General features: G+C 34.1%; 7 protein-coding genes across 11 annotated transcripts; 4 read left to right on the top strand and 3 right to left on the bottom strand.

Annotated features, from left to right (window-relative positions):
* Positions 1 to 4,384: 4,384 nt before the first annotated feature.
* On the top strand, positions 4,385 to 8,912 carry LOC114164748 (squamosa promoter-binding-like protein 9). Its single transcript, XM_028049508.1, has 3 exons — positions 4,385 to 5,481; positions 7,734 to 7,873; positions 8,008 to 8,912. The coding sequence occupies exons 1-3, from the start codon at positions 5,126 to 5,128 to the stop codon at positions 8,598 to 8,600; spliced, it is 1,089 nt and encodes a 362-aa protein (XP_027905309.1). The 5' UTR covers positions 4,385 to 5,125; the 3' UTR covers positions 8,601 to 8,912.
* A 1,491-nt stretch (positions 8,913 to 10,403) lies between these two features.
* On the top strand, positions 10,404 to 14,861 carry LOC114164726 (outer envelope pore protein 16-3, chloroplastic/mitochondrial). Of its 3 annotated transcripts, XM_028049489.1 has the most exons (4): positions 10,404 to 10,461; positions 10,577 to 10,625; positions 11,041 to 11,389; positions 14,427 to 14,828. In XM_028049489.1, exons 3-4 carry the CDS (start codon positions 11,056 to 11,058, stop codon positions 14,573 to 14,575), a joined length of 483 nt encoding a protein of 160 aa, XP_027905290.1. In that variant the 5' UTR covers positions 10,404 to 10,461; positions 10,577 to 10,625; positions 11,041 to 11,055; the 3' UTR covers positions 14,576 to 14,828. The 3 variants fall into 3 exon arrangements, with proteins under 3 accessions (XP_027905290.1, XP_027905298.1, XP_027905281.1); XM_028049497.1 differs by lacking the exon at positions 10,577 to 10,625 and having other exon boundaries at positions 10,419 to 10,461; positions 14,427 to 14,834; XM_028049480.1 differs by having other exon boundaries at positions 10,452 to 10,625; positions 14,427 to 14,861.
* A 2,058-nt stretch (positions 14,862 to 16,919) lies between these two features.
* Positions 16,920 to 22,037, top strand: LOC114182060 (protein STRUBBELIG-RECEPTOR FAMILY 2-like). Its single transcript, XM_028068835.1, has 16 exons — positions 16,920 to 17,010; positions 17,376 to 17,502; positions 17,593 to 17,664; positions 17,752 to 17,817; positions 18,397 to 18,468; positions 18,563 to 18,634; positions 18,762 to 18,827; positions 18,901 to 18,966; positions 19,073 to 19,247; positions 19,599 to 19,779; positions 19,975 to 20,249; positions 20,359 to 20,624; positions 20,738 to 20,882; positions 21,285 to 21,424; positions 21,535 to 21,691; positions 21,775 to 22,037. Exons 1-16 carry the CDS (start codon positions 16,920 to 16,922, stop codon positions 21,892 to 21,894), a joined length of 2,091 nt encoding a protein of 696 aa, XP_027924636.1. The 3' UTR covers positions 21,895 to 22,037.
* A 1,394-nt stretch (positions 22,038 to 23,431) lies between these two features.
* Positions 23,432 to 25,716, top strand: LOC114176774 (rhodanese-like domain-containing protein 9, chloroplastic). Its single transcript, XM_028061937.1, has 6 exons — positions 23,432 to 23,548; positions 23,808 to 24,064; positions 24,151 to 24,301; positions 25,011 to 25,096; positions 25,175 to 25,279; positions 25,357 to 25,716. The coding sequence occupies exons 1-6, from the start codon at positions 23,505 to 23,507 to the stop codon at positions 25,425 to 25,427; spliced, it is 714 nt and encodes a 237-aa protein (XP_027917738.1). The 5' UTR covers positions 23,432 to 23,504; the 3' UTR covers positions 25,428 to 25,716.
* Positions 25,717 to 26,626: 910 nt separating this feature from the next.
* Positions 26,627 to 30,887, bottom strand: LOC114162808 (probable pectinesterase 8). Its single transcript, XM_028046786.1, has 5 exons — positions 30,473 to 30,887; positions 30,206 to 30,377; positions 27,627 to 27,833; positions 27,280 to 27,539; positions 26,627 to 26,937 (listed from the first exon to the last, which is right to left on the bottom strand). The coding sequence occupies exons 1-5, from the start codon at positions 30,862 to 30,864 to the stop codon at positions 26,784 to 26,786; spliced, it is 1,185 nt and encodes a 394-aa protein (XP_027902587.1). The 5' UTR covers positions 30,865 to 30,887; the 3' UTR covers positions 26,627 to 26,783.
* Positions 30,888 to 33,158: 2,271 nt separating this feature from the next.
* Positions 33,159 to 41,487, bottom strand: LOC114183147 (TBCC domain-containing protein 1-like). Of its 2 annotated transcripts, XM_028070065.1 has the most exons (9): positions 40,819 to 41,481; positions 40,408 to 40,548; positions 38,746 to 39,126; positions 36,678 to 36,782; positions 35,625 to 35,765; positions 34,770 to 34,973; positions 34,477 to 34,569; positions 34,239 to 34,350; positions 33,159 to 33,587 (listed from the first exon to the last, which is right to left on the bottom strand). In XM_028070065.1, the coding sequence occupies exons 1-9, from the start codon at positions 41,293 to 41,295 to the stop codon at positions 33,544 to 33,546; spliced, it is 1,698 nt and encodes a 565-aa protein (XP_027925866.1). In that variant the 5' UTR covers positions 41,296 to 41,481; the 3' UTR covers positions 33,159 to 33,543. The 2 variants fall into 2 exon arrangements, with proteins under 2 accessions (XP_027925866.1, XP_027925859.1); XM_028070058.1 differs by lacking the exon at positions 33,159 to 33,587 and having other exon boundaries at positions 33,997 to 34,350; positions 40,819 to 41,487.
* A 954-nt stretch (positions 41,488 to 42,441) lies between these two features.
* LOC114192097 (TBCC domain-containing protein 1-like) lies at positions 42,442 to 60,600 on the bottom strand. Of its 2 annotated transcripts, XM_028081682.1 has the most exons (9): positions 59,920 to 60,600; positions 59,462 to 59,602; positions 57,613 to 57,996; positions 47,614 to 47,718; positions 46,114 to 46,254; positions 44,169 to 44,372; positions 43,356 to 43,448; positions 43,132 to 43,243; positions 42,442 to 42,834 (listed from the first exon to the last, which is right to left on the bottom strand). In XM_028081682.1, exons 1-9 carry the CDS (start codon positions 60,394 to 60,396, stop codon positions 42,791 to 42,793), a joined length of 1,701 nt encoding a protein of 566 aa, XP_027937483.1. In that variant the 5' UTR covers positions 60,397 to 60,600; the 3' UTR covers positions 42,442 to 42,790. The 2 variants fall into 2 exon arrangements, with proteins under 2 accessions (XP_027937483.1, XP_027937491.1); XM_028081690.1 differs by lacking the exons at positions 42,442 to 42,834; positions 43,132 to 43,243; positions 43,356 to 43,448; positions 44,169 to 44,372 and adding an exon at positions 45,751 to 45,926.
* Positions 60,601 to 70,660: the final 10,060 nt, after the last annotated feature.

Raw genomic sequence — 70,660 nt, 5'->3', positions numbered from 1 at the left:
GGCTGCATTCATGTCTCACTTTTACCATCGACTACTGAATAGGGTAATCATATACTCATACACCTTCTTTATTACGTACTTCTACCCACCTACATGCAACTCATTCAATATATCACTACATTTCCATGCATTTTTTAAATTATTTAAATCGTCTTCGCAGTACATACGTTGCATTGTATGTAGTTTCTTTACGTTTTATTCAATATCAAAAGGGCTAAAACCGTTAGAAACGGAGTATAAGTCTTATCTCTAGTCGATAGTAGATGAAATAGAATGTTCAACAAATTTTATTGGGATAGTCTTTTTTTAAAGAATGACACTGATATCAGGTTAAAAGTAGAGTTTAAGTCTAATTCAATTCCATAAATTACCGTGTAAAGTGATGTTTGTATCACACTTATATATATATATATATATATATATATATATATATATATATTATAAAATTGTCTTATCTTTAGTCAATGTAGAACTTTCAACAAAATCTATTATTACATTCAAAATAATACTATGATTATTTTTCCGTTAGATGAGATTATTAACCAAACTTAAGTTGAAAAAAATTACTTGCAAGAAAACTTAACTTTTCGGCTTAAATTGAAACACACCCATAATTTGGTGTGAGTTGAATTGTAGGGAAGGTGTCTAACAATAATGAGTGATGATGACCTTTTTAATGCATGAGGCAACGTGAGATCTCACTTTCATTAGATATAATAGGTGAATTTATCGTATATAAATACAATTGTAATCTTATAAGTTAATTTCATAAAATTAAATTAAATTTAAAGTCTATTTTAAAAAAAAAAAGAAGATTCAGATTCTACAAAAAAATATTTTAAATCTTTTAGTTTGTATAAAAAATCTTATTCTTAAATCTGTATTATAATTTAAGACCACGGCAATATATTTGGTTTTATGAAATTAAATTAAATTAAACTTTACTTTATCTATATTTCGGTATGCAAACACAAATCATATCCTCTATACCATGTAGTGTGTTTGGTTTTTAAATATTAAGTCTCCCGAAAATAAATTATAACTTTTCTTAACTTTTCAGGTGTTAGAATATAATTTCTTAAAACACAATAAAACATAAAGAGAAATTAACATAAAGTTATAAATGAACGTGGTTTTGATTGATAACTATGAATAGATTAAAATGTTAGAAATAATAATATATTATAGGTTAAAGGATAATTATGGAATTTGTTGAAGATTAATATAAACCTCTTATTATATAATATTGTTTGTTGTTGTAATTAAATATGGGATTATATTTAATGCTGTGATAGAGTATGATCACTCAATCATTAATTCAGTGGATCCCTGAAGCAATGTAAGTTACGATTGAAGCTACATTTGGTTGTTTGTGTGAGAAAGATGTGAAGACAAATTTTGTCTGTTTTTAGACCCCATAAATGCTAAAAGGACATTGAAACACATTATTACATTTAAGTAAGAAAAGAGAGTGAAACATTTCTATATTGTGGCTAAGGGTTGCTCAACTAACATCTTGTATTTGAAATCATGTTTTGTGTGATTTAATGAACTATTACTTGAAAAGTATACTATGGAAATTGGTTTGAAATTAAATTCATTTAAGAAGTGAATGTTTGTTGAAGTTCCAATTTTGTCGGTTATTTAACAGTGTCATTATATGTTTTTTTTTCTTTTTTTCTTAAGTCTCTTTGTGTAATCTTAATATTTGAAAATTTTTAGATGTTTTTATAAATGAGTTCTTTATTGATTATAAAACAATTGAATTATTTTATTGATGATTTTATCATTTGTTTTGATTTGAAAATATAATTATATTGATTTGATTTTGAGCTGTAACTAAAAGAAGGAATGTAATATATGGATAATGATAAATTTTTTTTATCAAAGTTACAATAACTATTTCTATTATAAAACTACCATCATAATAAATAAATATTTTAACTACAAAATTTCACTTAAACTTATATAATTTATTTTAATTATTAATATATATTTTTAAGAAAATCAAATTTAATTTAGAGACGGAGATAAAAAAATATTATAAATTGAAAGAATTTCACTTAAACTTATATAATTTATTTTAATTATTAATATCTTTTTTTTAAGAAAATCAAATTTAATTTAGAGACGGAGATTAAAAATATTATAAATTGAAAGAGATAAAAGATGGTGGATTAAAAGATATAAAAAAGAAAGTCAAATGTAAAACAAAACAAAAAAAAGGGTAATTTGAAATAGTTTTAAGATAATTTTTTTTTTATTTTGTATTTTTCATTGACCTTATTAGGTAGCGACTGTTTGAAAAAAAAAATTAAGACTTTGTTCCTTTGAAGAGATGAATTTTGAAAAGAATGTGAGAATGAATTTGGATATATCTAAGTGTATGGATATGTGTGTTTTTTCAGTAGATTTATAAGGTAAAGTGAGTGAATTTGGAGATAAATTTTATGAGAATCAGTGAATGATTCGAGTAATGTGATAGACAAGACAAAAACAATTATAATAGATAAAATTTTAAAAATACCTAACTACCCTTCTAATAAAAAAAATTAAATAATTTTTAAATAAGTTAAAAATATTATATTTTAATTATTATTAATTATTATATACATATATATATATATATATATATATATATATATATATATAAACATATAAATAAAATGATAATTTTTTAAACTTAATATAAATAATATAATAATATATAAATGTAATTTTAAATTATATTCTAATGATATTCTGCCGCTGATTATAGGTAGAGTTATTAAGAGGATAAAGTTATTATGACAAATATTTAATAAAATGACACATTTATATTTAAGTTAACTTGGAATAGTTTTACGTTAATTAAATATTATAATCGATAAAAATTGAATATATCTTGTTTTTATAATAACTCACCTTTTTTTTTAAATCAACAAAACTATATATTGATTTAAGTTGGGTGTTTATATTCTATATCATGTATTTAATTTTATAAGATGAAATGTTTTTGTATGTGTGATTAATATTAGTAGACATAATTAAAAATATACGTGAATTAAAAAATAATATATTTTTTAAATTTGTTAAAGTTTACTAAAAAGTACTTATATTTTATCTTTTGAACTGTACGGACCTATGATGCACAGATACGATACGTGTATCGAATACGACACGTATCCGATACGTTGATACATTTATTTTTAAAATAATAAGACACGATATGTGATAGATACATGATATATGAATAATGAAAAGTGTACAATAATTCTTCAAACATAATAAATATATGATTGTTAATGTGTGAATCCAAATTTTATAATTAGAGACCAATTATTTTGGTAATCAAAACCTTGTAGCTAATGTTAGTGACCAATTTAAAAATCAATTTATCATTAAAATTATATTAATTATCAATTTAGATATTAATTATAATTTTTTGAAACTATTTTAGTTGTCAATTTGGTCAGTATATAGTGACTAATTATTTTTTGTCACTAAAATTGGTTACTATTCAAAGATTTTATTGTAGTGTATTACTATTTTATAAACTAGATACTTTATTGATAAATATCGTTAAAGTATCCGACACGTATCGTGTCGGATACGGATACGTGACCGAAGTTGAAGTATCGGTGCATCATAGATACGAACTCATTATTTAATAATTCATTATATTTTAAATTATATTCTTAATCTCATTTAGAAGCTGTACAAATTTTTTTTAATAAAAGTTTAATGAGAAAAGAAAGAATGAAGGTACAACATTTTTATTTAATTTAATTTATATTTTTTGATTGAATTTATTTTTAAGGAATGAAGAGAAAATAAGAAGATATGGAATATCTTGATGTACTTATTTAATTTGAATATTTTTATGTATAATTTTCCTTTTCATTATTTTTGTATTGATTAGGACTCGTTGACGTGACGGTTATGAGGGTACATGTGAGAATGATGACACAGATTATAATTTCTAACTTACAACTATTAACAAACCTAACAATACTTACGAACTAAAACTAAATAGTAGAAAAATTTTCTAAGTACACAAATCAAATTTAAAATATTCATAGAGTTTTTGGGATATGGAACTGTTTGGGAAAATTAAGTGTTTGATATTTATAGTGATGCACTTTGGCGTTACTTAAGCAACCCATAACGCTGACTTGCATTGTACAGTACTTCCAAAACAATGTAAGAGAAGATTGAATGGCATGAGTTTTTTCAATGACATTTAACCATACAAAACGTTAGCAGTACTATTTTGATATTTTCCTTTACTTTGTTGTGCTAGAGAAAATAGGTGCGAAAGGGAAAGACTCTCCACGGCGAGGAAAACGGAGGAGATCCTCTACGGAGAGGGTAAGAATTGCGAGGTTAGGGTTAATTATTATTGTTGTTGTTGTTAGAAGTTTTGATTCTGAAATTATTATGTACATGTGAAGGTATGTGTGTTTGAAATTTAGGAAGGGATGGGTAGAAAGATGCGTTTGTTTTATTGTAAAATTTGGGTGGATGGATACATCCCTTTCGTATGTAGAACCAGCTAGCATAGCGAGTATGTGACAGGGACAGAAAAAGTTGCACAAAACGACAGTTACACTTGTTAGGGCCGGGAATGGTTAAAACTTGAAACGTTGGATTTGGATGTGGAGGCAGTGAGGGAAATTGAATTGTTGAGTTGAGAAGGGAAGGGAAGAAAAAGGAGAAAAACAAAAGAGGGTACAATCTGTCTCTCGTAGCTGGCGCTTTACCTCCATTATTTTTGGTTTTGGACAGACAAGGGTGTGTTTGGTTCTCTGACTACACTCACTCACTCCTTCTCTCTTCTCAGTGTACCACACGCTGCCACTGCCCACTGCCACTATGGCCCAGCGTCAACTCTCTCCTTTTCCCCCCTACCCTTCCACCTCCTCTTTTGTCTTCCACTTTACTCTCCCACTACCACTCCTTTGAATCAAACACAATACTTTCACATTCACAACTTCACAACCAACCCCTATCTCTCTTTCTCTCTCCCTCTATCTCTCTCTTCTCTCTTCACTCTTCACTCTTATTCTTGTCAAACAGACCACAATGAATAATAACATCAATAACAATACACTTTAGCCTGTCACCACACCTCTCATCACCAACAATGGGTTCAGACGCTGCTGCCACCAAACTCTCCTCTTCTGAGTCCCTCAACGGTTTGAAATTCGGCCAAAAAATCTATTTTGAGGATGTGGGTCTGGCTACTCCAGCCACTTCTCTTACTTCTGCTGCTGCTGTTGCTGCTGGTGTTACTTCTTCTTCCTCTTCCTCTTCAAGGAAAGGAAGAGGTGGGTCTGTTCAACCAGCTCAGCCTCCAAGGTGTCAAGTTGAAGGGTGTATGGTAGATCTGAGTGATGCTAAAGCTTACTATTCTAGGCACAAGGTCTGTGGCATGCACTCTAAATCCCCTACAGTCATTGTTGCTGGCCTTCAACAGAGGTTTTGTCAACAGTGTAGCAGGTCAACCCTTCTTTCATTGTTGTTATTACCTGAAACAAAAAATTCTTTCCTTTTCTTCTTCTTGCGCTCTTTTAATATTTTACTATAATAGGTGAGGTAAGATAAAGTAGGGTAGGGTGTTGTTTATTTTATTAAAAAAATTGTCCGTTATTCTAAGGTTTTGGGGTGCCTGTGGTATAGGTTTGTAGGTGAGATATGTTATCCTGTTTTGTCGTTGCAATTATAGGCTTGTTATTTATTTGGTGCTGTTGGTTTAGTTCCTTAATCGTGGTTTTGCTTTTGTTCAAGTTTTGGTGTGATTCTTTGTGTCTGTTCTGGAGATGTTTTGTTCAGTTATGATTTGGTTGATTGTGCACGGTGTACTTTGCTTTTTCCTCTAGCTCAGCTTTAAAGTGCTTATCTGAACGGCTGTCTGATAACGCGTGTGAAATATTGTTTTCCTTTTGAGCGAATTGATTCTTGCACCCCAGGTGTGTTTGGTATTAAAAATAATAACTTGGTTTGTACGGAAAAGGTTTGAAGTGGGTGTGCAACTTGTAGTCTGAAAATCACAATACACTACACTACTCTGCTGTTCTACCTCTAGCCTTGTGGGGTTGGGGTATGTGCTGTTATAATTTCTGATTACTATTTAGTGATTGGATTTCATGTTTTAGGGAAATAATGATTGTTTTTTCTATTTATAGATTACTGAAAGATCCTTTGAAGAAAACCTATTATTTCTCAAATATAATATATTACCTAACGTGAGCAAACTTTATAGGTCCGTATCCGTGAAAAGATGAATCCAGGTATTTCAGTTTAGTGTTATGAATCAAGTGTTTTATCATGTGTTATTTGTGCTACAAAAGCAATCCCTTTTGATCTTAGTGAACCTTGGGTTGTTGGTTAAGGGCTTGCATTATTATCATAATGATAGTTTTCTGCTAATTGGACTATGAGAGTGGCCACAACCTTCCATTGTCTGGCCATCCATAAAGTGGGTCCTGGTAATAGATAATGAGATTTTATATGGCTTAAGCTTGATAGATTGTCTAATTGTTCATGTATTGCCTCCAAGACTCGTGTTACTTTTCATTCTCTGTAGTTTTGACTTCATTATCTCTTTATTGAGAATGAGTGCAATTGGTGTTGCTGGATCATGCAATCCGAACCACACGCCTTGCTTATGTGCCTATTTTCTTTCTATCATGTTTTATGATTCTAGCTATGTAGACTGTTTTTGTCACATCTACTATCCATTTCAATTTGACTCTTTTGTGCTAGAGGATGCTAGGATAGTATTCTATTGGTTAATAATCTTGTACTTTGGAGACAGATGACCATCATATTTGGAAGGTTTCCGTCTGCATCACATTATTCGATGAATGTGGTTTTCATTTGCAGTATTTTTCTTGGAGCAGGGATAGCTTTTGGGTATCTGCTCCAAGTGTAATTTTTGTCTTTTTTGGTCTCACGGTTCTTCAATGTTTCAAGAGGCTTTTCTTGCTCATAAGTCATAGTTTTGATCTGTAGAATTTCTAGTGGAGAAGCAAGCTATTTTTCGTAGTGAGAATAATCAGAAAATGCTGTAAATATGCTTAGATAAAATACATTTTAATATCAGTGATAATGCAAATATATTTTTGAATATGGATTATTCTATCATCCAAACTGAGTTAAGCATTTCAAATGGTGCTATAGGAGGATAGGAGGATCTGTATTGTGGTTTATCACCTATATTTAAGCTTGTTAACTTCTCTTGATGCTACCCTTTTGGTAATAAAGAACAGAAAGAGTGTTGTTGGTATTGTCCATAGTTTTATTTTACGAATATGTTAAAGCCACATGATGTTATTTGAGCAATGTTTCAAGGATTGTTTTTGTAAAGCAGGTGTGAAGGAACATCTTATACTCTGCTAATATGCTATCTCATTCACTGTAAGACATGCTCACATGATGTGCATCATTTCAAAATGTGAAAGTGATGGAAAAACACCGTTCTTCTATTGTTTATACATATTATATTGCTTGTGCTCTCTGCTATTTGCAATGATGACTATCTAGCCCGTTAGAAATTTCGTCTCATTTTTATTTGATGTAATAATAGATACTTCAACATGTGGCTACAACACGATAGCATGGCTTGCTAGGAAACAATAGTCTTGTCATGTTAGCATAGCTGCACTCGTTCATCTATCTTTGACTTAAATTGGAATAATTTACAAGTTATAGCTATAAAAACTAATATCATGTTTCATAGCCTTGCCCAGATTTCACCAGCTTCCGGAGTTTGATCAAGGAAAAAGAAGTTGCCGCAGGCGACTGGCTGGCCATAATGAACGTCGGAGAAAGCCCCCACCCAGCTCCCTCTTAACCTCTCGCTATGCCAGACTTTCTTCATCTGCTTTTGGTTAGAAACTATCAGTAAAACATCAGTTTCATGCCTCTCAAATTTTCTATAGGGAAGCATGTGTAGTTTCAGCTTGTGTCATTCTTGGCATTACATATAAAACACATTCTAATGTTTGGCACCTTTTTTGACAGATAATAGTGGCAGAGGGGGCAACTTTCTAATGGAATTGGCTTCATATCCTAAGCTTAGTCTGAGAAATTCACTTCCAACTCCTACATCATCCGAGCTAGCTCCTGGAAGTCAAACCTCCACACTTAGCTGGCACGGCAACTCAGAGACAGCATCTGACATTTTCTTGCAGGGTTCTGTGGGTGGGACAAGCTTTGCCAGTCCCGGTCATCCTCCAGGGGAAAGTTACACAGGTGTCACTGACTCGAGCTGTGCTCTCTCTCTTCTGTCAAGTCAAACATGGGGTTCTAGAAACACAGCACCAGGTCTTGGGTTGAATAACATGATAAATTTCAACGGGACACCCATGACACAACTTACTGCTTCATCTCATGGTTCATCACTCCATGAATTTCCAAATACCTCGTGGTGTTTCAAGGGCATTGATTCTGGTAACTGTTCGCCTGAGGTTGTCCCTGATCTAGGTCTGGGTCATATTTCACAGCCTCTGAATGGCCAGCTTCATGGTGAGCTGGATCTGTCTCAACAGGGCAGGAGGCATTACATGGATCTAGAACAGTCCAGAGAATATGAATCTGCTCATTGGTCACTTTAAATGCACTTTTTTTGTTGTGGTTTGTAATAACATATAGCACAAACCTGTGCCTACGTGGTTACTTCCCAGACTGATATCTCGCTTGTTTTGGTTTGTTTAAACTGATAATCAAGGCTTGGGTGGCCTTGCTTCTTTTGTGGAACTTTCAGACTCCAAATGAATCACCTGAAAGTGTGTTTTGTTACTGTTTTAGCAGCATAGGCATGGTGTCATCTGCCATTGCTATCTCTGGAATTAATTGTGATTGGGAGGACAATCTCTGTTATTTGCTACCACTACTCAAAGCTATTTGGTATTATCATCTTTTGACTATTTTGAACAGTGTTGCGCTTGCACACATTGGTCACCTGAGAATGTTTTGCAGTGTGTTGAGTTGAATGACTTAGATAACAAGGCATGTGATTTTCAACTGGGAGGTCCTATCGTTCATTTCAAAAAGTAAAACTAAGTTTCATTTTTGATTTTCCAATGAAGTCAATCTGTAAACTGCGCTGTCATTTGTTTTTAAACCAAGTCTCATTTAAAAAAAGAAAAAAGAAGTTGCTCTCTATAGTTTAGGTTGAACCGGGTGGTAGCACGTGATGACGTTGGTTGCTGGATGTCGTGATGCTTTGGTGGTTGTGGTCATCACGTGTTAACGCTTGTAAATATTTTGCACTTGCATTTTTTTCTTTCAATGCTAAATCATGGCTTTTACTTCCTGCACCCTACAGTTTCCCACAGTTTCTTCGCTCACCCCTAAAACTTTCAGAATGCCATTCTTTTTCTCTGAAAAAGTGATTTCTGATTGGATTTGGATTTTTAGCTGGGTTATTTTATTTTATTTTTTTACTTTGTCTTCATAATATACTAATTATTAATAGTTTTGATATTTTAAAATATATTTAAAGTATTAAATAGTACATTTTTAATGTTAAGCAGAGAACAATACTCAAAAAATCAGTAAAAAATCTAAATTATTTTCGATTACATATTCCGAAAAAGTGATTACATATAGGTAATTCAAGCAGTTAAGTCAATTAGTCTGTTTTTGTATTAATTGAGTGACTCTATAAATAGAGTTACACACATTGTACAATTTAATATAGTAAAAACATTTTATGAGGCATTGAATCATACAGTTTGTGTGCATACATGTAGTAACAGTTCTCTTCCTCTGCAGTTGTGATACAGTTGTGGCGGTGGTGAAACTGGTGACAGGGGTTGTGTGATGTGGTACAGTGATGAAGGATACTGAAGTTGTAAAATGCTTTTTAATCTTTATAACAGGACTTTAACATCTGGAAGAAAGAATGTACCCAGTGTTATTTGACTTGATCTATTTGGGTTTTAATGTTTGCAAGTCAATTTAATCCAATTATCAGCAGTCATTTCTCAGCAACACTTCTAAATAAAACTTTTATTTTTATTCAATTGTGTCTATTACACTTTAGAAGCACCATTCTCCTTATTGCATTTCTGATTAATGTATTCAGTTAATTTTTGTGAAGAAAATTAGATAAAATGACCCAATTAAGAAAAAAAGGTTCAAAATCTAACTTAAAAAGAAAATAGTTACAAAAGTTATATTTTTTCCACGGATTATTTATTTCAAAGTACTTTTAATTAATGACTATTGAATTTTTCATTTTTATAATAATTGTTTTTTTTTTTTCATTTGCAAGATTTTGGTCCATGGCGAGCATTTTTATTGAGATAGACAATGTAACTTGATTATGTTTTTTAAAAAATAATGCTGTACAAAAATTAAAGTAAATAAAAAGAAATTAAAAATATGATAAAGAAAATCGTGATGTAATATTGCAGTCGAGGGTGTTCCTGGTTTATAGTGACGATCTTCTCGCTTCTCAAGTTCTCGGAGGTAACTATTTATCTTCTCACCGCTAACCCTTTCTTTTTCTCTTCATCAATATCGCATTTGTGCCCCAATTTCTCTTCTATTACTTCGTTCATTCCTTCTTCACACATCTGTTTAGGGTTTCCATCTGATTTCCTTTCCAAGTAGCGCACATCCTCGATCTGAATGTATGTGTGATTCTTCGTACTCGTTTTTATGATTGTTAATAATTATATGAATCTTTCTGTTGCCGATGTTTCCAATGTTATTTTCCGGTTTGGAATCCTTTTTCTTGGATCGGTTATCACCGGTCTTCCCGTAGAATTGGTTCGGCGTATTTATACTGGTGGTTGATTCCACCGCTGTTTACTGTAATTGTGTTTTCTTATCAATGGAGTGACATATATGCTGTGTGTGTATTCTGAAAGCATTATTATACTTGGAAACTTAATCTCGTTTATTTGGATTAGTTTCCTTCAAAATGTTCTTGTTAGGAGAGATTAAAACTGTCTTTCCTCTTCTGTTTAGTGGTAATTGGTTGTAGTATGAAATGCTGTGTTTATCTCTTGACATGATTAATGAGTAGTGTTAATTTTTTGATAGTGTGTAGAGAAAATCATGGTGGACGCAGCAGAACGTAGGTACTTGGAGGATGAGGATACCCCACTCATGAAAACTATCAAGGGTGCAACAACTGGTTTGGTTGCTGGCACTATCTGGGGTACTGTGGTTGCCACCTGGTATGATGTCCCTCGTGTTGAGAGAAATGTTGCCCTTCCAGGGCTGATTAGGACTTTCAAGATGATGGGCAACTATGGTTTGACCTTTGCTGCCATAGGAGGAGTCTACATAGGTGTGGAGCAGTTGGTGCAGCATTATAGGATGAAGAGGGATCTAGTCAATGGAGCTGTTGGCGGATTTGTTGCTGGTGCAACTATTCTGGGTTACAAAGGTAGCCCTTTTTCCTTAACAAATATTTATCTTTGAGAATTTATATATTTAATATCTGGAGTCTAAAATGTTTGTTATTGACCTATGGATTTGTCAGTGATTTTGGAATCACGCAGAATAACTTGATCCATTTCACTATGAAATTAGTATATTTGAACAATGTGGTTTTTCTGGCTTTTTGACATGGTTATGTCATTGTGCTAGATGGCTTTTGGCACTTTTGATGTCCGGCTTAGGAAGCCAATCTATAATGTGGTCTTCTTTGGCTTTCGAGAATTAATCTTTTTGTGGTGTTGTATGTGCGTTTCTATGTGTATGGATGGGTTATCTATGGCCAACCCTTTTGTTGTTCTTGTGTCATTTTAGTCTGTTATTGAAATCTTGGTCTTTTGTTGCTTTGTGCTTTTCACTGTCATTGAGGGATCCTTATATTGGGAACTTTTTTGTCCCAAAAAAGAAGCTACAAGTTTTTTGCTTTCATTCAATTGTGCCTTATTCATTGATTGGTTGTAGCATGATGTGTTTGGAGAGCATAAAATAGATTTCTGTTGGATCCAGGGGAGTTTCTATGCCATAACCTATGTTATATTTTTTTTATGATAACTTTTTATTGTACCCGCATGTTATATTCGGAACTGAATGCTAGGCAGGAAAAAACCGACAAATGAATACGCTCAATGTTATAAAGTTGAACATGTTGCAATAGATTAGTGGACGAGATAGAATTAGGAATGAATGCACTAGACAAAAGCTTGGGGTAGCGCCTACTGTAGAAAAGATGATAGAATGTTTCCTTCGGTGATGTTGAAGCCCTATAAGGAGAGTAGATCTGATGGAGGGTAATCTAGTGGCTAGAGGCCGAGGTAGACCAGGAAAAGCTACAGGTGAAGCAATTAAGGACTGGAGGTAAATAATGTGTCTATAGATATAATTTACGATACAACATTTTTTGCATCATGTGGTATATGTAGTGCAGCCAATCCCACCTTGTGGGAAAGGCTTAATTGTGTTTGTCTATGTAGCACGGATTGGGACTCAAGAAACTGCAAAATATAAAAGTAATTAGACACGGGGTCACAGCATAATAACTCCTTTATAATAGTAAAAGAAAAATTGTAAAACTAAGGAGAAGCAGTGAAAAGTCAGTTATGTATGGCAGGCAATGAATAGAATAAAATAATTGAATTTGAGTAGCAGTAGAACGAGAGAAAAATAGATAGTTACATAAGTGGGGAGAAAAGGGGACAAAAGAACTATTTGTCTGAAGGGAATTACTCACTACTCGCCGAGGAATGGTGCGTTGCACATAAGGCAGTTGTGTTATTCTTTGGTTGCAACTGATAGTAGCAACCATAGTCTTGGCCACTGCTACACATTTCTTCTCTTATGTGCCACACTGCTTGACACCTCTTGGTTCATTCTTAGAATTATTCTGGTTGGTTGTGAAGGTAAAGGAAAAGAGAACGTTTATCTTTTTTTTTTTTTAACATGGTTTAATTTTTTATTTTAAATCAAAACCCTAATGAGGGTTTGTATCCTGATGGAGATTGGATCTGTCATTGTTGGTGTGTCTGGTAATTGGGCCTGTCTTTATTAGCATGTACTGGACTTTGTCGTCACTGACGTGTCCAGTTACTGGGCTGCGTCTGTTTTCAGGGGCCGTGTCCAACACCACTTCCATGTCTTGTCTGCACTATGTCTGCGTTAGAACCAGTTCTGACACATGGAAGTGCCTATTTCAAGCTGTGTTGTGTCTCATGGACTGTTGTTTAGAATTGTTGAAAAATGGTAATTTTTGTGGTTAATTTCTTTTCCTGATATATGTTTTAAGCTGTACTTTGAGTTTGTTTGGACTAACTTCTCTCCAAGAGTTTCCAGGAGAAAAAAATGAGTTTATCCAAAAGTCAAATTTAGCGTATGCATAAGCTACTTTGTAAAATTTCTCACATATCACTTTAAAATTTTTATTTTTCAACTTGTGCATGAGTTAATTTTAACTTATGAAGAAACTCGTTTTATTTTTATTTATACTATAAGTATGCATTCATGGATGCTTAATTTCTGCTGCTTTTTGTGTTTATCTTTGTCTTTCTTTATACTGTGCTACTGGTTTCTTCTGTCATTGGTGTAAAGCTGCTCCATTTTGTGTAAGTTTATGCATTGTACTTCGCTCACTTGTTGAATTATTTAGCTAAACATGTGCCTGAAATTTTTACAAGGAAATGTTTGTGGTTGATGGTTCTGGCTACTACACATTGTTTCTTCTTGGCTATTAATCTTGTATCGAGTTATTAATAATTGTATAATGACTATTTTTGTTGGTCGCTGCTCCATTTACTCGCTGCAAACTGAAAGTATGATATATTGGGCTGATATTGGTCTTAAAATATTTTGTGGAAATCCTTTACTTCAAGTTATGACATATTTATCACTTGCCTTGGGTTAGTGGTTCCATTCCATTGTTCTTTCTGAGGGTTTTTATAGAGAAAGAAAAGGATGGTGGTATTTTTGAATCAATAAAGTTTTGTAGTGTATAAAATCAGATAAAGAATAATTGAAATATTTTGTGAGAATTTACTATTTTATTTCTTTCATTCTAAAAGTTTCCTATATTATAAAATATTTACTTGAGATGAATGATTTATCCTCCATTTCCTTTCATTTCAAAACCCTCCATCCCAAAACCCAATCATACTTATGTTAGTTTCATGTCATCTCACTGCTGGCTGGCTTATTCGCCAAACTTTTGAGTCTCCCCATTTTTAATTTTTGTGTATGGAAGAGCCCATGATTTGTATCCTTATGCATATTTGGTTGTTGTCAGGTATAGTGGTCTAACTTAAATATGATTTCTCATCATGAAGTTGTTGTTTAACAGTTCAGCCTTCCTTTATAACTTTCTTAAGAAGTAATTTGAGTTACCTTTCTGAATCTGATATTAATTGCGAAACCAGGATTATCGATGTTATAGTCTAATTAAGTCACCATGAATCTGCTGTTTTGGAATCAAGTTTTATGTTGTGTTCCTTCTATTGTAGGAAGGAGCATCAAAACTGCACTCTCTGCCGGATCGGCATTGGCATTCACATCTGCATATATTGATTTGGGTGGTCAAACATTAAAACATGACGAGGGGAAGGAGTATGCCGCTTACACAACAAAGAAAAGAACCAGCGGTGATGAGTAATTATTAATTTATGCACTTTTATGACCGAAGACGTTTCAAATTAATAGGAAAGAGTGGATCACTCTTTTGTAGACCCCTCTGTTTGTTGAATTGGAATTTCATACTTCGCAGTTTTTTCCATATTGCTGAACCGGTTGAATTCCAATAAATGTCCTATTCTGCTCTCCGTAAAACCACTAATTATCAGAGGTTCTTCCTTGAAGATAGTTTTGAGATTCTCAATACAATGACATTCGGAGATGATATTTTTAAATTTGTATTTAATTGTATTTCAAATGTTGTTGAAGAGTTGTGTTTTAATTGTGTTACCCAAGAGGGATTTTGAAAACTTTATGAGCAGAGACGATAGAAGTTCTTGGAAAACCCTTATTTTGTAAGAAAAATGCATTTTTCTATAACGTCAATAACTCGAAAAGCAATTATAAAACACGTATAAATAATATATTCAAAAGTAATTGTAAAATTTGTAGGAATAATATAGTTTGAAACTAAGTTTAGATACACGGTGGATAAGATGAAAGAAATGATATATTATGAAATATTATAATAAATATCATATATTCTGAAATTTATATTTCATAACAATGTTTTTGTGTTAAAGGAAATATATTTCATACTTTACTAATAGGTGATGTTTTCTCGTAATACTTATTTTGTACAAAAAGAAATTGTTATATTTTAAGAATGTTCATTTTGTACTATATTTAAGTATAACTATTAACGAGATGTAAATATCTCTATAAGTTTTCTTTCAGAATTATGATCTGTAACACACGTGTGTTTTACTGATATGCGTCCGAAGATTTTTTTTTTTTTTTCATCTAGTGAGAATGTTCAGTATTGTAAATATCAAAACTATCTCCATGTTTCAGTTTCATGGTTCTTTTCACTCCATCCAATTAAGAACGTTGAATATTGGATAATTAGTGGATATATTATATTGTGTACTCTTCCTTCAAACTAGTTAGCAGAGAGAATTTATGATTATCAGTGTTTTTACAAATTATATATGATACTTCTCCAATACTCGTTGTTAAAATAATATCCGTATAAATATACTTACATTTTTCTTATATGACATTAATTGTTAAACTTAATATATTTATTAAATTCCATTAATATAATGATAATATGTGTATATTAATCGTATAATTTTTAGTTATATATATTAAGAAAGAATTACTATTTAAGAAACGGTTGTGAAAAAGTATTGCTAAATCAATATTTCATTAACTATTAATGTAGTCTTTTACAGAAATATCCAATATAATATTTTTGCTGACTCTTTTTTTACGGCTTTGGCATAATGTGGCTGGAGTTAATGGTTCAGTTTCTTCTTTGGCATATGGTATTATAATTGTTTCTATTTGATTCAGCTTAATTAGAAGCAAAATTGTTTTTTTTTTCAAATTTTATTCTGAGAACTAGATCTACAGCAACAACAAAATAGTAATTTAAGTGCTATGAAAAAAAATGCATACAATATTTTTTCTTCATAACCATTTTTTTTCTCACGATACAAATTATTCGAAACTTTGGCATCAAACTTTTGTAACACATTGAAATCGTACCAAATCGTACCAAATGTTCATGACTTCATAAACAAAGTGATCTTGCAACAAAATCACTTTGATATGGTACGACTTTTTTGTTACGAATTCATATTAACATGACACAACTCGTCCAACCATAAAATTTTTAAGAACTCGTGACACAACTTGTTCAACCTTAAAATTTTTAAAAACTCATCCCATTCTAATAATTTCATAATCAAATTTCCCCATTTTGATAAAAAAAAAGGCCTCACCTTTAGAACTGCACTACCGTGACCTTGTTACTAATTGGCCCTGTGCCATAATTAAATATGCTATTCCTTGCAACTACCTACATGAAAAACCAAAACTATGGAAATTTCATAAACGTGATAATGTGGCCTTTTTCGTGTTTTGAGAATTTCATATTCCCCTACATTGGGTGGAGGTAGCACGTGGTGACGTTCAGCAACAGCAACTAAATGATTTAGAAATAGGTCCAGTTCCCCCACAAAAGCCCAGTGGAGCAGGCCCAATAACTCGTTTCGCGCCAAAACCAATATAACGGACTAAGCTACGTGGATCCCATGACAACAGAAAGTAACCCTGCGCACAGAAACAGTTGAAAACACCATTCTCACTGGGACACTGTCACTACAGTTTCATGCAATCTTGATTCTTTTTTCCTTTTCTTTTGTTTTTCCCTTAAAATCTTTTCTTCTATTAAGTTCTGTTCCGAGTTCCATTAACCAGAAACAAATTGTATTCTCAACTATATTTCTGTGTTTTTGTGTTTTCCGATTCTCAAGAAAATGATTAGCCACTTTCTCTATGTGCACTTTAATCTCTTTGTATTCTCAATTTTGATTTCTCAGAGCTTGGCGTTCACGCATCCATGTGAAGGTAACTCGGATAAATAACTGTTCGTTCACTCCTTTTTTGATTTTTTTTTTCTTGGAAGCACATTTGAAACATATATTCGTTACAATCATACTAAGCGTTTGGTTGTTACCAAAATTTTTAGACTATGTTATAGACTTCTTGGTTTTGTTGTCACTGAATCCAGTTTGATATTCTTGATTTGTAATTCTGCCATCGTTAATTAATTCTAAAACCTAGTTTCATCTTTTAAACTTATATATTCAGGTTTTATTATTATTATTATTATTATTATTATTATTAAATGTTATCACAATGTTTGACAGTGGACTATCTTTCTTCTCATTCTCTAAACTATATATTTGTCTTACTTTTTTTTGGATAAATAGTGTCAGCTCTGCAGGATCTATACAGGACCTTTAACTACCCACCTGTGCTCAAGGGATGGAATGGTAGCGATCCTTGTGGAGAGTCTTGGACAGGAGTTGCTTGTTCTGGACCATCAGTTATACAGCTGTAGTGCACAAAGTCCACTGATTATATTCCTATTTTTGTCATAGTCATTGTCACTAATTACTGTTTGTAATTCTCTCTGTCTACATGCAGAAAACTTCAAGGATTAAACCTCACTGGGTATATTGGAAGCCTGTTACATAATCTACCTAACTTGAATCAATTGTGAGTGTTTATACGGTATTAGTCTCTTATCAGGATATTCTATTGTCAAATCTGCTATTTGTTTATTTCCAGATTTTGTTTCTTTAGTGATGTCAGTTCAAATAACATAGAGGGCGAAATTCCATTCGGTTTACCCCCCAATATGACATATATGTAAGTCAGCTTCTCTTCACCTTGTTCCTGCAAAATTAAATTATATGCTTGTGATAAGCATGCCGGTATATAGGTAGCAGAGTTGTTCATATGATTCTGTATTGTAATAAATAAAGCTTCCACTAGTTTAACTATTTGAATTGAACCAAATATCCCAGTTGTAAAAGTCTATGACATCTGAGTTGCATTAGAGTAAAATGGAATTTCGTTCGTCGGAAAGTTACCACGTTTGAAATTTAGTCCTGAGGAAAATTATGTGTTTGATTTTTGTCTTTAAATTATCTAAACCCTTTTCTCAAGTTACTGGTCATCAGAAAATAATTAAAGGAGTGACACGAAATGGGTTTGAACGATTTACCTACTGATCATGCAAAAAAATAAATTTAGAACTAAACTGTGAACAATTATACTAGTTTACTTGCTATATTATTGTTGATTTGATAGAGACGGTAATACAAGGAAATATGCTTAAACATTAATTAAAGTTTATTCTTCACATTTTCTCTTCTCTTAAGCATGGTAAAGTTGTCCAGCTTTACTAATGACTGGAATCATTGTTATTGGTATCTTGTCTTGCAGGAATTTAAGCCACAATTTACTACATGGACCAATCGGTGATGTATTTAGTGCTTTAAATAATCTCAAAGAAATGTATGTCTTTAAACAGTCAGCTTTACTAACGATAACATTATTTTTTGTTCAAATATCATTTTATGGAACCTCGTAAAGGATTTTCTTTTTTCAGGGACCTTTCATACAATAATTTCTCAGGAGATCTACCATATTCATTTGGTTCCTTAAGAAACCTTGCCAGATTGTAAGAAAACTTTCCTTATATATTTTTCTAAATTTGATTTTTGTTTCATCATATACTCAAAGGCATAACTGTACTTTATTATAGGGTCTGCTTTTTTATCTATAGGGTGGTTCTTTCTTATGTGCAGGTTCCTGCAGAATAACAGATTCACTGGATCAGTCACCTACTTGGCTGAACTTCCGCTAACAGATTTGTAGGGTTATCATTCACATTTTCCCAATGTATATCTTCCGTTCTATTACTTGCTCATTTGCCTACATTGCCAGGAACATTCAAGATAATCTGTTTAGTGGCATTCTTCCGCAGCATTTTCAATCCATACTGAATTTATGGTCAGTGAAAACTATTTCAAGTGTGGTTCACCACCTCTAGTTTCTTGCATCAAATTGAAATAATGAACGCAAAACATTGAGTAATCAACTCTATACCTTCACTTAGGATTGGAGACAATAAATTCCATGTGGCCGACAACTCTCCTCCCTGGACTTTTCCGCCTGATACCGTGTCAATTGAGCAGAACACTAGTAGCCCACCCACGACTCAGGCAAATGCCATCCAGAATTGTTCTCCTTCCAGTGAGGCTCCTCCTCGAGTAAATGAGACTCATCCCAGGGTAGATGAGGCTCATACCAGAGTAAGTGAAACTCCTCCCAGAGTACATGAGGCTTATCCCAAGGTAAATAAGGCTCCTCCCGGATTACGTGAGGCTCCTCCTAGAGTAAAGGATGCTCATCCCAGGATAAATGCGGCTCCTCCCAGAGTAAATGAGGCTCATCCCAAGGTAAATGAGGCACCTCCCAGAGTAAGTGAGGCTCCTCCCAGAGTACATGAGGCTCCTCCCAAGGTAAATGAGGCTCCTCCCGGAGTAAGCGAGGCTCCTCCTAGAGTAAATGAAGCTCATCACAGGGTAAATGAGGCTCCTTCCCAAGTACACGAGGCTCCTCTCAGAGTAATCAAGCACGAGAAAAATCATGTAGGTCCAGGAGAAATAGCATTTATGATTGGTGGAGGAACACTAATGGCCACAGGGGTGGCTCTCTTTGTTGCAATCCTTTTGAATAAATTTCGTCTAGAGAGCCCGAACTTGAAGAGCTCAGAAAGCAGCCATGGCTCATTTCCTTCTCATCCGACCAGTGCAACCATAGGTAATTCACACAGAAATAGATATGCTGTGAGGCACTTTATATGCCATCTGTCATGGTTGTAAACTCTTGATCTTATTGAAAATCACTTCTAGTACGTTAGAAGTGGATCTCAGGGTTAGTATTCCATTCCACTTAGTATTTCTGTGAATTCGTTTGTATCGTTAATCATGCTTATTTCCCCCCTCTGGGTGATAGGGGTATCTTCTACCGCACTCGAGGAGAGCCCAAGCATTCCTCCCCTCTTTAATTCTGCATCCTTTTTGGGTCCTGTGAGATTACTTTCCATGAACCATAACAATACCGAGGAACCATTCAGAAAAGGTTTTTCTAAAAGTGACAGATACACCGGAAGAACGAAAATTTACACAGTAGCAGAGCTTGAGTTAGCTACTAATTGCTTCAGTGAAGCCAACATTCTAGGAGAGGGATCTCTTGGCCCTGTTTATAGAGCTAAATTTCCGGATGACAAAGTACAATCGTAATCTTTATTTTGGATACTAATCTTTTTATCACGTTCAGGTTTCAAATTGCTGGTTTCAAACTGTATAACATGTTTTTACATTTTCTTTTTTGTTGAAGATTTTGGCCGTGAAGAAGATAAACGTGGCGCAAATGTCTTTCAAAGATGAGGAAAAGCTCTTGGACGTCATTTGCACGGTTTCCCGACTGAAGCACCCCAACATCGTAGCACTCAATGGTTACTGCTTGGATAAAGGAAAGGGTCTACTTGTTTACGATTATGTTGGAAATATCACTCTAAACGACGCCCTTCACAGCAAGGCATGCGAACCTCTACCATGGGTTCACCGTCTCCGGATTGCTCTAGGTGTTGCTCAGGCTCTAGAGTAAGTTCAATGTGCACCCAAATTTATTACTCGTTATTGTGAGAGTACCGTCTTGGTATTGGGTCTCTGCCATTATATGTCTCAACTCTTAAACCTGACGCAAATGTTTCCAGCTATTTGCACTCAGCGTTCTGCCGTCCCGTGGCCCACGGCAATTTGAAGTCTTCCAATGTTCTACTGGATGAAAATTTGATGCCTCGAGTTTGTGACTGTAGCTTGGTTATTTTGCGAACACTTATCAGTCAAGTTGAAATTCCGGTTAGTCATTGCTAAGGTTTTAGTTGCTGAAGTTATTCCTAAAATTCAGCAACAGTTCATAACTCACTGATGGATCACGCTCACACCTTACAGCTGCTTTATCTTTTGGTTGGTTTTAAGTTCTGACAGAATACATTCTGTTTCAAAATCAAAACCAAACGAACAGCAATGTTTGATAATAAGAAAATGGGCTCTTATTCATGTTCGACTGTTGCTATAATTTTTTGAGGAATAATGGTGGTATTTTTTTTTTTTACAAGTTATAGTATAGCTAAAAACAAGTTAAACTTTGTAAACCAGCTATTGCATGTGAATCAGAAGTTTGTTAACAATCTCAATCTTCCTAAGTATGCCCATTGCAGGCATAGGTTCACTGATCGCTTTGGTGAATATTGGAAACAGGCTAATGAGATTGATATTGAAGAGATGGGCTACTATGCGCCTGATCATGGCCAACCAGGAACCAGCAGCAGAAAGAAAGACGTTTTTGCCTTCGGGGTGTTGCTGCTGGAACTGTTAACAGGAGAGAAACCTTTTGATAGGTACGTTTTGTTTTCTATATCTAGCCGTGTTCTTCTTCTTTCCGCCCACTCACCTAGCACATAGGTATTAATTGAATAATGGACCCTTTTTTCCATTTGTGTTTTATCAGAACCAGGTCAGTGGAGGAGCAGTATCTGGTGAAATGGGCTCCGCCGATGCTTCCTTATAGAGCAAGTTTGGAACAGTTGGTGGATCCCCGCATGAAAAGAACATTTTCGTCCAGGGCTCTTTCTCGTTATGCTGATATCATCTCCCTCTGTATACAGGTATTATTAACAACTGAATTTTTAAGCTAAACTTGAATTCACTCAACGGTTGCATATTTGCCATTTTGGTTCTTGCATGGCAGCCTGGAAGGCAACTCCGTCCTGCAATGGCCGAAATTATGAAGTCTCTTGAATCTTTATACCAGATGTTCGACATTGAAAAGAACGATGTAGCAGATGGTACTGAACTTGATCCATTTTAGAGGTCTTTCTACTCAACCAACAACATCAGCATGTGAGTGTGATTTCTGTTGCGGTATGCTTTCAGTTCCAACTAGGTGACATTAACGGGATATAAATCTTAGGTTGATTTCTGTTGTGGCATTTTTCTCTTGTAAATCTGATGAACGTGTTCTCGCTCCGTTTGTACGGACTTCCTACATGAATTAGCTTCAGTCGCACGACGAAACTCTAAACTCACCCAATTTTTTCATCTTGCTTGGCATATACCATAAAAGGCATCACCCGGCCAAATCTTTAAATAAAAACAGAAAAAAAAATTAAAACAACTACAAATATGTCATTTTTATGGCTTTTAAGTGACCAAAAAAATCTTTAAAAATAAGTTTGTTTAAAAATTACAAATTTTATCACTTTAGTTTGTAAAAGTGGAGATCTAATTAATTTAATCTAAGTCGGATAAATTAAAAAAAAAAATCAAAGATTCAATCGAATATGGAATTTCTTAATTAGGTATCATAGATAATTTCTAAAAAAACAAGGTGATATCAAAATAATCATAAATTCATTTTGCTAACTAGTTTGGAGGAAGAGTACACAATATAATATAAGGCTAAAATATTTGTTTTTATTATTCAATTAGATTCTCTAATTTTTTTTTTTCAATTGAGTTGTTATATTTGAAAAATTGATTAAATTTTGGTCTTTTTATTAAATTTGAGTAAATGCTAGAAAGAGCGTGAACGGGTAATGTGTGACGAATATGTGTCACATTTGTTAGTTGTTGATGTGATTTATATCTAAGTGTCACTCATTTTCATCTTGCACATTAGTCTAGTAAAACCATGTCTTTCCTCTCATGGTAGTTAGCAAAATGAATTTATGATTATTTTGGTATCACCTTGTTTTCTTACAAACTATATATGATATTTCTCCAATAATCGTTATTAATATAGTATTCGTATAAATATTCTTATATTTTTCTTATATGACATTAATTGTTAACATAATATATTATTAAATTCAATAAATATAATGGTAATATATGTATATTAATCGTATAATTTTTAATTAAATATATATTAAGAAAGCATTACTAATTAAGAAACGATTGCGAGAAAATCATTGCTAAACAATATTTCATTAACTATTGTAAAGTCTTTAAAGAAATATCCTATATAAAATATTTTTGCTTACTCTTTTTCGGTTCTCGCATAATGTGGCTGAAGTTAATGGTCCAGTTTCTTCTATGGCATGTCATATTATAATTGTTTCTATAGCTTAATTAGAAGCAAAATTGTTTTTTTATTTTATTTTGAAAATAGATCTACAAAATAATTATTTTTAGAAATTTAGGCGCTACAAAAAAAAAAAAAAACTCAAAATATCACATGTGCTAAACAAACAGCTATCACTGTTAGCCAGCACCACCAGCAAGGGTACCCACGATGAGGTTTTAGAATCTTCACGGCTTTAAGATTTCTCAGATATTTGACACGTGGCAGAAAACCATTGCTGATTTCAAATTTCATGGCCCACTAAATTTAACAGGTGGCATGAGTGAGTTCAACTTCGAAAGAAAACTTGAGCGGATAGATGAGTGTCAATCAATTTTCATTTTCATTTTCTTACAATGGCAGGAACTGGTTTCTACACCTCCTGTCTTTCCTCTACCAGGTAACTATCTCTTCTTAACTTGTGTTTTTGTTTAACATGTTCAAATGATTATTTATAGTGATAGCATAACAAATTCACAAAAAAAGTAACTTTACTTTATCTTGGGGTTTCCTTTCCTAGATTCTCTGCATGTATATATAACTTTAGATTCTCGCTTTCAAAATTAACCATGTTGGTGAAAGTAGCCAAGGGCAAGTTCAGTTAGTGTTTGAAAAATCTATGTGGACATGGTTGTGAGGGATTAAGGTTGTTTTTTCAGCAACTTGGGGACATGTTGGTTGGTATTAAAAACTCACAATGCAAGGGCACTGCCAGGGAAACTACCTGGAACTGGTATGAGAAGATTGGCGATAAGAGCAGAAGTGGAGTTTGTGACCGCTGACAAGGCGAGGGAACTTGTAGAAGTGAATGGGTATTCTGTTCTTGATGTGAGGGACAAGAATCAATTTGAACGAGCTCACATAAAATCTTGTAGTCATGTGCCTCTTTTTATTGAAAACAAAGACAATGATCCTGGTATGGAGTTTCTCCTTCCGAAAAACTTTATTTGGGCATGTTCTTCTGCTTCTGTTTTGTTACTCTGCCACTTTCGCTTTATGTAGGTACTATTATCAAAAGACAACTGCACAATAATTTTTCTGGGTTGTTCTATGGGTTGCCATTCACTAAGCCAAATCCTGATTTTGTACAATCTGTTAAGACCCAGTTTCCACCTGAAAGTAAACTCTTGGTTGTGTGCCAGGAAGGACTGAGGTTTGTTTATGATTTCCTACCCAATTTGACTGCAAATTATTTACACCATCTGGTTATATTGACGGGAAGAAGCTTGCATTCATATGTTTTGGTCCTTAACTTCACCTCAACATTCATGTTTTTTTTTTCGTTATATATGATTGGCTTCCAAAATTTTATAGAAGAAGAGCAAGGTCATTTCCTATATATACTTCAACGTTCTGCATAAGTGCTTTTAGTGTCAAACTTCAAGGTCTCACCTCTCTAAGTTCTTCTAAAAGAAGCTGATAGTCCATCATCCAATATTTTACCTTGCAAGAAAATTATGGTAACTTCACTAAAATTGGAAAGAGAATGATACCACAGAAAATATTATATGCATTCTTGCAGTTCTATGGTGAAAGTTAGGTGGACTAAGTTACAATAAAATTGTGATGTTTGGATTGTTATCTTATGAGTTTGATTTCCAGCAGCGGGACAACTGTTGAGAAAGAGATTGATGCCACCTAAATAATTTACTACTATATATAAAACCAAAGAAAATTGTGTTTTAAGATGTTAGTAGTTGTTCCAGTAAATAATGTTTGTCATCGCCTCAAGGACTTTTAGATGTCTGTTGGACAAAAAGAGACATCAAATTCCTATAGATTGGCTTGAACTTACACTGTACTTGTATTGAGTTTTAATAGTCTAATGTAAGAGTTTGAGATTTTCTTTGTTCTTTGTCAAGGTCTACTGCAGCAGCAGAAAAGTTAGAGAAAGCTGGTTATGAAAATATAGCATGCATAATATCTGGCCTTCAAACCGTAAAACCAGGTTTAGTAATTGTTTGACTTATATTTAGAAGTTAACTTATGTTCTAGGATAATCAATTAAAGTATTTATATTCTGTAGGGACATTTGAGTCTGTCGGGTCCACAGAGTTGGAGAATGCAGGCAAAGCTGGTTTGGTGACAATCCAAGGAAAAATCTCAACTGTGTTGGGAACTATTCTTGTTTGTGAGTTTTTTTCTTTTCAACACATTTCTATTACTACTTTTTGTGGTGGCATTGATTTGTTTAAATGAAATTTTCAGGTGCATATTTATTCGTTACATTCTTCCCTGATCAAGCAGAGAAGCTATTCCAATTGGCCCCTACAGGATAAGCCTAAAAATTCCATTATAGTCTTTCTTGATTTTGTTCTTTCCCACTCTTTATGCATGTAGAGTAATTAAGGAACGTGTGATTAGAATGAGGAACAAAAAACAGAAGATGAAATATGAAGAAAGTGATGGAAGAGTTAGTAGCGTGAGTATGGCTATAATTGTTTAGTATTCTCCGTTGAGAAATGAGTATACACATTTGGAATGTTAAAGATACCAGTTATTTAGAAATTACACTGCTACTGTAATTTTCCTTTGAAGATAGTTCTTTTTCTTTTCTTTGAGAAAAGAGTTCTCTGTATTGGACAAAACATGCACAAAGTTTTCTTGGGGCCATTCCAAACATTTTTCTGTGTGCATGAACATGACCTACAAGCTATAACCTTGTCACTCTATTCAGACATCTTGAGGGTATGACAAACCTCATTGTAGTTACAACGAAGAACCTGCTTTCTTAGAGACAAAACACCAAACACCTCACAGGCATAGGTAACCAAGAAAAGAAAGACAAGAAGAAAGTGAAGAAAACTAAACCTATTGTGATTGTTTCTAAGCCTGGGCTATTTTCTATTTGTTTAAAATTCAAATTCTTGTATATCAAAGTCAAATTCACAAATTATGTTTGAGCTCACTTTTCTCGATCAATTATCTAAAGATATAATCAATGGTTTTTATTTCTCTTCTTACATTTCTTTTTTGTGTTTTTTTTCTTACTTTCCACAGTTTTTTTATAATAATAATTGAATAAATGAAAACATTCCCAATAAAATAAATAATTATATTTATATTTTAAAAATTAAATTTTCAATCTACTTTTTTTATATTTTCTCTTTTTTTTCATTCAAATAATATTCACTGTACTTTTTATCCATTCACTTTCTCACTCCTCCGTTCCCCATCAAACATTCATAAAGAAATGAATGTTTTAAAATAAATAATTTGAATTATATTAAAAGACTCTTTTAACACATTTGAATGTTGACTCCTTTTAATCTAAAGTTATCACAACAGTAGTGAAGGGAAAATTTAAGAAGAGATTAATGAGTTGCATTAATTCGCATCAAACTATGCAATCAATCAATACATGTGTGTAACAAAATTTTACAGATTGAATTTCAGGTTCACATACATGAAATTGTAGATATGGTTAACTTAAACTCTATTATCCCTTCTTCATAAAGCATCTGATGTACAACAATAATGAAGAAATATACAATAAGTATCTTTAGCAATAAATAATAATGTTTGTCCATACACAATTCAATTAATTATGTCTATAATCTATTTTTCCCTTAGTTCAAGGTGTGTACTTTTTGTGCAATTGTATACATGAATGAAAAAAGAAATAAAAAGATTGATTATTTAGAAGTCTCCAACCATTGCTCGCCATCTATAAAAGAAATGTTGAGGAAAGCAGAAGCTTGTGTTTCATTTAATTTCTGCACATAAGCTGCCCTCAAGTTCGTGTTAGCCCCAGACCCTGAGCAGTTATATTCTCCATAGAAGATAGTCCTGCATGCATGCACGCACGTGTTCAGTGTATATATACAATATAGGATATATATAAACCTTAAAAGTTTGTTTTGAATACGATGTTACAAGTTTGTTAGGTTTAGATAGGGGTTTCACCGAGGAGATACAACATCAATGAGACCTGAGTTCAATCACATAGGACATTGAGATCACTCTTAACTCAAAACCTTAAGATAATGAATTTATAGGTTTTTATCTTTATAGAGTGCTCTACTTTCTCATTTTTAGCCTATGTAAGATTTAAACTCCTACTTAAATCCTAACACGATTGGATGAATTTTTTTTTTAAGTAATAACCAAAGTTGAAGAGAAGAGACTCACTGGTCTCTGGAAGGGTCGTTGAAATCATTCCAACCTTCAGGAGCAATGATATCAGACATTGATGTGAAGGCAAAGACAACACGAGAATAAGGTCTCCATGCTCGACCCAACCATATTCTACCGTTTCCTCCAACTGTACTGTTCACAAATGCAAACCCTGTGTTTTCATCACCTGAAACTCTACCATGAGCTGTAACAGCACCATTTATGCTCCTTTGTCCCACTGGTACAGGGTTCGCTATAGAAACTATTTCGCAGTTCTTTACATACATAACATCTTTTTATCAGTGTTTGTAAATTGCAATTGCTATCAAGAGTAGTGATTGAGATAAAGATATATACCCTACCTCGTAGAGGGACCTTGCATTGCCGAATATGAAGTCAATGGAGCCTTGAATATAGCAATCTTTGAAGTAATGGCGACCCTTATCATCGTGAAGGGTGTCTTGTGCTCCGAAGAATCCACAGCCCCTAAATTCAGATTGATCTCCGGATACCCTAATAGCTACTGCTTGTGCCCCTACGGCTCCAGGACTTGGCATTGGTGCTAAATTCTGTTTTATGTACAATGTTTCTTGTGTCAGTGACTAGGGATGGCAACGGGGCGGGGCGGGGACGGGTTTCGCTATCCCATACCCATCCCCGCATAAAAAATTCATCCTCATCCCCATATCCAAACCCAACGGGTATCAAACTTTTTTCCCATCCCCATCCCCACTGGGTAACGGGTATAATCTCGTACCCATACCCGTACCCGTGTTCTAACTACTTCACTATTAATTTTTATAAAAGAAAAAAATTACGGTAAAGAAAACATAATATTATGAAATATTCAATATTAGGAGGATTTTCTTTGATGCCAAATACCTTAAAATAAATTATAATTGTTTACATTTTATATTAGAATACCAAATAAAATTTCATGTGAACCAAAACATTTATTAAATTTGCAAACTACAACATTGATGAACTTAGTTGATAAAATTAAAAAATATTTCAAAAAATATAAAAGGAAAACAAATATTCAAATTAAAATATATTTTAAATGTTTGTTTACTTCAATTTTTTAAATTCTAATGAATCTCTTTTTTATACACTAATAAAAGTTATAATATATCACTTGATCAAAATGACACAAAGAACAAATAATAAACATAATAATAAAAGGAAAAAAAATATTCAAATTAAAATATATTTTAAATGTTTGTTTACTTCAATTTTTTAAATTATAATAAATCTCTTTTTTATACACTAATAAAAGTTATAATACATCACTTGATCAAAATGACACAAAGAACAAATAATAAACATAATAATAAAATTTTGACATAGATTTTGTATCTTTTGAACTTCAATATATGTTGGATAGTGACAAAAAAATATTCATAGCAATTACATTAAATTTTTATATTGTAGTAAATAAAAGTTATTTATACAATTAAAGTGAAAAAAATTACAGTATGATTAATAGTGAGTTATAAAATAACAAATAATTAGATAGAATATATCGAAATATTATTCTACATGATGAAAATAAACAATAAATAAAAATATTAAAAAACTAACAAATGTGTGTTTTAGAAATAATTTGAGAGACTATCGAAAGAAATCGCACAAAGGAAATCAAATGTATAATTAAGGTATGATAAAATAAAAAATACATTAGAGAACTAATTATTAAATTACGTTTGAAGTGGTTAAAATTAAATAGAAATATCATTAGTGACCAAAAAATTTGTCATTAAATTACAAATAAATTAGTAATTAAATTGGTCATTAAATCAAGTATCGATTCGATCATTAAATCAGTCACTAATTTAGTCATTGATTCAGACAATAAATCAACTACTACCACCAATGATGAAAAATAGTGACTGATATGGGTTACTGACTAAATCAGTCACCATTTCATGTTTTTCTTGTAGTGAATTATCATATACTATTCCTAAATATCATTATATATATATATATATATATATATATATATATATAATTTTAACCACTTCAAACAGAATTGAAAGTGAAAAAATTACATTATGATTAACAATGAGTTATAAAATAAAAAATAATTAGATAGAATATATCGAAATATTATTCTACATGATAAAAATAAAAACAATAAATAAAAATATTAAAAAGCTAACAAATGTGTGTTTTAGAAATAATTTGAGAGACTATCGAAAAAAATCACACAAACGAAATCAAATGTATAACTAAGGTATGATAAGATGAAAAATACCTTAGAGAACTAAGAAAACTTTTCAAATATCAACATATATACTTAATGGTTGAAAAATAACGAAAATTATTTCAATGAAACAAAAGAGTTCTTCAAATTAAACAAAAATTAATAATAATAATAATAATAATAAGTAAAGAATTTTTTTATATTATCTTAAATTGAGAGTATAAACATTCTTATGTGAAAGGAAAATTTATAATAAATAAAAATATTAAAAAATAATATAAATATTCAAATGTGAGGCATAATTTTTTTTTTTATTAACATACATCATTTTAACATAATTACATAAAGGTTATGATAAGATAAAAAATATATTGGAGATGAGAATGAGTTTCATGACAAATGAAATAATTAAAAGAAAAAAAAATAGAAAATATATATATATATATATAGGAGTTACTTAATTAATTGTGAATATTTTAATAATTTAAACGAGAATGGAGATATGGCGGGGACGGGTATTATGGCGGGTATATGTACATCCCCATACCCAACTGAAAAAGTCGGGGATTCTCCATACCCATACCCATACCCAGTCAATGCGGGAATTCCCCATCAAAACGGGGACGGGTTCGGGCAATACCCACGGGGACGGGTTTATTTGCCATCTCTATCCGTGACGGTGTGTAATGTGTTATTTATATTTTCTTTCTTCTGGACGTATAAGAAAAAGTTATTCACCATGAAGCTTATGTTCTTAGCAATGAAATTGGAGGCGAAAACTTGTACGGAGCCACTGTAAAATGTTCCATTCGCGGATAATGCGGTGTCGTTCCATGCAATTGCGGTTGAAGTATAGCCTTGTCCTTGAAATGTAATGTTGGGTTTTGTTTTAGGCACCATAACCTTCTCACTGTCCAAAAATAGATGGCATCATAAAATTTTATCAAACTTTTCAGAGAATTGTAGAAAATCAAGTGTTTTGTTTGATGATGAGGATCAACTTACTAGTACATGCCACTGTTTATCCATAGAATGGTTCTTTTGACACTAAAATCTGGAACTGCATTCACGGCTGCTTGTACTGTTGTGAAATTACAGCACCCTTTTCGATCAACACAGAGATACGAAGTGGTGTTGGTATTTGGAGGTGGAATTCCTGGTGGGAAATCATCACAAATGGATTCTGTGTTCCCACTATCAGGGTGTTTCTTGTGATGTCTTTGGAAGTTCCCTGTTAAAGGTTTTGCAAAGTATGCAGATGAAGGTGACAAGACATTTATGAGGTACTGTGGAATTGGATTTATGAAAAACTTTGGAATTGGATTTATGAGATACAAAGATGAAAAAAGTGCGGCCAGAGCAACCAAAAGAGATAGAAGGTTGCTTTGGGGACCCATTTTCTGATTTTTGAGTGCAGGAGATGGTGTGAAAAGGGATGAGGTTGAAAATTTGGAAATCTGTATATATATGAAAATAAAAATATGTGAAAAATGCACTTGAAGGGAAAGGTTTAATGGCATGTCTTTCAATCTACCCCATCCTTATTCTTTCTTAGGGAAGTTTCCAACTTTCACCAAACTTTTTAGCTGGTTGGTTTTTCTTCAACCTTTTTTATGAGATTGCAGACCAATTAAGACAGTCTTTTATATCAGCTTATCAAATATATTTTATGAAATAAGATCAAGGTTATTGCCTATATATGAATGATTTCCATACTTTAATGTTGTTATGTTATGTGTCAGTGAAAAATTGCTTAGGTCTCATACCTCTGTGACTACTTGTACAAAAAAACTTATATTTCATCATCCAAGATTTTTCCAAAGCCTTCCACGTACAAGAATTTCATGGTAACTTCATTAAAATGGGATATTAAAAGAACATATTCTGCTTCTGAAACTTGGTTGAATTTACCTGAATAATTTACCAACAAGGACAAGCATTATGCGTGTTTGAAAATTCTTAGCAGATCTCGGCATATTTAGACAGATTTCTAATACTTTTAGCAAAAAAATCTTTTTTTTTTCATAAATTGAAACCAAATCATATACCTGATAAAAGTTGAAAAGTGTAATTGTTTTGACTTAAGTAGATACTGAGTCAACACAATGTTCTGCATAAATAATTAAGAATGTTAAGAGTTTGACGTTAGCAAATTATGTTAGCTATCACCTCAAGGACTTCTAGATGCCTTGCATTTAGGGACAAAAGATGCATAAAATTCTTACATATATATGCATTGACTTGCATTAAGTGTTAATAGCCTAATCTAGTTGAGACTTTCTTTTTTCACTTTCTATAGGTCTACCGAATCAGAAAATAAGTCAGAGAAAGCTGGTTTTTATATGTAGCACAGGTAACTTTTCTCCTCCAAAACTGCAGAACCAGGTTTTTTAATTCTTTAGGAACATTGATTCTGTTGAGTCACGTTTTTATTGTAGTCTCTACTGATTTTGTTGTGTGTAGCATGAATAAGGAAGGTGTGATTAGACTTGAGGACCAACAGATCAAGAGAAGTAAATGATGGAAAAAACCAAACTGTTTATCCCAATGTTACTATTATCCATTAAGCAAGGTGTCATCTCATCTATGTTTCGATTATACGTTACTAAGACAGCTTGCTAGATTGCCTTCATCTCTACTTACTCTACTGCTGTAGTTTTCCTTTGAAGATAGTTTTTTTTCCTGGATTCCTTCATGTATTTTAGAAAGTTGCACTATGATTCGCATAATCATGTTCTCATACTGAGGTGTAATGAGAGTTGAGTGTTAAAACTATCTAACATATATAATTCTAATTTTTTTTTAATACTTACGCTATTTTAGTTTCTTCAACTTTTAAAACAATTAATTTGCAATATTTAACTAAATGGATGATTTTGTCAACGTATTTGAACTTTCACTCTACAAAGTGAGTTATTCAATGTAAAATTGTACAAATTGAATCCCATTGTAATATAATATTCAATTGATTTTTCCGAAGTTCAAATTGGAATTGACTGATATTACGTTTATGGATAGAAACTGAAAAGGTGTGAATAGGATTAGAACGAATTGAATAATACATTCTATAATTAATTTTTGTTTTTTGGTGCCACCGTCATTTAGATTATTTAAAATACGATAAAAAACAATCTAGTGATAGTCTTATTCAATTGCAACCCCTCACTGTATCTCATCCTCACCATTTCATTTAACAGATATTCACAGGATAAGAGAGTACAGCTTGATTTGAAATTACATGCAAAGTGCACGTGATTCTCTTTTTCAATTCAAGCATTCTCTAGGCTATGGAGACATTCTAGTGTTACATAACAATCACGGGGTAAAAGATATCTGAAGATCACTGACAGCATACACCGAGGTCGACCAAACTGTCATTTCCAGATCAATTTAAATCAAAGATAATAATATTTTAATTCATTTTTCTTTATCAACTTTTAAATCACCACTTCAATATCCTTAGATCATTATATCAAACCATTAAAAAAATCAAAATAAATAATTAAAATTTTGAATTAAAAGTAAATAAATAAAATAAATCAAAATATTATTATCAAAACCGGAATAATGGTGGAGACAAACAACGGGTTAAAAAATGAATCAGTTCTGTACAATGACAGCGACTGAGATAAGCCCACGAATCTCAATTCCACCATTGCTATTACTACTAGTAAATCATAAAACAACACAGTTAATTCACAAGAGCACCCAACACAAAGTCACGGGATGTTCAATTAAATAGAACAGCTCGAAGTTGGAAGACGTGCAATGCAGTACACTAGATGTTGGCATATGGAATTTTTCACAAAAGGCCATTAATTTAGGCTAACAAAATATTACAGTAATTATTTTCACAAACAAAAAATATTACAATCAGATTAGCAACTGTATTTTTCATTCGATTGTGTGCCCCTCTGATGTCACGGCATAAATAGGTGGGCACTCTGATCTCAGCTACCCGTGCAGCCAATAGAATTGGCGAGAGGAATTGAAGAGGAAGTTCAAAAAGGAAGCCAGAAACCTCGTTCCTGTACCATCATTAATGCTAATTGTCTCATTGCACAATCCGCCAAAGATCAATCGCCTTGTAGACAATAAAGCTGACGAATGTTTCCAGAAGCTGCCACAACACAAAACAAATATATTACCACTATCTGTATAGCTGCCTCTTGCCAATATCTTAAACCTATGTTAGGCTATAAATATGAATGCATGTATACTTAAATCATTAAATCAGGGAAGGTGATTATTTCTGGATGTGCTTAAATGGAAGCAGGTGTTAATTCAAAAAGACAAAAATCAAACCCATTAAAAGCCACGTTACTTGATGAAACATTGACCGTGAATAATTGAATATAAGCATCGTCGCTTGATCAAAACTTAAAAGATTATAATCATTTATCGGTGCCGTTAAATTGTGTTTCCTCCAAGGCAGAGGAAGACACACCAAACAGCCAATGCTATTAAGAAAATGGAAAATTCTGTGGTACCATCGCCCAATTGCAGCAATATTGACTGTTCCGTAACTATTAAATGTAACTCACTATTTAATTCAGTGGTCATTTGCAGAAGGTTATACAATAAAACGTATCAGTGAAATCTCCCCAAACCATTTACCAGAGAAATCATAAGCCTGGTAGAGAACTAGTTCAAAGTTCAACCTCGAGGACATACAAAAAAATATTTGCTTAAATGGGAAGACAGTGTTCATTCTAAAGGTAAAAGTCACATGTGTCGGAATAAAACACAACAATAAAAGACAGACGATTACCATATAACCAGTCCTTGAAGTACACATGGAGTGCAGATGACAACTCTCGTTTGCGACTTTCTTCTAAAGATGCTTCCCTTATGAGTTGCCTTATCTCCCCTAAATTTTTGTGCTGCAGAGAAGATACAGCTTCATTCAAATGAAAACATATTTCAAATAAAATACAGCACTTTACAGTTTGATTGCTGTAAAATTTGGAAATCCAATCAATATATTAGTCAATTGACACTACACATACATTTTTATGCTGAGATGCCTTGTAAGCATCTGGTAGAGTGAATGGATTGCCTTGTGCAGAACCAGTGGAGTCTCCTCCAAGCCAGCTCGGAATCTGTGTGCCAATAGCATGGACCAAAAACAAAGCATATAACTAAATAAAGAAGAAAGATATATGAACCTTGAAGATTCTTCATCCCAAAAAATATCGGAAACAAGATACCAGCCATGTATTGAAATCCATTAAATGTGACTCAATTTCAAAATAAAAATATTAATTTTCCCTAAAAGTCAGTGTAAAAATAACGTCCTTACCACAAAACTAGTGAACTGATCAGGGTCCACCTGGGTAGCAGACTCGGCTTGAACATCAGAAACACCTGCTGGATGAGATAATGAATCATGAGGATCAACCATGCCCAATGCAAGAGGTTCATCCCACCGGTTCACTGTAGGAACAATTCCAACTTCATTCATATGCTCCTCCAATTGGGAGTAAAATGTATTATAGGGAGCCACCTGTTAATAGTGAAAGGAAGTTCTTATGGAATGAATCCAAGGGAGTAGGGTGAGGATAAATTATAAGCCAACAAAACTAGAAAAAGCAGAAGTGTGAGCAGAAAAATTAGACCCTTCTTAACAGACCAAATAGCATTTTTTAAACCCAAAACCACACTTTAGCATTCTAAAATAATGGTAAAGAAATCTGTTAATAGATTTTGAAGATAAACTCCATAGCTTGTTCTTGCAAAGAATCAAATATACTAATCTTGTAAGACTTTTATAAGATTATGCATTTCATTACTTAAAGCTTAATTACTGAATTAACCTTTTCATCTATTTCTCTGCTTTAATTAGCAACACCTTATAAATAACATATTGGTAGAAGACTGATTCCTGAGTTACTATAATTTAAAAATTAAAAACACTAGCATAAATTATAACTATAATCTCTCTCTCTATAATCAAGAATTCAGAGCATTTTTGCAGTGCTCGGTTATAAAGCTACTTATGATATATAAAAATCAATCAATTCATATTTTATATAGGTGCCTCCCAAATGAGACCTAAACAATATTCAAAAATTAAAGTAGCATTCAAATGTAAAAAACACAGAATGAGCAATGCAACAGCTTCATAAATCATGCAACAGCTAATGAAGAAGCTCACCTGCAGCTTATGGTTATCACCAAGCATAAGTGGTTGCTGATTCACTCCCAAAAAGAAAATACATTCACGGCAATTAGCAATACAAATACGTTTTGCTGCTACAATTACATGAACACGTTCACAGTGTTCTACTCTCACAGCCTGTCAAGAAAAAAATGGTGGAGATCAACTTCCTTCCTGCTACTTTAAGTGCCAGCTATGCTAATGCTTATGATAAGCATAAGATCGGTAAAATGTTTCTCAGTTACCAAGTCTTTCCAAACATAGACAGCTCACGTATGCATAGGCAATGGTTTCTAATACAAGTAAATAATTTTATCACCTCTTTTAAAGCACAAATTCAATTGAAAGTACTTTATTGAAAGGTTTATGCGATGCTTGCAAATCAGATAAATGTACATACATAAGAGCAGGAACATCATTAATCACTATCCCATATACCTGGAAATGCTTCACCAAGCACAGATTCACTGAAGTGAAACCAAATGAGAATAATACTCCTTCCAAACTTCTCGTAATGAAGAAACAATGACAAAAGAAAGTTTAGGCAACAACAATCATCCACTCACAAAGTTGAAGTCTATACTTTTTCACATTTAATTTATCTGATTTAATGCCACATTTCCATCTTTTCACTTTACCTTTTCTGTTATGTTACCAAAAATAACCTTGACAATATGTGGTTATAGTATTTTTTTGAACAGTCCCATATGAGAGCCGATGCAAAGGTTAACTTATAGGAGTTTGATTTATTTTATTTTACTTTGATCCATATTATTTTCTCCTCCATTAAGTACTTCATTGGGAGATTTATCAAAATTGGCTCCTAAGAGAAAGAACCAACTCTATTTCCCTAGTCTAATAGGACTTATAATCCTAAGGAAATCTCATTCACTCCAAGGCAAGCCCACTTGACAGTTATCGTATTAGTATCATCTATCGTCTAGCATATATGTCCCCATAACATTTAGAATGACAAGACAATATTGTTTCCAATATTCCAGTAGAAAAACACATTCCCAATTATCCTTCAACATGCATAGAAATTGCCACCTTGCCAACTGCTCCAAGAACTATTGTTGCATCCGAACATCCATAGACAGTGGCGTATCTCAATGGTGCTAGGATGTAGATGGCAGACTCGTGGCAATTAAGAACCTGCAATGATCAAACATTATTTTTATTAGCATTCCTGTGGTGAAAAATTCAAGATCTCTCAGTTTCCAAAACTGTATGATGTAATATGCATAAGCAGACTGGGTGAGAGCAGAAAAGAATGTTTAACACAAGCACTCAACCTAAACTTCAAATATCAGCTTTCCAGACATTAGTATTCAAGGAAATTTGTCTCAAAAAAGCTTAAACTGCCTGTATTAACTCATCCTGAACTAACAATCAAACCCAATACAAACTGATCAGCAAACATTTATTATTTTAACCGGTTTTCTCAAATAAGTTTATATTACCAATATCAATATGCATATAAAGGTTTATAGGCATTCCAGTAGAACAAATGAGTCAAGATAAATAAAGGAGATTGTATTTAAGGGTACTTGAGAGCTTGAATACTCCTCTCATATGTTCTCATATTTATATTGATAGAATCATGATACAATGTGTATAGAGAAGATCAAAGATCAATCATAGATACTTAATTACAAAGTTAGGTGGATCTCATAGGTACAGCATATAGCATTTCCCGATACAACTACTTACTTCCTACCTATATTTAATATTTAATGCTTATTCTAACAAAATGATTAAAATTTAAAAATGTCTCACTTTAAAGCTTTTCAGTGTAGGCCCATTTGACCTACAATCTGTCTCTTATTTAGTTTGAAAGGACTTTGAAATTTTTATTTTTCAAAACTCAATTGTGATGATAAATCATTTAAAAGAAAATATAATTTTAAGAACTTGAAAAGAGAAATGGAATTTTATAGAAACAAAGGAAATGGACAATTTTATTGAACTGAGGATATGAGGAATATAACTCCAGCAAGGTTTCTCTTTCCTTACAAACTTTCAACTTCTTTAAATGGCATATTCTGAGTTCTTCTCTTCTTCCCCTTATTCATCTAATTGATCCCCTTTAACTAACTACTCAACTCGCCACTAACTGATTTTTCCTTCCCTTTCTTTTACTGTAAAACCAGTGCGGCAATTAGAAACAAGGTACAGGTCTTTAATGCATGTTAACAACCAGATCCACACAGAATATGGAAACAAAGATGTCCAACACTGGTAGTTCCAAATATACATGTACATAATGTTCAGATATTAATGACACTAGCAGTTCCAAATTCAAACTTTCAGACAAAACTATGGGAATTCTGCTAACTGAATTCGAAAGACTTGCTAGTCTAAGAGAGATTGAACTCATACTTCCAGAATTCTCAATAGTCTACCAGGAATGCCCTAATGAGCGTTATGCCTGAACTCATATTCTGTAGAGTGCCTATTGGATCACTTATGCCAAGGAGAGAGCACCATTAGGGGAAAGTTCAATTATTGGGAAGGTCAGACACAAGAAACCCGAACTGCCTGAAAGGTAACTAGATTGTAGGGATCATCTCTGCTGCTAGCTCTTCTTCTTACTAGGTTCTACTTCCTCATAGTTCTCTTGAACATGATTCTCTCAAAAGCAATCCTAAAAGCAGTTAGGAACCAAGATCTGATCTGAGTAGTTATGGTAGCCAATGAGTGCTTGTTTGGTATCCAATGCGCTCAAGTAGTCCAGTAGCTAAAGGCTTTGGTTGCCTTAGAGGAAAGTCCTATCTTTGGATAGCTTCCTACAGCTGGTTTGGTATCAAATGAGCTCAAGTAGTTGACTAGCTAAAGGCTTTGGTCGCCTTAGACTAAAGTTCTTAATCATACCCAAAATCAAGCACCAGTCATTTTATTACATTAAGTTAGAGCTAAATAGCTATTCATTCGGAGTAATATGTTTATATGGAAATGGAATGCAATTGCACTTATAAGTAGTTATATATGAAAAATATAAAATAAAGAGTTGAAATCTTACATAGGAATTCTATAGCTTAAATGATATATCAAAAATTAAAATCAAATTACAAGCAAAAAGACACTAAAAAAAATATGTGAAAAGTGTAAGACAAACCTTCACAGAAGAACCTTTAATGTCAGATGCATTCTTCGTATATGATGACTTAGATATCCCTTCAATGAAACTAGCACCTCTATTACTTGTTGAGACCTTAACTGACACAGTACTTGCATCAGTCATGGCAACATCCTGATCAGAGGCACTAGATGGGCCATTTTCCTTAGAAGAAGTTCGTTCAGAAATATATTCCAAAGTAGCCACTATGTTTTGCAGAAGCCAATCATGAACTTGTGCAGCAGGAACAGGAACAGCAGGCATGTCAGGGTCTGAGTTTGCAAAAAAAGGAGAACATTGACTAAAAGAATTTCCTTCCAATCCCTTATCACCAAACTGAAATAGAAACCCAAGATGCTCGAATCTATCCATTGTTAAAACCTATCACATAAGCAATACAATAATAGAAGTAAGAACTACAAGAAAAACATATGTAAATTTTAATCAATGAAAACATAAATCATTCACCAAATTCCTCATATTTTGCTATTAATAGCAAACAAATGCTATTTAGCCTAAAAGTCAAGCTCACTAATAAAGGGGTGACAGTCTATGAGGCTCCAAACTAGTGGAATCTGGAAGGTATAGGCAACATTATTTCAGAATGCACAGAAACTATTTCCAGGATTTGGGGCAGTAACCTTCACTATTGTACTAAGCCTCGCTATGTTAAAGCTGAATTCAATAGATTCCGAAAAAGGAAGTTCACAGCTGACTCAATATACTATTCCCCAAATGAAAAGGTCGGCATATGATTAACTATGTGATATACTGGTATGTGGAGCCTTTGAGTAGAACAAAGAATATATTCTCAAAAATAATACCACATAAGGATGAAGACATGGCCAACAAGCACTTGCCTTTTTTTTATCCCCCAAGTCAAAAGAAAAGGCTGCTTGTACGTAAAATAAAAATGGCTTGTTATGTTACTCCCTAGGCATGCATAAATAACAGATGGATTTCACCGATTATTAGTGCAAACTGTCAGCTGACACATCCATAACTCATTGGACCAAAGCTCTCACAGCAGATCACAACCCCAGCCTCATTCTCAACGACAAATAGATCAATGATAAATTGTGTGTGACCCACAAATAACACATGAATTATACACAAGAATTTTGACCAAATGTAGTAGCAATTGCATGATATCCTTACTCTTAGATGTAAACCATCATGACCCCAATTAAATCAAATTAGAATCAGAAAGGGACATACAATACAATCATGTTTTTGCTCTCCACAATGCAAAGCTAGTGAAACGTCATAAAATCAGAGTATAAACTTGTGACCGTACTGTAATGGAATGCAAAAGGGTATCTATCTGCACTAAATAAACAGCTGATGTCTAACTGTAAGCACATGGATTTTGGATGAAATGCATACAAAATGAGTAAAGAATACACCAATATGACTAAGCGAAAAACAAATAACATCATTTAACTGGAGCTAAGGATTTGGGAGCCGCAGCTGTATGCGAAAAAAACATACAACCAACAATGCAAAATAACTTCAATGACACTGGACTTTGGTCACTTTCAGGTTAGTAGGCAACCTCAACAGGAATGGATCCCATATGCTAAGTCTGGTATTGGGAATGTAAGAAATAATGAACTGCAGCTAAAATCAGCAACAAAGGTCGCATACAGTAAATTAACAAACCAGAGACTCTTCGCCTTCTCCCTCTACAGGCTCTGCTAAAAGAGACATTATGTTAGCCAAGTGTTTCTGGAGATACGACAACTGATGTGCCTCTTCATCGGCCTGAGAAGGCATAAACCGCCGACTGTTGCTGCGTACAAGCTGCAAAACATTCACCGAATCAACAAAAGAATCACTCAAAACGAAATAGACAGCAGCTTAATGAAGAAGTCAAATAAAATGGAATCACAATAAACAAAAAAGTACCACATACCAGCCATAAATCCAAAGTTTAAAATATGAAAGTAACCAAGAGAAATCAATGAAATATTATAGGAATTATGCAATGCATCGGTCCAGAACAGCACCTCCATGCCTGATAGCGCTAAACAACATCAAATTACATCACAGAGAATTGGAACGATGATTCACCTGAAGCGGCGAGAGAGCGGATAAGTAGCCATCGAAGGCGGAAGTAGAAGGCCAGACATCGGCGATGGCGGCGGAGTCCTTGTGCGTCCGCGGGAGGAGTCTCTTGTAGGATTGAATGTAGAGGAACAATACCAGATCATGCACGTCGACGCCGACGGAATCGATTTCGCCGAACTTTGCGGCGGTGAGAGGTTCGGAATCGGAGTGCAGAATCGAGGCGAGGGTATCGAGGACGAGCCTGGCGTGCTCAATGGAGATCTGAAGTGAGTCGGAGATGGCCACCGAGTCGACTCGCTGGTTGGAGGATAACTGTAGAAGCTTCTGCTTCAACGGAATTAGGGTTTGCGCGGGGTCGGAGAAGATGAGTCGTGGGATTGGCAAGAGACCGTGTTCGAAGGGCTCGCGCCTTGGGTGAATCACGGTGCCTGGGTCCCTCGCCAATGAAGATGAGGTGGATGGCTCCGTTGGTTCCGTCATGGTAAGTCAGAGAGAGAAAACATGGGAAAACGAGACAGTGAGAAAGAGAGAGAAAGAGTTGCAGATCTTTGATTCGGGCACAAGAAGAGGGAGAAGAGAGATGCGTGAGCGTTCTGGTGGGGTTTACCTCACGGTCGTGAGGTTACGTGGCGTAGTATGATTGGTGTCCTCTAAACAGTGGTAATTGGTAAAATTTTAATCACATTTAAAGGCATTTGTACTGGAACCTCAGTCCTTACTTACTCCTATCTCTCTTCTGGCACGGAATTCTTCATTGAGGTACAAAAACACTGAGAGCGAGGACTGTAAGGAGAGCCTCCGTGATTGCTGCTACTACACATTTTGCATTTTTTCATGTTTTATGTAATGCTTTTTTTTCTCTTCTACTTTTCCCGCTTTAGTGAAGAATTACAAGGCGGTGTTAAATCTAGCTTGGAGAGGATCTTTGGTTATGCAAATACTAAATCTAGTTTTGCTTCTCTCAGAGATCTTCAACTTCTTATTTTGAGAATCCACTTCATAAAGCCAAATTATTGTATAAATGGGATAGATTTCAGTAAAATTGAATTAGAAATAAGTATTACTTCCTTAATATGACATTAAAATTATAAAAGTTTATCCTCGTCAAAAATTATAATATTTTTTTCTCGTATTTAGATGTAGATTTTGTGTTACATGTTATTCTTTTTCAATTTTAATATCGATTTATTGAAATTGAATTAAACATAAATTACTCTCCCTTATTATGGTTAATTTATGAATAAAGATATTCATCGAACAAAACACATTTAACATACTTTGATATTATGTTATGTTAGGAACATATTCATCAAATTGTTTGTTACTCAAACTTTAAAACAAATAATTCCTTAACATATGGCTAAATGAAAAAGTAGGCGGTTAATGAATTATATTCATTACATCTTTCATAGCAGTATACGGTAAGAAAACGACTTCATACAAGTTCAGAAAACAGATATTAGCTATTTGTACAAAAGCAAAATTCAGCCATTTACCAAGTGTGTATGGTTTGTGTCCAATACTCTGACTCACTTTTTCTTTTAAATAGAAGCTACACCCAATGACTTGTAAACCAGCAGCGTTAATATACGAAGTGAATTCCTAAAGCGATAGAACCCAACAGAATTCTCAAGTAAACGAAAATCGAAGTTGGGAGATTGACAGTACACTAGATGTTCGCCGCTGGAATTTTCAGAAACGCGCCATTAAATTAGGCTAACAAAATATTACAGTAAATTATTTTCACAAACAAGAAAAAAATATTACAATCAGATTAGCAACTGTATTTTTCATCGATTCTATGCACCGCTGATGCCACGGCATAAATAGTTGTCACTCTAATTCACCTCATCTGAACTCAGCTACCTATGCCGCCAATAGAATTGGCAATGGGAATAGAAGAGGAAGTGCAAAAAGGAAACCAGAAACCTCGTTCCTGTACCATTAACTGTGCCATTGCATTGTCTGACAAAGATCAATCGCCTTGTAGAAAATAAAGCTGACGAATGTTTCCGGAACCTACAACAACAGAAAAAAGTTATTACTATTATCCGCTTAGCCTCCTCTAGAAAATAATTAGAACAACCAGCTCTGTACCAGACTTCTTGTATAATATATATATATATTGTTCATCAGTTGACTTGTGATTGAAACTTCTATTTAGAAGTTTGATTCTTTTAATTTCTTAAAGCTGATTTTAATTTCTTAAAGAAGTTTGATTCACCTTACTTTCTACGCTCATTTTATTTTCTCCTTCAAGTACTTGTAGAAAAAGCCCACTTACATTGGGCCTAAAAGGCAAAAACTGATAGTTACCATATAACCAGTCCCTGAAGTAGACATGGAGAGCAGATGACAATTCTCGTTTGCGACTTTCTTCTAAAGGTGCTTCTCGTAAGAGCTGCCTTATCTCCTCTAAACTTTTTTGCTGCAAAGATAAAATCCATTCAGAATGAAACATATTTCACATCCTTAAAAATAAAACACTTGATTGGAAGTCCAATAGTTCATATACTAATCAATTAACAGCATATGCATACATTTTTATTCTGAGATGCCATATAAGCATCTGGTAACGTGAATGGGTTGCCTTTTGTAGCCCCAGTGGATTCTCCTCCAAACCAGTTGGGAATCTGCATGACAACAAGCGGACAGAGTAAAATCACGACTAAATAAAGATTAAAGAAATGCACCTTGAACACTGCTCATACCTGAAAATTTACTTATCATACACACAATATCAATGTTTATAAATACCAGCCCGTTCCATAAACATTAAAGCGGGATAGAGTATAGAAGAGTAGCCACTACTTTGAATTAATTTACTATATGAATTATTAATAATGATAAAAATTACTAAAAATTTATAAAATTCATAATTAAAAATAAAGTGCCACAGGTGTCTTAACTCAAACAAAATATACAAATACCAACAAATTCAAATAAATGTCTCCTAGCTAAAAATTATCAATTATCAATTATCATCTTCTAACTCCAAGTCTTTTAACATTATCGCTATTTGTTAGAAGTGGGTATCTAACACTATTAATACATCTCTAGATTTAACTTTGGATATTAAAATCCCAAAATCGCCCTAATGTCTTCCATCAGAGGAATTCTATTGGAATCAACACAAACTGTCGCTATAGTGCTTGTTATGGCTGTTGTTAAGCCCACTATTTGATCGGCTATGGCCACGCTACAGCAGCCTCTGTAGCAGGTAGGGGCCGCTCGCACTACTTAATACCCTGGACGATATATTATCTAATGGCAAACATGAATATCCATTAAAAGGCTGCCTACACCAAAAAGTCCACTTGTCATACAAGTCAGTAACAAAGAAAAATTCATACCACAAAATAAGTGAATTGATCTGGGTCCACCCGCATAGCAGACTCAGCTTGAACATCAGAGACACCAGCTGGATGAGACAATGAATCATGCGGATCAACCATGCCCAATGCTAGAGGCTCATCCCATCGGTTAACTGTGGGCACAATTCCAACTTCGTCCATATGCTCCTCCAATTGGGAATAAAAAGTATTATAGGGAGCAACCTGTTAACATTATAAGGAAGATTTCAAACAAGGAATTCGGCAGAGAAAAGGGAGAACTATAAAGAAAAATAAGCATACATTGTAAGAACAAAAAAGCTAGTAGTGTCACTAGAAGCATAAATGTGGTCAGGAAAACGACTTCAGTAAGATGCTACTTAGAGACCATATTGTTTTTCGAATTAAACAAATACTATATTTGTAGTCATATAAAAGAATAGTTAGTAATCTGTTAATAGATTTTGAAGACAAACTCAAAAGGCTTGTTCTTGCCAAGCACCAAATATACTGATACAGGATGACTTTTAAGGATTTATCCATTTCATCATTTAAAGCTTTCTTATGGCGATTGGGTTAACCTTTTTGTTTCTTTCTCAACTACTCTTTATAACTATGAATGTACTGCGTTTTAAAAATTAATAATCAACACATTAGAATTAAAAATTGCAAATAATACCAGTACAGCAACAAATTACGACCCATAAACAAGCTCAAAGTAAACCTATTTACAGTCTAATTATTTCATCCACTCGTGTATCAGTCACTTACTAATAGCTAGAGAAACTATTTTATCCACTCATGTGTCAGTGTCACGATTCAAAAGCACTAGGCTGATAGTAATTTTATAAATAGTAGCCCAATATTTTGCAGTGATTTCATTAACTCCTTTCTGCACATTTGAGGAAAAAAATGTAGTAACAAATAAGGCTAAATGACATCCCAATGATTAAAAATACAAAGATATTGCCGCTTGACACTAACCCTGTAAAGGGTAAACTACATTTTTCTTTATCGGCAAATGTTAATTGTTAGTTTTTTTATCAGTGGAGAAATTGAACCCACAACCTTTCTCATCCGCACTTCTAAACCCATCAAACCAACCTTATTTCTCCAAATTGTTAGCAGAGGATCGAACCCACGACCTTTCCCTCCCTTCCTTTCCATCTAACCACTAAGTTACCTTATCACTCCCCTAAGAGCAAACTACAGTGGTACAAAAATAATCTAAGAGCTTTCCGTTACAATTTCTCTCTATCTCTCTGCTTGTATGTGTAAAGAGAGAGAAAGAGACTCAGATGAAATTAAATGTGAGGAGCAAAAGTATAAAACAAATTATTTAAATTAATAATTAAGCTTAGTATATTCATTTTCATTCTCTTTCTTCCTATAAGATATTTATTGAGTCACAGTCAACACAAGTGTACTCACCTCAAAAGAACTTGTAAAGTTTTACGTTTCTTTTTATTATAATCAAATAATGACCTTCCAAAAAAAAATGAGATGCATTATTTTTTAATATTTTAAATATTTTCAACTGACTCGTGAAGTTGTTTAAAATATTGAACATTTTTCATACTTTCCCTGAAGTGTTGAACTTAGTCTCCAAGTGTATTGAGGTGTTGGCATGGAACAAGTATCTGAGCTAAGTTTCAAAAGAAATAAGTAGGCAGCTAGTGAGGAGTGCCTAATATGTGTTGTATAGCTACACTGTCAGAGACATGTCCAACACTACACCTCAACGAAGAGCACCATGTTCTGTAGGTACCAACCTATATTCTGCAAAATTATACCAATTAAGCCACAAAGAACATCACAATTCAATCTTTTTAATTCTTCAGTACAAACATTTCATGATGCTTTAACATAGTTCCAAAATCTATTGGCTCATTTTCATGCAGAAGCCAACCTGGAAGGCCAGAGTACCAACTTCACTAAAAATGCAACGGTAAATGAAGAAGCTCACCTGCAGTTTATGGTTATCACCAACAATAAGAGGTTGCTGGTTCACTCCCAAAAAGAAAACACATTCCCGACAATTAGCAATACAAATGTGTTTTGCTGCTACGATTACATGAACTCTTTCACAATGTTCTACTCTGACAGCCTGGCAAACAAAAGTACGAACCCAGAGAGATCAACTTCTTTTCTGCAAATTAAGCGTCAGCTATTCTACTAGTAGGCAGAAAATCAGTAAAACGCCTCCCCTCCCATTACCATGTCGTACCAAAAGAATTCAAAATAATGAGTAAATAGTTCAATTGTATCTTTGAAAGTAGTAGAATGCAGTAAAGTGAATCCAAAAGGATAAATCAGTATAAATAAAAAATAAATAAAAAATTGACACCTAAAAGTACCTTATTGAAAGGTGTTATATTAAATGATGACAATTATGGCCCGTTCCAATTCTCCATAAATACTTCCAGGGGAGAAAAATAAGAGAAAATGAAACCAGCTCCTCCACAGGTAACATTAGCTTGTGCATATGTTACAAATAAGATTCTGAAGAAACTGAAGGGAAATAACTCATACTCATAGATACCACAAATCCACCATAAAAGTATGGCAGATGGCATTGCGGCCTATGGCAGAGGTATGGGGCTATAACATGCACAAAAGACATAATAACATAAACTGCAGACTCGAACTAGAAAGAAGAAAAAACTTATGATAAAAAAACAATAGACTAAAAATAGCATATTTGATAAACTTTGAAGACAATGTCACAGATTCAATAGTTCACTCAAAAGTAAAAGAAATCAAGTTCATGTAACAACCAAAAATAAAAATAAATGAGCATAAGAGAAGTAGACTACAAGGGGGAAGAATGCAGTGAGGTGGAGCACTAGGGCCAAAGAAAAAAGCAGAGTAACAGAACTAAAAAAACGGAGACAGAATCAATTGAAACAGAAAGAGGTGGGTCGCTGGAGAAGCTGGCCAGAAAATGGAAAAGAAAAGGGAAAGAAACAAAGAAATAAACCAATAATGGAGAGAGAGACGAATTGGCAGCCAGAATATGGGTTGCTGCCAGGAGGAGATGATGTCAATGCCTTCATAAAATATACATGGAAGAAGAGACTCAAAAGGAGTGACCAGACACACTGCTGGATGGCTAAACAAGTATTTTACTGCTTTAGGGTTTCAAACAACTTTTGGTGATGGGTTATAACATGAAAATCTTTGGGTCAGTCCCACCCATTTCTGGGCGAAGGTTTCTCATTTGTCAGAAAGCACATTTGGCACCACGGACATTGCAGGCATCATGGCCTGCCATAACAAAATGGTCATGCCATAGCCTTCGCATGGGAGATATCAATTCTCCACCCCTACATACTGCCATTCCGACATCATGCCCACCGTTTAACAACAATGCATTTTGGTACAAAAACAAATTTCATAATTGTTCATTCCTTACAGAATCATTATGCTCCTTTCACAAGCAGGACACAAAGTTACTAAGTATTACCTTGCCTACTGCTCCCAGAACTATTGTTGCATCTGAACACCCATAGACAGTAGCATATCTCAAAGGAGCTAAGATGTATATGGCAGACTCGTGGCAATTTAGAACCTGAATGATCAAACAGAATTTCTATTAGCATACTACATATATAGTTATAAACAGCAATCTAAACTGACCTCTCAATTTACGAACACACATGAAGTAAGATGCAAAAGATGGTGATTCAAGCAGTAAAAACATATATTCACTCAAACAATACCATACCATAAGATGGTGGCATATCTTTTTTAAGGAACTAAATTTTTGAAAAGTTTGGTAGAGATGCTCAAAAACTAAATCAACATGAAAAACCAAACCCTCTTTTCAAATATGACTATAACAACCAATATCAATCAGAGTTGTTAAATAGCAGCTATAGTGGTGATATAGCTCAATGCATAGCAGTATCTCTCCCATCCACAATTTTGAATCCATCTTCTATTACAACCTCTATCATTGTTGTGGTTAAAGCAAGCATCCTCTTGTCATCTTTGGCGAGTACCCAGCCAAATGAAATTTAGGGGGGAACTTGTTTTAGGTTATATAATTGCAATACCAGAGTTGAGAAATAAAAGAGACTAATATTGAGAGAGTTAGAGAAAGCTTAAACACTCCTCTCATATGTTTTCATATTTATATTGATAGAGTTTTGATACAATGAGTATAGGAGAGAGCAAAGATCAACCTAGATCCTCAGGTACTAGGTACAGCATATAGCAAATTTCAAATACAACTACTTTCTACCTATATTTAATACCTATTCTAACCCTCTCCCTACAGTTGGAGCATACAAATTGTAAATACCAAGCTTGGAAAAAATAAATTTAGTTAAGGGTCCCCTAAAGGATTTTGTTAACATATCTACAAGTTCATCATTGAATTTGACGAACTCAGTACAAACTTGTCTATGGATCATTGAATCCTTAGACAACTTTTCACCAACAAAGTGACAATTAATTTTTGTGTTTAGTCCTCCCATGGAACACTATATTGGAAGCACCATGAAGAGCAACCTCGTTACAACAATACATTTGCATTTGTTGAATCTCACAAAAGTTACGTTCTTGAAGAAGTTGTTTCACCCATAAAAGTTCACAGGTAAGAGACGTCATTGTCCTATATTTGGATTCAGTTGTTGATGGGACAACTACTTTTCCAAGAAATAATATTTCCTATAAGGAAAACACAATATCTTGTACTAGAGCATTTGTTAGTAGGGGAGCCTGCCCAATCATCACCACAATACTCATAGATTTGGGTATTTCCTTTATCTTCATATAGCATACCTTGTCTTGGACCTCTTTTGAGGTATCTTAAGATAGGGATAACAGTATTCCAATGGTCAAAAGAAAGAGCCTACATAAACTAACTAACAACACCAACTGCAAAAGATCCCTATTGTTGAGAGAAGAGGACAATATTCTATTAATAAGCATTCTATTAATAAGCAGGTTTAATAGCCCTTTTGGTCCCAATTTTTGTCGAAAATATTGAATGCAGTCTCAATTTTTTTCGTCTCAATTTAGTTCTCATTTTTGTTAAAAGAGTCAATGTGGTCTTGATCCAGACCGCCACAAACAAATAATATAAAGATAGAAAAAAACTAGGTAAAGGTGGAATGGATACGGTAATAGTATTATTTATCGCTGAAATCGGCAAAAAAGAAGATGTACTAGAAAGGATACGTCTTTCTAATACCCCAGAGCACTGCTCCTTACAGAGTAGCGTAACAACTACTCGGTCCAACCATAACACGTTCCTCTCTCCCCCTCTACTCTTGTACCTCCTTAATAAAAGGGATTCTATTCTCTCTCTATAACTAATTCCTTTTGCCAGCTCATTTTTTTCCTTTTCTTTTGTAAACAATCCACTCTTTGGGCTTTGTGGCTGCTTCTTGGACAATCCTTTCTTCCGGCCCAATGCTTACTACTCGATCCCCATCATTGCCCCCTCCATTAATAATAATCTTGTCCTCAAGATTCAAATGAGGAAATTGGCTACGTATGACCACAACATCTTCCCAAGTGGCTTCTTCAATTGGTTTTGCAGCCCACTGTATCAACCACTGTTTTACTTGTTCACCCTTTTTAACCACTACTCGCGAAGCCAACACTGTGATTGGAACCCATGTGTCAACACAATCCCCTCCCAAGCCTGTAGGTAATTCAGACTGCACTTGGTAGTTTCCTATCGCCTTTTTTAGCAAAGACACATGAAACACAGGGTGAATTCTAGCTGTCTCCGGTAACTTCAAGCGGTAAGCTACAGTTCCCACACGACCAATGATTTCAAAAGGCCCATAATACCTTGCAGACAATTTGGCATTAATTCTGGATAGGACAGATTGTTGTCTCTGAGGTCTCAATTTCAAAAACACCCAATCTCCTATGTCGAAATTGCGTTCTTTCCTTTTAAGGTCAACCTGATTTTTCATACGCTCCTGGGCCCTCTGTAAATGGTGTTTGAGCTGTTTCAAAGCCTCATCTCTGTCTAAATTCTCCCGTTGAACAACTTCCACTCGTATTTCCCCTTGAGATCCCCGTATTAACGATGGGGGCTTCCTGCCATACACCACTTCAAAAGGAGTGGTTTGTGTGGACTCATGGAAGGTAGTATTGTACCAATATTCCGCCCAAGGTAGCCAATGACACCATTCTTTAGGTTGATCAGTCACAAAACAACGCAGGTATGTCTCGAGGCAGCGATTGATGACTTCCGTTTGACCATCCGATTGTGGGTGATAAGTTGTTCCCATGTTTGGAGTCGTGCCCTGCAACCTGAAAAACTCTTTCCAGAATTGACTCATAAAAATGGGATCTCTGTCGCTCACAATTGAGATAGGAACATCGTGTAACCTCACTATTTCTTTCACAAACACCTCAGCCAAAGTTTTTGCAGTATAAGGGTGTTTTAACGGAAGAAAATGAGCATATTTAGAAAGTCTGTCCACTATGACAAATATAGCTTCATACCCTTTAAATTTTGGCAGCCCCGTGATGAATTCCATCGAAATATCATCCCATACTCGCGCTGGAATGGGTAGTGGCTGCAAGAGCCCTCCCGGGGACGTCGCAAGATACTTCTGCCTCTGGCACGTATCACAAGAGCGCACATACTCTTGAACTCTTTTTTTCATGCCTCTCCAGTACAAATTAGCTGCCATCCTTCGATATGTTCTATAATACCCCGAATGTCCGCCTTGAGGGGTTGAATGGTATTCTTCCAACAACTTTGGGATCCAAGCAGAATTTTCGGAAAGCACCAATCTGCCCTTGTAGAAAAGAGCCCCTTGTCTATACTCAAATCCCGCCGCCTCTCTTTCTCCCCTATTGATCTGGTCAATAACTTCCTTAAGCTTAATATCATTATGGACTTCCGAAAGGACAATATGGCAATCCAACCACATTGGAAAATGTGTTAATACTCGCAATTCTCCCTCGTCTATCTTCCGAGATAAAGCATTCGCCCCTTTGTTTTCACTTCCCGGTTTATAAACAATGTCAAAGTTGTATCCTAACAACTTAGCCATCCAATTTTGTTGATTGCCTGTGATGACCTTTTGCTGCAATAATTGTTTTAAACTTTTATGATCTGTAGTGACCAAAAATTTTCTGCCCAACAAGTAAGGACACCAATGATTTATAGCCAAAGCAATTGCCATCAACTCTTTCTCATAAGCTGATTTGCTCAGATTTCTTGTTCCCAAAGCCTTGCTGAAAAAAGCTATTGGGTGTTTATTTTGCATGAGTATGGCTCCGATCCCCAACCCCGATGCATCACACTCCACCACGAATTCTTCTTCAAAGTTAGGCAAGGCCAATAGCGGAGCTGAGGTTACCCTCTTCTTGAGTTCTTCAAAAGCTATTTGGGCCTCCGCGGTCCACTTAAAAGCATCCCTTTTTGTAAGGTCTGTTAAAGGTTTCGCCACCTTCCCATAATCTTGAATAAATTTCCTATAATATCCAGTCAGCCCAAGGAACCCCCTAACTCCTTTAACACTCTTAGGAACCGGCCAATCAACAACTCCCTACACCTTTGCTGGATCGACTGCCACTCCTTCTCCAGAGACAATATGGCCAAGGTATTCCACACATCTTTGAGCAAACCAACATTTTTTCTGATTTGCAAAAAACGTATGTTGCTCCAACACCGACAACACCTCTTGTAAGTGTTTCAAGTGATCAATCCAGTTTGGACTATAGACTAAAATATCGTCAAAAAAGACCAACACATATCGTCTAAGCTTCCCCCGGAACACCTCATTCATCAAAGCCTGAAATGTCGATGGGGCATTCATTAGGCCAAAAGGCATTACAAGATACTCATAATGTCCTTCATGGGTCCGAAAAGCGGTCTTGTGGATATCCTCTTCTCGCATCCGCACTTGATGGTACCCCGATTTCAAGTCTAATTTCGTAAAAAATTTGGCCCCATGGAGCTCATCCAATAATTCTTCTATCACTAGAATTGGGAATTTATCAGGTATAGTTGCTTTATTCAGTGCCCTATAATCAACACACATGCGCCAAGATTGATCCTTCTTGCGAACAAGAATGACCGGGCTGGAAAAAGCACTATTGCTATGCCTTATAACTCCATTATCCAATAAATCCTTGACCTGCCTTTCTATCGCATCCTTCTGGTAGTGTGCATAACGATAAGGACGAACATTCACTGGACCCTGTCCTTGAAACAAGTTTATACAATGTGACTTGGCGCGTATGGGTGGAAGCCCCTTTTTCTCTTGGAACACTTGCGCAAATATATCCAAAATGGCATCGATTTCTTCTCGTTGTTGATCATTAAGATGGCTTAATCGATCTTCTTCTTCCTTTGGGCGACGAATATCAAGGCGCATCATAAGCCCATCCACCTGCCTTGAATTGCTACCAACCAAGCCATGCAGTGTTGTTTGAGATGTCCAATGTTCCCCAATTCCGCGTAGAAGTACTACAGTACCTTGAACATTTATTTTCATGGTCTGTAGCTTCCAATCCACCACCATTTCTCCTAGAGAAGTCAACCACGCAATCCCCAACACCATATCAATGTCTTGTAGATCAAATGAAAAAGCATCCAAGACACACTGCAACCTACCCAACTCCATCGGGAGATTACGACATATGCCACTTGTGTCAGCACGATGGCCGTCGCCCATCAAAATGCGCATGCTAGGCGTGGGCTCCTTCTTCCACCCCATTGACTCCACTAATTTTCTTGAGATAAAGTTGTGTGTTGCGCCGCTATCCACCAAAACGCAGACTCGAATCCCGTGAATCCTTCCCTCGAGTTTCATGGTTTGTGGTTGTTCCCCCTGCCGCTGCGAAAGGCATTGTAAACTGAGGGTACTGCATTCACCATCGTACGGGTCTGCGGCAGCATCTTTGCCCTTCTGCAACTCTGGGTCATCCTCACTATCGTCCAACTCATCTGCTAACATAATCTTTAGATGTTTGTCAGGGCAAATATGTTGTGGACTGTACACACCGCCGCACTTAAAACACAAGCTTTTTTGTCTTCGTTCTAACAAGTCCCCATAGAATAAATGCTCGACCCCTCTATCACGTGGGCCATTCTTGGGTCGGTCAAACGTTTCGTTTTTTGAGTTGGGCCCATGTCCACTTATATCTCCAACGGACCCATAATGCTTGACACCTCTATCACTGGTGTGTGAAGGTTTGTTAGGAAATGTGAAATTAGACCTCATAGTGGCGTGGGACCCACCACGTGAGGCAATTCTCCCATGTGTAGGGTTTACATTGTCCTTTCCCTGCAATTCTGCTTCCACCGCCCTCGTTACATTCATGAGACGAGCCCTCGACAACGTGCCCAAAGCATGTAAACTGCGTACCTTCCTCCTTATGTCTTCCTTTAATCCATGCAGAAAATAGGCAAAATATTGTTGTTCAGGAATTTTGGGTATTTGAGCTGTCAAGAATTCAAAATCCTGAATATATTGTTCAACGTCATTTGTTTGTCGTAATGCCGTGAGCTGGTCATAAGCATTCCCTTCACCTAATCCGCCATATCTATCCAACAAGGCTTGTTTGAATTGATCCCACGATAAATCTTCTTCCTCATTTATCATGAATTAAAGAAGTGGATGGTTCCTCCCTCCATACATAGTTGCGCCAAATGGATGCGAACTTCATCGGTAGTCTCTTGCACTTGAAAGTAAACTTCCGCTCTAGTTATCCACCCCGCAGGATCCTCTCCCATGAACATGGGAAGTTCCACTTTCTTGACAGATTGTCGAAATTCATCCAGTGAAGCACCCTGTAACTTCTTTGGGCCTCGACCCCCGCTACCCATTGTGTGCGTCGATGATTTGGTTCCACCGTCTGGGGTTTTGTCCATCTTCGGGATAAGGTTCCCCGAATTCTCGTTGTCAGTTCGCCATGACCCACCCACATTTTTGGAAAGGATTTCCAACAACCTTGACTGATTGTCAGCGTTCTCTGCCCGTAAAGTCTCCATTGCCTTGTGATTCTCGAGCGCCTGAAGACGCATAGCATCCATGGAATATTTCAGGTTGGTCATTTCTTTTTCCAACATATCTAAACGTGAATCCATGGCTATTCCCGTTTCCGGTGGCTCCGACGTTGAATCGCTGTCGTCTACGGTCTGTTTCTTGCCGGTCTTCTTCCTCGGGGGCATCCACAGGGCAGGTCGGACCACTGATGCAGACCGCCACAAACAAATAATATAAAGATAGAAAAAAACTAGGTAAAGGTGGAATGGATACGGTAATAGTATTATTTATCGCTGAAATCGGCAAAAAAGAAGATGTACTAGAAAGGATACGTCTTTCTAATACCCCAGAGCACTGCTCCTTACAGAGTAGCGTAACAACTACTCGGTCCAACCATAACACGTTCCTCTCTCCCCCTCTACTCTCGTACCTCCTTAATAAAAGGGATTCTATTCTCTCTCTATAACTAATTCCTTTTGCCAGCTCATTTTTTTCCTTTTCTTTTGTAAACAATCCACTCTTTGGGCTTTGTGGCTGCTTCTTGGACAATCCTTTCTTCCGGCCCAATGCTTACTACTCGATCCCCATCAGGTCTCTTCCATTTAGAAGGTAACAACATGGAAATGTAAATGACACTTTCATATTTTGATAACCTACTAACAAAAATAGGAATAAACACCCTAACTTTCATATTCCTGAGAATGCAAAAAGATTTCATGAAACAAACACCTCCTTAGAGTTAATATTATGCCAATTTTTATGCACCTTACTTTCATTTGTGAACAACATAACTTTTTTCAAATACATCATTGATATCATACAAGATATTTCAAACATTGAGTGACTTCTGCTATTAGCCTATGATGCTATTTGCAACATGACAAAACAGATTATTGGCTTTCCTCCATTTTCCAAAATCCACAAATTGATAACACTAGCTGATAACTAAATTTCTATATTCTCATACTAAGGCTTATTACACCCCATTAGGATCTTTATGTTTTATCTTTCACTATTAGCTTGGTTTTTCAACTTTTAGAAAGTTTAAGAGCTACAGCACCACTTGGCACCATTTTATTCGTGCCCTGCACATTTTAAAACCATGCTCTCTATGTTGGCACCATTGAGTGGCGCCAGCGCACATACCGCGGCGCCCAACGCAGCCAAAAACGCAGGATTTTCAGCTCTGACCTTTGCTAGTTATTTTTCTCATAACTTTCTTTACTAGTGTCTAATTGAATTTATTCTTTGTGTGTTGGATTTTAGACTCAAAGAGCTTTAATTTGAGTGCAATAACATATTTTTTGGAGTTTTGAGCTAGATACAGTTTAATTTGGAAAATCGTGGACATTTGCAAGGATTGGTTGCCAGCGTTGTTTTAGCTTTTCTTGTATGTAGGGGTAATTTTTGTATCCTAGGGTGTATTGTTCTTTCTCGCAAACTTGTATTGTGGGCTGAACATGGAATAGCCCAAAAAGAAAGAAATTAGGTTAATTTGGTGCTTTTGGAACGTGAGACAGCAGCCATAGGGAGGGAGGCAGAACATACTTCACTGGGTTTTTTTTTCACGTTTTTCTCTGCTTTTGGGGTTTGGTGTTCTGTAATCAATGGAGTTCCATGGATACTCACTTTCAAATTTTCTTTGCAATGGAGTATTGTTGATTCTTATCATTCCTTTAATCTCTATGCATTTCCATGCGTCTCTGCACTAGCTCTCAATTCCTAATTCTGCTTTACTTCCATTTCATTTACTGTTCTTGCTGTTCTGGCTTTGCTTTTATAATTTCTTGCACTTCTACCAATTGGTATTAATTTCTAAGCATTTTCTACCAATCAGAATTTCATTTCCAGCTATTTCTACGGATTAGAATGTATCTTTGCATTTGTTTCATTTCATTTCAGTCTTACACATTTACGTTCCTTGTTTTGCATTTTCATTCACGTTACTGCACTGTTAATTTGTACTTGCATTTTATTTTATATTTTTGCTTTGTCGTCACATGTTTATGTTTCTGGACAATTTCTATTAGTGCACCTATGTCTTTGTGTTTCCTTTACTCAGTTTCTTGCATATTACTTTTAGTTTTTAGATTACGCTTTGCTTTCTATTGTTCATTTACTTTTCATTGTTTCCATTCCCCAATTCTTGTTTTGTTGAGAAAGAAATTACTCAATGAACTCAATTGAAATGTTTTCCTTGGATCGATACCTAAGTTGACCTCTATACAACATTAGTTAAGGGGGAAAATTTAGTTTTATTTGATGAGGCTTGTGTGACACAAAACTCACTAAGCATACCATCAAATGCAGACATTGGTAATACATGCATTTCACACTTTCTACAATTTAAAAACCAATGCAATAATATATAATAATGATAATAATAATAATAATAATAATAATACAAAGTACAAAGTACAAACAAATCTTTCATGCATACAGAGAGTGGAAATATGATAGGATTAAGATTAGCTCTGGTTCAAAATAGAATAGGCAGAACAGGGAAAAGGTAGAAAGGAGAAATAATGAAAGAATTTTGTTAATTCTACAAACATGAACAAGGAGTCTGTAGTGCCACCTTAAAGGGTTCGTTCGCTCTTAAAACAGAAAGTTTTAGTTACTACAAAATAAACTTCCACTGCCTTCACAGCTGCACCCATCTCCCTATTTAAATACATGAACCCTAACTGTCTGTTTAACTAACCTGAGCAGCCCACAAACTCCAGTGTTTCCTCCACCTAGTATATACCCTCCAAACCTAATTCTCAAGCTGGAGCTCATGCCTAACATAATGCATCAAGCATTTAGAATAATATTCAAATCGTGAACCTAAATCTATAAGCAGATAGCTTGTTCAGACATAAACAGACAAACCCTGGCAGTTTCAAATTGCAAACTTTCAGAAAATTGCATGTGACCAATACCAAAAGACAAATTTTAGTCATTTTTTATTACATCAAGTTGAAAACTATGAGCTACATAGCTATTTAGAAGCAAATGTCCATCTAGAGTATGCTGGAACAAACAATACTTACTTACCATACTTAAGAAATAGTAGATTCATGTGCTCAGGAAATTGCATATTCAAGTACACCAGTTGTTTTACTCGTGTATCAAGGAAGTTGCACATGTTTTACACTTTAGCCTAGAAAATAGCCCACTTAGACAATTAAGAGTGGGTTTGTGAGGGTGTGCAAGCTCTTGTGTGTATTAAGCATAAAAACCAACTAAATGAGGTCATTTCGTTCAGAGTTTCTCCCTAAAATATTCTCTTCATCATTTAGTAATTTCATCTTAAATTTCTTCTACAGAATATTCTCTTCATCTTGCCTACTACACTTATCAGCATCCCTATATGAAAACATAATATGAAGGGTTAAGTAGCTATTTAGGATCAGTAGCCTCAATGATATATCAAAATAATCCCAAATGTGAGTAACGTTATACTTGAAAAACAGATAAATATATGAATATATGTATTAGAAACAAACCTTAACAGTAGAACCTTTAACGTCGGGTGCATGCTTCATATATGACGATTTGGAAATCCCTTCAATGAAACTTGCACCTCTAGTACTGGTTGAGACCTTATTAACTGAGGGACTGGATGCATCAGTCATAGCAACATCGTGATCAGAAGGAGAAACTGGCCCATTTTCCTTAGAAGAAGTCCGTTCAGAAATATATTCCAAAGCAGCAGCAATATTTTGTAGAAGCCAATCATGAACTTGAGCAGCAGGAACAGGAACAGCAGGCATGTCAGGATCTGAATTTGCAAAAAAGGGAGAAAATTGACTGAAAGAATTTCCTTCAGATCCCTTGTCACCAAACTGAATTAGAAACCCAAGGTGCTCAAAACTATCCATGGTTAAAACCTATCAATTAAGCAAAACAATGTTAAGATAATAAACTAAAAAAACATAAATTTGATTCAATAAAAATTAAATTGCTGTAATGAAACATTTAATCAAAGACAAGTTAAAAAAAGTTTGAAAATTCCTATACCTTTCCATCCAGTAACAAACTGTATGATCTTAGGCTACAGAGTCAATTTTACTTGGGAGGGGAAAACTTAGAAATGCACCACTTCCTAAAACTATCATGCCCCAATTAAAAGGTGGTACCATTTAACCATGTGATAATCAATGGCTCAGTAAAAGAAATTGCATGTTGATGTCACTCTAAATCTAGCATATCCTTTAATTGTTATGATTACTAATCACTAATGACATTGACAGCCAAACAACAAGGTTATATACTTTGCCACGTGCATATACAATAAGAAGCGCACAGAAGTGAGGGGACTGGCATTAAAATCAAGAGATGTTGGCTTTGCATTAAAAAGAAGGAGAACATGCTGGCATCCTAATCAAATTAAACTATAAGTTGTGCCGTTAACAAATAAGAACAAAGAAATGGCCAGCAACCAAATTGCCTGTTTTTATCCCTCACCTCAAAACAAATAAATAAATAAAAACTGTTGCTTTTTTGTCTGTAGAGATTGAGCAATCATGCTAACTCTATACTGCACGATGCATGACATGTATATGAATAGACCAATTCAATTTCACTCATTATTAGTACAATTTGTCAGTCAGCACATCCCTAACTCAGTGGACCAAAACTCAATTAGAAGATCACAACCCCGGGCAACTCTAGAAGATCACTCAATTGGAAGATCACAACCCCGGATAACAAAAGCAAGAATTTCAACCAACACAGAGGCACTTGCACAATATTCTTATCTTACATGAAACCCTGCACGGCCTAATAAATCAAAGAAGAGTGAGACAAGCTACAGAAAATTGGTTTTTCTGCTCCCCATGAGGATATTGCAATGCTCACAATATATCACAAAAACAGAATAACTAGTTGCAATCATACAGGATGGTGACACAGGAGGGAGGGTACCTATCTACTACAAAATTCTTAATAGCCGATGTCTTCAGAGTATATGCTCAAAATATCAAGTTCAGGGTTCACACAAAATTAATAGCAACGAGAAAACAATGTAGTAATATGATTAAGTAATAAATAAACAGTATCATTCTACAGGAGCTAAGCAACAGTTGATCACAAGAACAAGCATACAACAAGTGATGCAAAACTATTTTCCATGGCATTCAAGAAGATCTCTTTTCTTGGATTGCAAGGAAAATCGCCAAAAGCACTATTTGAATTACAAGAATATATCTCACAGATGAAAATAAAATAAAAACAAAACTAAGAAGAATAAACACACAATGCAGTTATAAACCAAGTATTTTAAATTGAGAAAATCAGAAATAAAGAATAGCATTCAAAATCAGCAACAACCAATAACACAGCAAATTAACAAACCATAGATTCTTCGCCTTCTCCATCCACAGGCTCTGCTAGAAGAGACAGAATGTTAGACAAGTGTTTTTGCAGATATGACAACTGATGCGCCTCTTCATCACTCTGCGATGGCATAAACCGCCTACTGTTGCTGCGAACAAGCTGCATACCACTTGACATCAGAATCAACACAGTTTGTACCAAATCAACGACAGAATAAATCAAAACAAAATTATCAGCAGTTTAATACAGTAATCAAAGAGAAACTAAACATAAAGAACGAAACAGCAACGAACATCTGCTACAAAAACTAATCCAAGGCTTCAAATGTGAGAGTCACCACCATAAAATTAATCCTACATTACAGTAACTAAGCAATGCATTGGTCCGGAACAGCACCGTTGTAGCTAATAGCGCTTAATAACAAATCGAATTACCTCACAAAAAATGGAAGAATCGAAGGAAAACGTAGAATTCACCTGAAGCGGCGAGAGGGCGGACAAGTAGCCATCGAAGGCGGAAGTGGAAGGCCAGACATCGACGACGGCAGCGGAGTCCTTGTGCGTCCGCGGGAGGAGCCTCTTGTAGGATTGAATGTAGAGAAACAGTACCAGATCATGCACGTCGACGCCGACGGAATCGGCTTCGCCGAGCTTTGCGGCGACAAGAGGTTCGGAGTCGGATGGCAGAATCGAGGCGAGCGTATCGATGACGAGTCTGGCGTGCTCAATGGAGATCTGCAATGCCTCAGAGATGGCCGCCGAGCCGACTCGATGGTTGGAGGATAACTCTAGAAGCTTCTTCTTCAACGGAATTAGGGTTTGCGCGGGGTCGGAGAAAATGAGGCGTGGGATTGGCAAGAGGCCGTGCTCAAAGGGCTCCCGCCTTGGGTGAATCACGGTGGTAGAGTCCCTCGCCAACGAAGAAGACGTGCATGGCTCCGTTGGTTCCGTCATGGCAACACAGAGAAAAAATTCATGCGAGAGAGAGGGAGAAAGAGGGAGGGAGAGTTGCAGATCTTTGAATCGGGAGGAAGTAGAGGGAGAAGAGAGAGATGCGGGTGCGTTCTGGTGGGGTTCACCGCATGGTGTGTCGATACGTGGCGCCTTCTTATTGGTTCATCAACAGTTACCATTTGAAGAAGCTTTGCCCTTTTACTCTGAAATGGCATTGATGCAATTGTACTTTGAGGCATCCCATCTTACATGTGTTTTTCATTAATAGATGTGTTTTTCAATTTTATCCACACTGCGTTTTTCATTTAATAACTCATTCAACAATTTATAGAAGAAAAGTGTTCCTCATGTAACTTTTATTGTGATTAAACAAACTCTATTGAAATTATACATTTTTAAGACATGTTTATTGAATAAGTTAAGGAATTTACGAATTGGACAATATACAACAATGTAAAACTAGTTGCTTTTTTCTTTGTAACATGATGAAGTTAATGAAAAAATGACAAATCTTAAAGTTTATTATAATAACAAAATTAATTAATGAGAATGTTAAAAAAATAAAAACTCTTTTGATTTTAATAATCATACATTCTATTTTTTTTCTTACCTAAATTTCTATTTGTTCTTATAAACACATTTTCCAAACCACTTATGTTCCTAACTTTATCCAATAAACTACTTATTTTACTATTTAAATTTTATGAAGTTGATATAAGAATGAAGTTTAAATTTTATTTTTAACAAAATATATTTAAAATTGAAGGTTATATTTATATGGGTTATAGTCATGGTCAATGTTGTTATGGGTCTTTATTTTTATATAGTGTTTAACTTTGTCTTTTCTATCCAATGTGAGGCTTTGACTCACACTTGGACTATTCCCACCAGTTTTATCATTTAAACAAAAAATAAAAACTTTGTAAAACAAGTTTTAAAGTGATACGAAAGAATTTTGAAAAAAGAGTACATTTTTGTCTTGTCATTGACTAAAGAGAATTAATCTGACTCATACTTAACAAACTCAATAGAATTAAAATTTGTTATTATGTGTTATCATAAAAATCTAGTCGTTTGTGTCTTAACATTATCTTCTTATCTACATGAAGAGTATATAAATTAATTGTTGGGAATTGCTCGAATAAAAATTTATCTTTAGATAAGAAAAAGTATTATTGAGCATTAAAGTTTTTGTACTATTAAAACTAGTAGGTTGTTTATTGTAACACCTCATTTAATTTATAGTCATAATTAAAGGTAACGTTATACAGAATAATACAAAAGCACAGTCTTGGATTTAAACACGCCTCCTTACAACAACCAAGGCACCCACGATGCCAAAAAGAAACAAGATATAAAGTTTAATAGTATCAGATAGAAATTTAAAGGACAGACTAGTACAGGGGCCATAACACTAAAGAAAAGCCCAAAAAATAAACATGAAGTCCAGTCCAGGTAGACTATGCAGCGGAATCATCTCTTTCCTGTTGACCTCGAGTACCTCTCGCATCTGTTCCCATAAATAAATTGATGATCATCGCAAAAGTAGAAAAACAACATACAAAGGATAAGCTAAAGTAGAAAACAGTTTATCATGCAATCACATGCTATTTCACAATCAAAGTAGTATATGTCATCCAAACATGTTATGACTCCTCAAGCAATAACTAGACTCGACACAACTCATCCGGATACATATAATCTGGTCGGATTCAGCGGATGCTTGCACTTGTGGTGGATTACCCTGCTCACCCCGAGCTAAGTGTTACAAGTGTTACAATGTTTCAATCCCCCACACACAAGGTTAGCCCTTAATGAGTTTCAGGTCTCCTGCTACTCTCACTACAGGAGTCGGTAGGAGTCAATCTATTCTAAGTGAGACTAACTGACTCCTTAGAATGTTAGGATGCTTACCAAATTATATAGATGGGGCACCACCATGAATCCTCACTAACAAGGGTCATGGAATTATGTCCCGACCACTGAAGGACGACTAGGAAGTCTCACCTAGAGACTCGTGGATTTACGTACTAACAACATACCAATCACATTCCAAACAAACAAATAATATTGATCATGCATTTAACACCTCATGTCATCCTTTGTAACCCATCCTCATTCATATTCCATGTTGATTTCATACCATCCCATTCTTCCCAATTCGGGGATATAGAACTTCACCTCATACCAATACCATGCCATCAATGTAACATTATTGTTCATACCGAATTCATGACCACATATATAACCAACCATTTCATTGAAATCGCATGCCAAGATTTATCCAAGTTCATCATTCACAATCCATGAATCACATCACTCATGCAAATTCATTCATCTCATACTTTATAAATACATACCAAGACATACATATATCACAAAATAATATTCATCCCAAATAAATGAGTGTCAACATTTAAGTACCTATAATTCCATACAATCAAGCACAACCCACAACCATAATTCTTACACCAAAATTCCAAAGAAAATTTATTATCACAAAACCAAAATCATTGTAGTAATGCGTGACACATTTTTCAAGCTACAGACATCTAATCGACGATCCAACCGATCAAACCATAAAAGAGAATGTTATGAACCAAATATCAAAATTTGAGCTCAATCCAACGATTAATGAGTCGAGAAAGTCAATTTTACTAAAACTGCACATATCCGTAAAATACACAGTCGCCCAGCGACCAAGTCAACTCGCCCAGCGACTATGCAACGCATCCAAACGTCAAATATCACAGTTTCATGAATATTTGAACCCCTAACTCAGAAATATACCAAAAACTAACTAACATTTTCCCCAATCTTTTCTCGTATTTCACAAAACATTAATCGCATAAAATAGAAATAATGTGAAACCCTAGCTTCCCTTAACTGGAAATAAGCTAGACACTTAAGCGGATGAGCACTACAGATTTAAGAACTGAAAATCTCAATACAGAGGGAGCACGATATTATTACGAGAACCTAACGACAAGCACACAGATTAAACTAAATGGGAATAATATGCATCGAAAGTTGTTGAACTTGGATAAATCCCAAACCCTAGCAGAGCGTTATGTTGAGAAAGAGAATAAGAAAACTGTGTTTGCAAGAATGCAAGAGGGGGTTTGGCTGCCTTAGGGGCCTTGGACACCCTATGGGTCAGTCCTTAGACCCATTAAATTAGGGACAACCCTTTAAATTTATGGCAAAAAAAAAAAAGATTTTACATTTATGACTTTGCACAATTGATATTAACATCTCATACATTCCTGCCATGCATAACTAAAATAATTAAAATCTCATAAAAGTGTAAAATTTTTATATCACAATAATTAAAGAAACAGAACATAACACCACGAAGAACGAAAATTATTTAATATAGAATAACAAATGGGATAATATGACCTTGGTCCATATGAGAACATCATATCAGAGTAAAACGGATTATTTTATAAAAGTCACAATTTTTTAAACATAATCTAACCTAAGTCATAGGTACCATTTATCAAACAAAACCCATTTTGTTAGTCGTAATGTCGTTTAGCATTGTGTGACTGTAATACAACAATATTATAAATTTAGTATTTTAAATCAATCGATTAAATTGGGTTTAAATTTTTTTTGATATGTCATTTGCTTAATAGAATTTGTTGTAATTGACAAAAATAAAAGTTATCCATTACAATTTTAGTTTCATAAAAAGAAATCAAGCATAAATTAAAATGGGTAATTAGTAATAGAGAAATTTTTATTTTGAAGTTGTAACATTTTATTATTAAGCATTATTGAGTAATACTTTTTATCTTCAACTCTCTAATTATATTAATTACTTAAAATGTACATTTTTTTAAAACAAATAGAAAATTTTAATTATATCAATCAAAATACTTAAGCTAATTATTTATTGACTTAAAATTTGTAAGCTATTATAGTGACATCTTGTGAAAGAGTTCTTCTATATGAATAATAAGTAAAAGCATTAGGGTCTAATAAATAACTATTGGTTAGATATTTCATATCGGCTAAATATAACATCAAATTATAATATATAACCGAGAACAAACTTCAGTTTATTAAATTAATTTTGTAAGATTGAATTAGGCTAAAACATCATTACAAAAATAATTATTTTTAGCGGAAATTATATTTGACGTTTATGGGATTTTAACCCCACTAATGGTTTTGCCAGATATTTGAAATTTCCCTAAAAAAACAAGTGTGGCTAACGAATTATTAGGGAGTTTTAGCAACCTCTAGAAGTAACGCAACTTACTGGGGTTTCGAAAACCCCGAGTATTAAAGGGGGTTCTGAAAACCCCTATTAATGCACATGGTTCCAAAAACTCTCGTTAATGCATTAGGTTCCGAAAATCCCCGTTAATGTTTGGGGTTTCGAAAATTCCCATTAATGTCAGGGGTTCCAAAAACCCTCGTTATTGCCTGGGGTTTTGAAAACTCCCATTAATGTATGGAGTTCCAAAAACCTTCCTTAATTCCTCGAAAACCCCATTAATACGAAAAAATTAGTGCTTATATTGTTATGGCATTGCTGTAATGCTAAAGTTGTACTTTCCTGATAATTGATTTGTTTAGTTAATTTTGTGAGTGCAAAAAGAACCTTATTTTATGGAATTTCCTATTTATTGCTTAACATTTTGGTTTTCATTATTATTTTGGAGGATCATTATGTTTGACAATACATCATTATCATAACCATAGATAACATCGACATTAAATGAGTAGTGATTTAAATATGATTTTTCTATATTTTGTTTAATGTGTTTGGGTAGGTTGGATTTCCATATTTTCTTGTGCATATGTAAAATTTAGCATCTTTACTAGTGATGGTAAATACATAACTCAAACTTAGTGAACCTGTTATGGACTGGCCTACTAGAAAACAAGTGGCCTTGGGAACAGCACAAGGCTTAGAATATCTTCATGAGCATTGCAATCCTAAGATTATTCATCGTGATGTGAAGGCAACTAATGTAATACTAGATGAAGATTTTGAAGTTGTTGTTCGTGATTTTGGCTTGGCATAGTTAGTTGATGTTCTGAAAACCAACATGACAACTCAAGTTCGTGGGACGATGGGCCACATAGCTCTAAAATATCTGTCCATTGGAAAGTCTTCGAAAAGGACTAACATTTTCGATTATGGGATTATGGCTCTTAAAGCTTGTTACAGGACCACAATCCCCGCATAATTACTTGGCCATTAATGTATATCAGCTTATAAAATCACCCAACAAACACTCACCCCATCACTTTCGTTCCACACTATGGCTTCTTTTGGGAACCAATTATCTTTCTTTTTGCTCTTTATGCTTCTCATCTCACCCCAAATTCAAGCCAGAGAAAGGCAAGCTTTTCAGTTTGTTCTCCCACTTCAAAACCATTTATAATGTCAAAGACGCTCTCCACAAAGACCCTTTCCACACCATTAATACATTCTCATTTGTTTTTACACATTTATTTTTAACCTCATCAGAGGAGCATGAATCACAATCACATCACAACAAAGAAAGGAAAATATGCATAAGAAAAAGAAAGGCAAAGTGCTGAATTGAGATGAAAAAAATATAAGAGGATAAAATTTGATATGAAGCACCTGAACATAAGTAACAATCACAATTACGATGATTATCGTGGTTTTTGTGGATGTGGCATCACACTACGGTGGCTATGACACGATGGCAAAATAAGCAGTGAGTTAGGGAAACAAAATTGAAAGCAATGATGCAGAGAAACAAAATCAAAATGAAAATGAAATCGAAATCGAACAAATTAATAAAGTATAGAGATCAAATCGAAGTCGAAATAAGGAGATTGATAAAATGTCGGGAGACAAAATAGGGAGACGATATTGGAGGGAGGGAGAACGATCTTTGTTACCTTAAACTTCATACGTTGAGACAAGAAGAATGGTGGAGAAGAGAATAGTGGAGAAGAACGGTGGAGGCAAGTGTAAAAGAACATATTCGTCGTCTAGGTTAACATGGTCAATCACACAAAATAAAGAATGAGGTTTATCTAATTAAACATTAAGTTGGGATTTAAACTTTACGGGATTTCTTGAAAAATCCCTGGCACTTAACGAGAGTTTCTTTAAAAATCCCTGGTACTTAACAAGTATTTCTAAAACCTCAGGTATGCCATTTTTTACTGAAGGTTATTATACCCCCAAATAAAAAACCTCAACTAAAATTATGTTTTTTTGTAGTACATGTTACCTCAATAGTATCTAATATATGTTCTTCATTCCAATAAAAACATAACATGGTACTTGCCAAGTGTAAGTTTTAGAAATACTTGGACTATTTATTTAATACACAAACATAAATTTGTTTGTTTTCTATAGAAAGTTTGTGTTTTAAAGATTTCCACAAGTTATCCTTTTTTTCCTTAATTAGTCATTGAACAATAATAAAAAATAAAGCTAATAATTTATTTTCAAGATCAATCTTGTTTTCATTTGTTCCTGCGGAAATAATTACTCAATGTCAGGGAACATAAATCACATCTTACCTCAATCACTGACTTCTTGGACTGATTTCTTCATGACTTATATGTGTCTTTCTCCTAGTGTTGGTGGTATGGTCCCTTGAGGGGTTACTTGCGGAAATGGTTCTGACGATCAAGTCAGCAGGGCTCTCAAAAGTCAAATCTTGAATTTAGCAAATTAATGAAAGCGTATCTTTAATTGTTGGGGTCCACGTGTACTTATAGAGTCATTAATTGTGTTTATCCCTCCTTGTGGGATGAGCCCCCTTTAGCCATTTTTGGGTCAATATTCAGATTCTCGATGGACCTGACTGAGCCCAAGTTCTGAGTATTTGCGAAAGGCCTAAGTTTGGAGTTAACAACTCTTCATTACACTGTATCTTTTATAGTAGGCGGCCTAGACCATCATTTATGTAATCTTGCTTGGTTGACTAACCATCTACTGTTTTTATCATAGGACTATATATACACGGTTTAACCCGAATGGTTGTCTAAATTTGGTACATCATTTATACAAGCCTTTAATATTTCATTAAAGATCAATAATCATTGATACTTTTATAATTTTTCACCGTAATATGGGTTATAGAATCATTTATAAGTGAGTTTTTACATTTTTTTTATTAGGATGGCAACGGGTTAGACGAGTGTAGGTTTGATTATCTTATTTTGGTTTTTGCTGCAAAAGTTCATTTTTATTTCAATTCTTATCCCCGTACACAATAAGTATAGTATGAAATTTTTGTTTCTTTCTCATCGTAAAAAGAATATACATGTATACGTGTTTTAACTATTTTAAATATTAATTAAATAGTTTTTTACAAAAAGTAAAAAACATATTACAAAGTATCGAATGTCAAAAAGAAAAACATTTTTTCTTCCAATATCTAATATAAAAAAAAATCATGAGTATATAAGCATGAAACTTATAAAAGAGTAAAAATAAATGTATGTCTTAAAAATAAGATCCGTAATTAAAGATAAGAAAAATAATATATATTTTTTAGATTATTTAATAAATTAAAGATGAATTAATAATTTAAATTAAGGATATAGAATGATATAAATGAAGAAAATGATGCAAATATATACAGACGTTTCCATGCCTAATTCAAAAAATCAAATATTATATTTATATCTAATGCAATAAGTTTTGTTGAAATTATTATAACTTAAACCATACCCGCTTAAAAACATTCATTTATCTTCCCTAAATAATATCACATTTTAATTTATTTTTTTATGAATATCACTGTATTACATATTTTTGAAGACTTTTCTTTAACTTTTCAATCAATACAAAACTCTTATCTGATTGACGTTTACCTTACAACTCTTTAAAACTTAAAAAAATTAATTTAATTCTTATATTTAAACATTGTTTTAATAATACTCTAATATATACAAATTATACTATAATTAAATAAATGAAATCATTATTCTATAAAATTAATTAATTAATACGATTAATACTTTATTTACAAATAAAAGTAAAATATATAATCATACATTTTGCAGAATCCATTTAATGATAACAAGATCCTTAGAAAAAAATAAAAATCAAAACAAACGAGAATTTTTCTCGTAACTTAAAATCTTAAATTTTACATAATATAAGGAAGTATTTTCTTGCTTTACTTTTATTCAAATATATTGCATATATCCGATAATAAAATCACTTATTATACTCTTATTTAACTATTTTTTTTTATCTATTGTGTTATTTAGACTCAGACTATATAATTTAAAAATTTCTTTTGTAAAACACAAAATGTGAACTTGTGAATCAGATAAATATGCATAAAAAACGAAAAAGAGATCTAATCACAAAGTTGACTAAGAAAGTGTTTTTCTTTGAATTTGTGGAACCCTCAACACTCTTCTGTCTTTATAAATCTATTATGTTTTGCTTGTATAATAGTTATTTAAAATTATTATATTCTCTTTTTGATAGACTATTAGTGTTGTTTTTTTTTATCTCTGATTTTGTTCTTTGTTTTTTTATGTGTAAAAACGTTAGAGCATTTCAAGTATTTCTCTATTTGTATATTTTTATTATCGATAAAAAATAATCTTAAAAGATAAAATTATAAGAAAATATGTAAAAATAAAGTTATATATATATATATATTTTATGGTTATTAGAAAAATGGGTATATGTGTTTTAATATAAAAGTACGATTGATATGTGGAATACGATTATTAAATGATTGTATATTTAAATGAGATTTTGAATGGATTCTGAAATTTCAATCAACCAAGGATTTGGGGGCAACAACCAATGATAGAGGGAAGAAAAAGAAATCATGTCATCGTAGTCCTTTGATAGCAACCGGAAGTGACAGATCAACAAAATAACTATTAATAATACGCCTAAAAAATAGGTACATAGAACAGTCACATTGTACAATTTGGAAACAACGGTAAGATTAAGAACACACAATCTCTCAAGTTAGGAATAATGACCAAAAATCACTTTCACTTCATGTTAATATGTTATGATTATGAAACAAAATAACTTCACTCTGTGTGTTGTTGAATCTTATTCAAACAGTGGAAATTAATTGCACAACCTTCTGTCGATTGCCATATTCAATTTCAATTTCTTCGCTTTCAAAGTGGCTTTCTGTTATTTAATGAAAAATAAAGCAAGCTAAAAAGATGGAACATTATGTTTTAAGTAACCATAATTTGACATGAGTTAAATTCATATTAAAGAAAATTTATATTATAAATAATTTAAAACCTTGAAATAATAAATATGAAGATTTTAATTTTTATATAATATTTAATGTGAAACTACAGAAAAAAAATTAAAAAAAAGTTAAATAAAATACGTACTCCAAACGAAAAAATTAAACTAGCCTCGATCTTTTTCTCGTGTAACATAGCATGCGTTGAACAACATGGAAAAACAGGAAATAGAAGCTCCAAATAGTTGAAATCATTGCTTATTTATATTCTGGATAAAAGAAAGTCCACAATACAAAAGAGTGAAACCCGAAACTAATATCTGAATTCATAACTTCAACTCAAACTTTAAATACCATTTTCTTTATTTTTTTTTAAGTGGAGTAAAGATTCCACATTAAATAAATATGTAAGGAAGTTATAATGTATAATTATAAAACAAAATTAATCTATGAGATTAAATTAAATTTTGAAAGTGATAAATCTTAAAAAATTGTTTTGGTATTTATCTTTCTGTGAGTCCGATAATCAGTATAGTTAGGATAATATTTTTCAGAGTTCTCATTCAATACACATTCTAAAATTATGTAATATAGTATTTCTTCCGTGAAAATAACAACACTCAAATCATGCAAACATTTACAAGATTAAAAAATTTCACTAAATTATGGTCTAAACTCTAACTTTACTTAGTCCCAGTAGATTATGACATAAGACTTGAGTCTACTCGTTTTAGCATATCTTGTGCATTTTTATCTCAAAATTTAAAACATATTTTATATTCTCCCTTCTTTCACTCAACAAGCTTATAAACTCGTCTAACTTGATGATTTTAGGAGTTTTGAATATCAGCACTCATCTAATAACCACCATCTCTCACCCAATAAGTCACACTACGAGAGATGCTTGCTCAATGAATATTTGGCTCACTCACCAACTAATCCCTTTATATGAATTTAAAATAAATATTTTTTGTTCAACGAGGGAATTAATTTGTCCGACGAGAAAACATTGGGAGCAAAAACATTTTTTTTTTGCCCAATGAGATTAGAGTTCATCTAATGACCTA

This window comes from Vigna unguiculata, chromosome 1 (genome assembly GCF_004118075.2).
Source record: "Vigna unguiculata cultivar IT97K-499-35 chromosome 1, ASM411807v1, whole genome shotgun sequence".
NCBI lineage: Eukaryota > Viridiplantae > Streptophyta > Magnoliopsida > Fabales > Fabaceae > Vigna > Vigna unguiculata.
The sequence above is the reverse complement of the archived record's forward strand: the minus strand, read 5'-3'. Positions and strand labels throughout refer to the sequence as shown.

Excerpts from the sequence above, each read along its gene's own strand:
- LOC114164748 (XM_028049508.1), top strand. The coding sequence starts at position 5,126 with ATGGGTTCAGACGCTGCTGCCACCAAACTCTCCTCTTCTGAGTCCCTC. Across the intron at positions 5,482-7,733 it reads TTTTGTCAACAGTGTAGCAG|ATTTCACCAGCTTCCGGAGT; the intron begins GTCAACCCTTCT and ends AGCCTTGCCCAG. Across the intron at positions 7,874-8,007 it reads ACTTTCTTCATCTGCTTTTG|ATAATAGTGGCAGAGGGGGC; the intron begins GTTAGAAACTAT and ends CTTTTTTGACAG.
- LOC114164726 (XM_028049480.1), top strand. The coding sequence starts at position 11,056 with ATGGTGGACGCAGCAGAACGTAGGTACTTGGAGGATGAGGATACCCCA. Across the intron at positions 11,390-14,426 it reads AACTATTCTGGGTTACAAAG|GAAGGAGCATCAAAACTGCA; the intron begins GTAGCCCTTTTT and ends CTTCTATTGTAG.
- LOC114182060 (XM_028068835.1), top strand. The coding sequence starts at position 16,920 with ATGATTAGCCACTTTCTCTATGTGCACTTTAATCTCTTTGTATTCTCA. Across the intron at positions 18,469-18,562 it reads TTAAATAATCTCAAAGAAAT|GGACCTTTCATACAATAATT; the intron begins GTATGTCTTTAA and ends TTCTTTTTTCAG. Across the intron at positions 21,692-21,774 it reads TCATCTCCCTCTGTATACAG|CCTGGAAGGCAACTCCGTCC; the intron begins GTATTATTAACA and ends CTTGCATGGCAG.
- LOC114176774 (XM_028061937.1), top strand. The coding sequence starts at position 23,505 with ATGGCAGGAACTGGTTTCTACACCTCCTGTCTTTCCTCTACCAG. Across the intron at positions 23,549-23,807 it reads TCCTGTCTTTCCTCTACCAG|CAACTTGGGGACATGTTGGT; the intron begins GTAACTATCTCT and ends TTGTTTTTTCAG. Across the intron at positions 24,302-25,010 it reads GTGTGCCAGGAAGGACTGAG|GTCTACTGCAGCAGCAGAAA; the intron begins GTTTGTTTATGA and ends TTCTTTGTCAAG.
- LOC114162808 (XM_028046786.1), bottom strand. The coding sequence starts at position 30,864 with ATGGGTCCCCAAAGCAACCTTCTATCTCTTTTGGTTGCTCTGGCCGCA. Across the intron at positions 27,834-30,205 it reads CTAAGAACATAAGCTTCATG|AATTTAGCACCAATGCCAAG; the intron begins GTGAATAACTTT and ends TACATAAAACAG. Across the intron at positions 27,540-27,626 it reads ATGCAAGGTCCCTCTACGAG|AACTGCGAAATAGTTTCTAT; the intron begins GTAGGGTATATA and ends ATGTATGTAAAG.
- LOC114183147 (XM_028070058.1), bottom strand. The coding sequence starts at position 41,295 with ATGACGGAACCAACGGAGCCATCCACCTCATCTTCATTGGCGAGGGAC. Across the intron at positions 40,549-40,818 it reads CCGCTCTCTCGCCGCTTCAG|CTTGTACGCAGCAACAGTCG; the intron begins GTGAATCATCGT and ends AATGTTTTGCAG. Across the intron at positions 36,783-38,745 it reads TTAAAGGTTCTTCTGTGAAG|GTTCTTAATTGCCACGAGTC; the intron begins GTTTGTCTTACA and ends TGATCATTGCAG.
- LOC114192097 (XM_028081682.1), bottom strand. The coding sequence starts at position 60,396 with ATGACGGAACCAACGGAGCCATGCACGTCTTCTTCGTTGGCGAGGGAC. Across the intron at positions 43,449-44,168 it reads ATCAATTCACTTATTTTGTG|ATTCCCAACTGGTTTGGAGG; the intron begins GTATGAATTTTT and ends GTTGTCATGCAG. Across the intron at positions 42,835-43,131 it reads CTTCAGGGACTGGTTATATG|GTTCCGGAAACATTCGTCAG; the intron begins GTAACTATCAGT and ends CTGTTGTTGTAG.